Raw genomic sequence first — 71,160 nt, 5'->3', positions numbered from 1 at the left:
TTGTGTTGGGAAACACTTGTTTGATTATAGAACCTAGTTACATTCGTTGTTTAGGCTGAAGAGTTCCAGCTGATGGCGCTTATTTTCTTGCTCTGGCCTCTGCTTCTTTCTTCTCTGATTATCGTTGGGGATGAGCTTGCGCATCGCCATGGAGAAGCTAAGGTGCTCGTGTTTGATCTTGTGCTGATTGCGAAGGCTCTAGCTCAATTTGAGCATTCATTAGAGGTGCTAGTTTTCGACCTTGATGCTTCTCTGGAGGCCACGGTTCAATTTGAGCAAGGAACGGAGGCCATTGAGCTCATGCTTGGACTATGTCTTCGATTGTGTTTGGATAATAGTTTCTTGGCCTTCGGCTATGCTAGAGCAGCTACGCTTCCGTCGAACATGGTTGTCGCCTCACCCTACCAGTCAGTGTCTTTAGTTGCAGGGGGATATTACGAGTCTTCATGCGATACCCTTCCGCAACCTATGATACTAACTGGTTCCTGGCGATCTGTGGCTATATAGGATCCACTGGAGGCTGTACACCACCCTGTGGCAGATGCATACAACCTCTTCATGACCTTCATCGGATGGCTCGAGCTGTTGTGCTTACGAGTCTTCGCACGATATCTTGTAGCACTGATTTTTTTAAGGAAACTCCTGCCTCCATGGCTCTCTTGCTTTGCTCTATAGTGTGGCAGGTTTTTTGTGCCTTGATCTCCCCCTTGAGCTCTCCTAGGCTAGCAGTGTAGTGATGCATTGACTATGACTGGCGCGGGGGGCTCCCCGTTTTATAGTCCTAAACCTACAGATTTCATAAATTATGGTTGTTGGTCATGGTTTAATGTTTGGATATGCTTTAATTTCATATTGAATTTCATAGATTTGCTTGTACTTGTCGTATCTTGCTCTTTTGATTCTATTGTACCTTAGTCCTTGCTTTTTGACTGCTACCTGATGCCTGATAAGGATAGGCCTTTGCCAAGTCTTTATCGGGTTTGTGGCCTTTTTGCTAGTTTTGAATAATTCCTTGATGCCTGATAGTGGATAGGGCTTTGTCAAGGTTGCAAGCTAGCTTAGTTGCGGAGGTCGTTCCATGCTTTGTAGCCTTCGGCTATAGGCAATGGAAGGTCCACTTTTGTCGTGATTTGGTTTGTCTAATGTTGTGGCTCCGTTGCTAGCCACTTTTGACCTTCACTTTTCATATTTTTCTAGGGGAATTCCTCTTTATATTCTAGAGGGTTTTTACATGGGTCCTGCCTCGTTAAAAACCTCACCAACATTAGGAGTCCCCTTGTTGATGGTAGTTAAAATCCATCACAAAACATCAATATAACATGAATAAATGCATAAAAATGATCACCAACATAGGTTTACGGTTTAAACTGTCAAATTCCATAAGTTTTGGTGAAGTGTGTTTTCAGCAGGGGTTATCCAGAAAATCATCAAGGTGGACCCAAACATCAGAATTAATCACGCTTATCTGTGACGAAACCTACACCAGAAGACTCTAAAAGACACCAGAGGACACCACACCGTGCTAGAGGGCAGGTGACTGCCAGGCCCCACCTGTAGGATGGCCAGCCCTCTAGGCCCACCAATCAGCCTCCCCTTCGAATGAGGTTCTCCACCGCCTTAAAGATTGCATCTACGCCATTCTTTTAAGTCGGTTTGATCTGAGGGTTCAGGATTGATGCTCCTCCCTATATATATTAGCCCCTACCACACCCCCATCATCATCAGACATTCAATCAAGAGATCAAATCATGATCATCCTCAGAGCTCCACAATATTTTAGGGCAAAGCTAGCTAGGTTAGATCTAGAGACAAGCAAGCCATCTGCTTGGATTCTTGATCTTGTCAAGAGCGTGGCTTGGTATAGCCCTTGTACCCTCTCTTGTATCTTTCATATTTCATATGTTTGCTACAATTAATATGACATTGTTTTTAATATTATTCATGTTCCTAGTTATCATGTTCATCGTCTACATTGATATATATTATTCATGTTCCTAGTTATCATGTTCATCGTCTACATTGATATATATGCTTAGTATAGCTAGATTATCTTTATGTTTAAGCATAAGTTCATATAGCGCTCGCTCTAAAGTACACGGGGTGAGTGGTTGACATTGTGTAAGCGTGGTGCTTATACATTGTTTACCTGCGGATACACCCTATATTCTGGGCCATGTGGTAGATCGCAAGTGTAACACTCTCGTTGAGTCCTTTGTAGTCCACTCCCCAAATATAGGACAAGTAGGATCTAGTTGTGAAGAAAGATATGTTCTAATCTTGATCTTCCTTAGTAATATCACTTATGTGTAGATATAAAGTTGATCTTAGCCATGATTATTAAGTGTAATTGCACTAATCAATGTATGATTTGACTTGTAATTAAGAATGACTTAGGAATTATCTTTTTATTGTATCTACTTAGTCATGCTAATGCCATAGAAAGGAGTACTCTAAGTGTTCAACTATTAATTATTAATTATCAATTATCATATCTTTATCATATCTCTTGATTAACCCCTGTTGTGAGGAGAAGATTGGTCGTGGTTTACTTCTCCATCATAAGTATAAGTTATCAATATATTTTATTATGCCCGTCCTTCCCTATGGTAAAAATGTAAATAATGATACCTGAAATACTCCTGGGTGAAATGCTACATTTGTATATTATCTGTGCGCTTGCAGATCCCTTTCATTTATATATTTATTCTCCCCAAGTCACAAGTAAATACCAACAAGATTTCTGGCATCATTGCTAGGTATGACAACTTAGTAAAAGTGCTATTAAAAATATCAACAACCCCTTTTGTGAGGAAAGGAGTATAGACCCTTTTGCATTGAATGTAAAATAAGAAGGGAAAATATGAAAAGAGAGCTGAGGTGGCCTTCGCTTATACTTTCGTGGCGGCCATCCTTTTACAATTATATGTAGAACCTACGTAAGTTATCGATGTTCTAGGTGTGGGTAGTTGTTCTACCTTCGCCATCTGTCAGGTAGAATGAGTCTGGTCTTCTGACGGCCTTCATCGTGTATGGACCTTCCCATTTTGGTTGGAGCTTTCCTATGTTGTTTGCGTTTGGCTTCCTTCTTAGGACTAGGTCTCCGTCTTGTATTTGCTTTCTGACCACATGAGTATCTCTCCACTTCTTGGTTTGCTCTTGGTATTTGGTGATGTTTTCCACTGCTTCCATTCTTGTGCCTTCGATTGTTTCCTTAGAATATTCTTCGTCTGCTATCAAAGCATGCTTTATCGCTAGGAGGCTCTGATGTTTGACTTCCTCAAGTAGCCTTGCTTCCTCTCCGTATAAGAGCTTGAACGGTGTAAAGCCCATTGCCTTGGACACTATGGTGTTGAGAGACCGCACCACCTTCGGTAATTCTTCTACCCATTTGCCATTGCAGAGGTTGAACAAGGTCTTTGAGATCGCTAAGAATATTACTCTGTTAACTCTTTGTACTACTCTATTTGATTCTAGATGATAAACTGATGCAAAGGCTATTGTTGTGCCTATGCTCTTGCAGAACTCTTGAACTTTTGTCTGAGTCGAACTGCTTCCCGTTGTCAACTATCAGGGTTCTTAGTACTCCGAATCTGCAGATTATGTTCTGCCAGATTCTGAAGTGATCATTGCTAGTGGCTTTGCTTCTATCCATATTGTGAAATACTCAATTGCTACCACTACAAACTTGTCCTCCCTTGCAAAGGTGGCAGTGGCCCAACAAGGTCCATGCCCCATCTTTGTAATGGCCAAGATGGTGGGATGAGCTGCACTGCAGCCGAAGGTTTTGACTGGTGCGGGGAGGTGCTTTGGCACGCTTCACATGTCTTGACAATTTCTTCTGCGTCTTTGATGTGTGTGGGCCAATAGAATCCCTACCTGATGGCCTTCGCAGATAATGCTCTTGGACCTATGTGGGAGTCGCATGTCCCTAAATGGATCTATTGGAGGAGCTCTTTGCCTTTGCCTTGAGCTATGCACTTGAGTAGTGGTTGGACTATACCTTTCTTATACAGGATCCTATCTACTAGCATATAGCTTCTTGCTCTGGCTGCCATTCTCGCTATGCTTGCTTCATCTTTTGAGTGTTCCACATTGTTTAAGTGGTCCATGATCAATTGTCTCTAGTCTTCAAACTCGGCGACTAGAACTGTTTTGAATGCCTTTGTAGTTACTTGCGTCATTGGTGCTTGCAATACTTGGTAGAATGTTCCTTCTGGTATGGACATATTGTTTACTGCTGCCTTTGTCAGTTCATCCGCCTCTGAATTTTTTGCTCTTGGTATATACTTCAGGGTGAATCCCTGAAACCTTCTCTCCAGTGCCCTTAGTATCACCAAGTATTTGACCAGCTCTATCTCCCGTGCCATGTATTCTTTTTTGACTTGTCCAGCCACAACCTGAGAGTCTGTTTTTGCTAATACTATTTTTTCTCTGAGTGCCTTTGCCTTGTTGAGTCCCAGTATAAGGCCTTCGTATTCTGCTATGTTATTTGTTGCTTTGAGTTCTAGTCTGGCTGCATACTTTGTCCGGAGGCCTGATGGTGTTATCAGGATGGTAGAGGCTCCTGCTCCTAGATGTCCCTAGGCTCCGTCCATATAGAGTGTCTAGATCTAAGCTTGGGGTTGTAAGCTTTGTTGCACCGAAGGTGTCCAATCTACCATGAAATCTGCTAATGCTTGTGATTTTATCACTGTTCTTGACACATAGTTGAGATCAAACTAGGATAATTCTATTGCCCATTTTTCTATTCTTCCGGAGGCCTCTTTATTGTTGAATATGTCTCCGAGTGACTGTGATGAAGGCACTGTGATCTTGTGCGCTTGAAAGTAATGTTTCAACTTTCTAGATGAGCTAAGAATGGTGTATGCTATTTTTTTATCTCTGTATAGTTTAGCTTTGCTGCTGATAATGCTTCTGAGATGCAATAGATAGGTTGCTAAATGACCTTTGATTCTTCTTCTTTTTCTTGGACGAGTACTCCACTGACTATGTGGTCGGAGGCTGCAACATATAGCAGTAGTGGTGCCTCCGGATCTGGCACTATGACCAAGAGTTTGCTGCCCATGTAGCTTTTGAGTTGCTGGAAAGCCTTTGACTACTCTGGCCCTCATTCCACCTTGTCTCCGCCTCTTAGAGCTTTGAAGAACAGGAGACTGTGCTCTGCTGACTTTGAGATAAAGCTATTTAGCACTGCTATTCTTCCTATCAGCTTCTGGACTTCCTTTTTGGTTTATGGTTCTACCATTGAGATTATGGCCTTCACCTTTTCTGGGTTTGCTCTTTTGCCTTCAGGTCCTATAATATACTCAAGCATCTTGCCCTGGCTTACGCCGAAGACACACTTTTCTGGATTTAGCTTGAGCCTTGCTACCGTGAGATTGGCAAAGATCTCTTTGAGATCTACAATGTGATCCTCTTCATTCTTGGTCATCACCATAATGTCATCGACATAGAATATAATGTTTTTCTGCAGTTGTGGACCAAGAACTGCCTTGGTCATTCTGGCGAAGGTTGATCCTACATTTTTAGCCCTTCTGGTATTCTGACATAACAATATGTTCCAAAGGGAGTAGTGAAACTTGTTTTGTCCTCGTCTTCCTTGTTGAGCCATATCTGGTGATATCCTAAAAAATAGTCTATGAGTGAAAACTATTTGTAGCCCATTGTCTTGTCGACGGAGGTATCTATCTTTAGTAGTGGAAATGGGTCTTTCTTGCAAGCCTTGTTTAGATCTGTGAAATCTATGCACATCCTCATTTTGCACATTTTTATTTGATACTAGGACTATATTGGCCAGCCACTCAGAATACTTGACTTCTCTAATGACTTTTGCATCTAGTAGCTTTTGCAACTTGGCCTTCGCCGCTAGAATTATGTCTTCTGACATTTGCCTTTATCTCTGCTTTCTTGGTTTGATTTTGGGGTTGTTGTCAAGCAAGTGTTGTATGATGTCTCTATTGATTCCTTTTAGGTCGGAGGCTGACCAGGCGAAGACGTCTTTGTTCTTGGTCAAAGTTTCTATGAGCTCTGCTTCTTCTTCCTTGGAGAGATTACCTCCGATGGTAACCTTCCTATCTAGATTGCATCTTCCAGCGGTACTGACTTTGTTTCTTTCTAATCTTTGAGATCTATTTTGCCCTTTGGCATATCCGGAGGCTCTGAGATGTTGGTCTTGGCTGAGTCAATAGAGTTGATATTGCGCCATGACTTATAGATAGCTCTTTCTATGTTTCTTGCTTTCTTCTGATTGTCGTGAATCATGATGAATCCATGCAGGGCTAGCATTTTCATACATAGATAACCCATGTGGCTGGCTGCATTGAACTTGTTTGCAAAGCCTCTACCGAAGATGACATTGTATGGGTAGTAGAGATCGACTACGTTGAAGGTGACATACTCCGTTCTTGTGTTTTGTTGAACTCCGAAGGATACTGGTAGTGAATTTTTTCCTAGGGCATCAACACTTTTTCCTCCAAACCCGATCAGAGGGGAGTCTAAAGGCTGCAACTGGCTTCTGCTCAACTTCATTTGATCGAAGGCATTGACAAAGATGATGTCTGCGGAGCTGCCTGAGTCTATCAGAACTCTATTGATTTTCCAGCCTACTATGTTGGCCTTGATCACCATGGCATCGGCATGGGGGTAACTCTCTAGATTAAGGTCTTGTTCTAAAATTGTGATTGGTGTCTTCGACCAATCTATGTAGCGTACTGGTCCTTGTACTGCTATATTGTTGACTAGCCTAAAATGGTCTTTTTCTGCTTCTTTGCCTGGAACTCCATCAAAGAGCCTCCGGCTATTGGCAATATTATGCCGATGGTGGGCAACGGTGTATGTGGGTTGAGCTAGTTTCTTGGGTTGGGTTCATTTTTGGGAATAGTCAATTGTGGTGGGGGTGGAGGCGGAGGTAATGCCTCAAGTTGTCTATTGTGTACTTGAGGTGGCTGGTTTGTCTCAATGAATGTTATGTGCGGACGCCTTGGGTTTATATAGGTGAGGTTGGGTTCTGCACGCTGGTTACTAGCTTGCCTTTGCTGCTAGGTGGTTGGTCGCCATGCAGGTAAGAAGTTTGGATAGTAGGCGGCTGCTAGAGTGGAAGGGTGAATTTGAGTGGAATTTAGGTTTGGGTACATTGGGCAGTATTGTTGCTGAGGGGGTGTGGTGAAGGTGTGGTTTACCTCTCTTGTGAGTTGTTGTGGCGGCGGCTATGGATTTCCTCTGTTCTTTATCCTCTCTTGGGTTTCCTTGGCATCTGGGCAGTCCCTGGTGATGTGCCCCTTGTTTTCTCCATGAAAGAAACAGTACTGCCATTGTTGCCTTTGGTTTTGGTTCTTGTTCCAATTCTCCCCTTGGTCGTATCCCTTGCCTTCATACTACTTCTGAGGCGTGTTGTTTAGACCTGCCTTCGATGCCTGCTACCCTTGCTGGTTGCTACCTTGTTGTTCTATATTGAACACCTATTGATTTGGCCCTTACTGCTGCTGAGCATTCCTGCTGTTTCATTAGTATTGTTTGTTCTGGTTTGTTGCAAAGGGTGGGCTACAAAGGGTCCTATTTGAAGACCCTTAATTGCTGCTTCAATGGCCACATCTTCTGGTTTGCCACATCTTTGGAAATAATCCTTTAGTGCTTCTCCTTGATTTTGTCTGTGTCGCGTGTGGGACAGACCACGACAGCTACAGGATCCTTTTAAAGGTCAAAGTGACACGGAACACCCCATGTGGCAAACCAACACACATATAACATCCAACATCATGCCTAAACACAAGGGTGTCAAGCTTACACAAAATTACATACTTCACCTAGCATATATAACCATTATTATATTATCCCTCCTAGGTTCAGCTCTTCAATGACTCGCTCGGATTCTTATCGAAGTTACACGGTAGTTCATCTTGGACTCACCCAATCCAAGGTCTACTTATGCAGTGGTGAACAGAGCGCTACCGCACACCCATTGGGCCACAACACCAGTAAAACAACTTAACGGCAACACCGTGAGTACATTGCATACTCGCAGGACTTAATTCCAACGTATAGTATTTGGTGGATGCATAGGGTGATTATCGAGCATTTGTATAAGTGCGGAAAGCGATGATATTCATTAAGAGTATGACATGCTATGCTCAACATTAGAAGTAAAGGTATTTATCATCGTTAACCAAAGGGCTCATAATCCATCATTCATACTATCATGGGTGTAGAAAGAAAGAACAACCAAATAGATCCATCCCAAAGGACTCTAGGCTTTTAGGACTCTACAGAGGTGTACAACTATACCCACATGGAAGAATGGGACTAACCACCATACCCTATGCATGAGGTAAGGGTTGCCTCACGTCTCCTAACCTTTCCCTAATCCGGCCCGAGTGTCACATGAAAGGTTCGATTGGGTTCCCGGTCAATGTCCCGGACATTCCCGACCAACGCCACCCACCTTGCCAGTTTCACGGATAAATAGGTCGCAATTAGTTACTTAGCTTGTCGACCCCATCCGTGACATGTGGTCTATACGGGTGGTTACTTAGACTTATGTATCCCAATACACGGTCCTTACTGCTCCATGAGCTACGTTGTTTGAGATCACACACTCACGACGACCTGCCCCTCGCATGAGCAAGATATTCCAAGTTATCATCAAGATTATCATATTAGGAACATTAGTCCTTAGCTAGATTAGTTAGGTAAGTCAAGTTGTACCCTCATTGGTTTTAGTAGTTAATTATCCAGGTGTATGAGTTCCCTTCTCTCATGCTTGACTTCTACCATTGCCCAAGCAACTAAGAAATAAGCATTAAGCATTCCCATTCCTATTGTTTAGGTGAGAGGCTTCTACAGATTATTAAGCTACTCTAGGTGTAGTGTAGAGGTGATCATTATCCAAGACTATATGTAATGCATAACTCATAATGCGACTTGATAAGTATCCAAAGTAGGGTTCATAATAGTGGGGTGCCTGCTTGGGTTTTGCCGCTCGAACGAAGTTGAAGTTGTAGACGACAACTCTCACACGTTCCTCGCGCTACTCGGCTCCTGAAAGAGAACAAGGATCGAGACTGAGGACAACCGAGGAAGACTTAGGAACATAGCTCGACCTAGAGCTTGGGATAGAGGCTTCTTCCTATGGCTCTACTATTGCCCTTGTGGAAGCTATGCTTAACTTAGTGCTGGTGACTCCTTGGGTAAGATGGCTGAATAGTCCCACACTCTTTGTATGTTGTCAGACACTCTGTCCTAGATGACGAACACTTCACTGTGCTAGGTGCTGAGATGGGTTGTCTCTAGGTTGGTTCTGCTCAGGCTATCGGATACTCTGTGGGAAACACAGATACTCTGGTAGGTTTTGGGTTCTCTCGGGTTGCCGGGTCACTGTTCTCTATAATTCACTGGACGCTCCGTCATGAGTGATAGACGCTCCGGTGCTGGCTTGGTGCTCTCGGCTTCCCTAGTTGTGCACCTCTATAATTTGGCGGACACTCCGCGTATGGGTGGCGGACACTTCGCTATGCCATTTAGAAAGGAATTCAGGCTATTGGTGTCTAGTCTTGGGATTGGCGGATACTCCATCCTAGTGACGGACGTTCCATCAGTCAGGCGATAGAACCTATGCTCTTGGGTGATCTTGGGATTCAAGCCTAGATATGCTCAGCTGTGATCTATGCATGTGCGAGATATCTCTAGGATAGTTTGGGTGGTTCACTTGGCTCAAGATAGCTAAGGTTAGAGCTTGTTTTGCTAAGTGTGGCTAGGGATTTAGGATCAAACTTAGAGATACAAGAACTCGAGGATGAACCATGAGATTGGGATAAAACCTTGGCTCTGAGATCTGAGAGCTTCCATAGCAGGGTTGAAGATCCAAGCTTCCTTCACTCATACCTTCTTCATCCAAACTTGGCTTGTCTCCATATGGACTTCCTCTTGCAATATACCAAAAGGGATGGATCAAAGGACTATCCATGAGGTTGTTGGATGAATGAGCTAGGTAAGAACTTCTTGAACTTACTGACATACGATGGGATACTACCAGCATGAGATCTCCAATCTTGCACACAAATCCATGGATTAGATCATTGGGTGAAGAATCTAAGAAATGAAGATGGTTCTTCTCGAGCTCACCATGAAGGGTTTGAGGGGTGGACGGCGTCCATGGGCTGCTACTGATGCTTCCCTCCTTCCTCTCCTTCGTCTATATCAATCCTTTCTCCAATCTCTCCCCTTTCTAACTTTTAGGGTTCTTGCTTGTTCTTGAGTGAATTAGTGATAGAGATTGTGAGTGTTGCAAATGGGAGGATGAGTGAGAGAGGGAGGCTTCAGCTAATAGATATCCATTCCATTTCATGCTGACATGTGGGTCCCACACACTCAAGTGGCAAACAACTCATTTCCCATTTCCTGATGCTACTCTGTGCTCTATCGCATGGTCCGGTAGACTGGCGGACTGTCCGGTAGTCTCTATCTTGCTGAATTGACTAAGTCATTGAGTGGTTTGGTTATGGGTGTCCAATGCTTTGCTCTTAGGTAATTCTTGGGGGTTGAATTTCTATTGATGATATCAATAGAATGAACTCTTAACTTGTTGGGTCCTTTCTCTCCATTGCTCCGGATGTAAGCCTAACCATGATTATCCAGGCTCGCACTGGGTGCTTCCACGTCTTGTCTGGCATAACTCATTAAAAAGGCTTTGGTTGATTCATTAGATGACTTTCCTAGATAACCAGATATGACTGTCTAGGGTGTAATGAATTCAGGTTGTTATAGTCTGCATTGGAACAGATCCATTGAAGTCAAAGATTCACTAGTGATCCCTTTGAAATTTGCTATGATTTTACCATGGAGGTCTTCCCATGAATACACTGAACTTGGCCTCAACATGGAATACCATGCCAATGCTTCACCTTCAGCTGCAATAACAAAGGACTCAGCCAGTACAACGTCATTCCCACTGGTGGAGGTTACAGCTGTCTCAAAACTCATGATGAACTGGCATGGGTCTGATCTCCCGTTGAATTTGGGTAAGGTGATGGGTTTGTAAGAGGAGGGCCAGGGTGAGTTTTGGATTCCTTCGGACAATGGTGATTTGGAGTCTATTGTTATGTGGACTGGTGGTAAGGTGTAAGGTGTGTCAAAGTTTAGCTGAGTGGTTATGCCTGGCGAAGGGTTGGGTTGGCTTTGATTTGCTAAGTAGGGTTGGTTGGATGTATTAGAAAGGGGTTGGCTGGGTTGCATTCTCTGTATCTCCACCTGCAAGATGGCCAACTGTTGCTTGATCTCCTCTGTCTGTTGTGATGCCTGAACTGCTCTCTGGCTTGCGGCAAAAGTTGCTGCCAACCTATCTCTTTCTTGATGCGTACTCTGCAACTGGGCTTGCAGCTGTTGTAGTACTTGCTCTAGGGTACGGTCTGGGGCCAGCTATCCTTCGACCGCCAGGGGCTGATCTCCGGAGCAGGCTCTTCTACAATTTGGTCTTCTATGGCGCTAGCATAGGTGCTATGGGCATTACGTCTAGGTCTTCCCCTTACTGCGGGCTCCGCGGGGTGCCCTGGCGGAGGCCGCTCTTTTTCTTGCCATTGTGGGTTTTGCTTGGCAACACGCGGTGGGCGTCAATGTTGGAAAACTAGGTTTCCGACATTAGTGACACGGTAGAGTCTTTGCCTAGGCGGAGGCCCTAGGCAAAGGTAAGGGGAAAGGTAAGTGGGCCCAAACTCAATTAGGGTTTCATAAATGTATTCACCAACACCTTTTACACAGGGTTCTGCTTCCCCTTTTTATCGGGCATCGCTTACTGCCATTTTCATTTACATTTCTACCCCGTGATGGTTACATTTACATTTCTACCCCATGACGGTTACAGTACATTCTAGGAATATTCCTGCGTAGGTACAAGCTGCCGAGGGCAATCCGGGTGTTCTCTGTTTCCACCGCCTTAGCTTCCTAGGCCTCAGCTGCAGGCCCGCTGGAGGCCCATCTTTGGCACATGCCCAAGGCATCGTGAGAACTCCGCTGTCAAGGGTGGAGGTCCCTTTGGACTCCCAAGACCTCCGCTCGGGGAAGCCTCCGCCTTCGCCTTGTCGCTCGGTCCATCACGGCCTTCGCCCCTATCTGGTGGCCTCCATTCCGCGCCCTACCATGAACTATTCCCTAGGGTCATCGCTGTCGTCACTGGGGCCTCCACTTGGCCGCTAATCCCGGGCGAAGGCTCCTCATGGGATTCCTGCACATCGCCACATACACGACTTATCCATGTTAGTCAGCCGAGGTTAAAGCGGGGTGTAACCCTATCCATGTTACAACAGTCGTGCCAACATGCATGAGCAATAAAATACATATGTTATGTTTCATCGTATAAAAGATATTTTCTTAAGAACTCATATACTAATCATACAAACAAATTATTTAAAACCATATTAGTAACCATAACATATAATTTATATAGATTTCTACTTTAGATATATTGATGTATTTTAGCTAAAATGTTTGACATGCCTATATTGATAGTATAACCATAATTGCAAATATAATTTATTGATAGGGAAATTCAATCATCTTGAGAAGTGTGGAAGCCCATTGGTGGCTACATTTTTCTGGCCCTTTAAGAATATTTTAGAGTAAAAAGTCAATCATTATAAGGTAAGTATTAAAATTCTCTTGATGTTAGCACGCTACCCCTATTCGAGATCTCACATCAAGCTCTATGACTTACCTTAAGTGATACGGTGCATGTTTCGAATAATGGCTTTTGCTATTATAGCACTTGAGAACGTACTCTATGACCTAAAATCCTTATTCTAAAAAGTGCAAAAAGGAGAGTTAATGAAAAATACAATAAGAACATGAGTTTCAACTTAACCTATGGAGAAAAAAAATCTATAGCACTCGATAAGAATAAAATTTTAAAAAATCTAAATCTAAATTCATGACTTCATAAGATACATGATGCAATATAAGAGCCACCATGATTAATAGTAAGGTTTTAAAGTATTTGCGTATTGAAAATATATACAGAGGTGCCATGGAAAGAAAAAAATGAATATGAATAAATAAAATAGAGAGTAGTTCCTTGAAAAAATAGTAATTAATAAGTTTATGATGACTAGATATAGCTACAAAGTATCTATTATGTCTATCCTATTAGAAAATAAACAAAGAGAAAACATACGATTTACTATATGTAGTTATTTATTAGTCAAATATACTTTCTCCATTCCAAACTATAAAATGTTTTGATTTTTCTAAATACATAGCTTATGCTATACACTTGGATGTACTATCTAGATACTCCCTCCATGTTACTAAAAGAAATCATTTTGGACAAGGTTTGAGTCCAACATTGGGAATATAAATCATTAATAACTTTTAAGCTGTTGAGTTTGGAAATGTGAAAATCATATGAATAGATTTGTCTTAAAAATATTTTCATAAAAATATACATATATCACTTTTCAATAAATATTTTGATAAAAATAAGAAGTCAATGTTATGCTTTGGAGACCGTATCGCTGTCCAAAACGACTTCCTTTAGAAACCTGGAGGGAGTACATAGTAAAAACAATATATATAGAAAAGTCAAAATCTCTTATAATTTAGAAGGGATTATTAAATGGTATATAATACTCATATCTCCTAAAATTCTAGCCCGTGCGAGAGCACGGGTTGATGGGCTAGTGAATAATAATATTGATTCAGACCGTAAAGAAATTACTAGCAAAGTCATTAATGAATCACTATAAGTTTATAAAATATGAAAAAATGAATGATATTACTAGGGAATCAGCAATTAAAGATTTCACAATATATAGTTTATGTTTATTTGAAATAACATGTTTCCCATAAATCTCTAGTTCAAGTGTTACATTGGCAATCACGTCACTTAGGTCCTGCTTGGATCTTATGATATAAAGTTTAGCCACTAAGCTTTTGACCACGGTAACTTTTGAGGCTTCAAACAAATGGTCTAAAGTGTGGCCCTAACCTCATAAAAAATACATTTGTTCATTAGGCAACACAAGTGAGCTAAAGTGATCTACAGCTTAACAACTTTAACAAACTAAACTTTAGACCATAGGATCCTAACAGGACCCTTAGAGCATCTCTAACAGTGTCTAAAAAATACTCCCAAAAATAGGTTTTCCAACCTTCGTAAAATATATTGGGAGATGTTAAAAAGCAAAAACTCCAACAGTTTCAAAAATCTCGCACCTAAAAGATAAAAGGTAATTTTATATCAGGAATCATAAACTATTTCTAAATCACACAAACCACCTTTATACTTTATTTCTCTCTTCTATATTTACATCAGAAACCCTATCATATTTTTTTCTTCCCCACGTCCTTCCACCTCCAGATTGGTGCGATGATACGCGCACGTAACTTTACACGTAACTTTAATTCAGACCATCCCGTTATGGTCGAAAAGATGAGGGCAATTGGTGACAATGAGGAATAGCTTGGAAACAATTACGTACATATTTTCAAGATGAGATATGGCTATATGCATTGGTCAATATAGAGACAGGGCTTTCCCCTTTTCGAAAAAAAAATCAAAGATGAGCAGCTATCTCCAAGTGCCACTACTCCTAGTTCTAATAGCAAGAACTTTAATTGCACTGTACAGGTTCGTTAAAAAATGAACAAGTGTTGTATGCATAGTATATATACTGACAGAATATTATCAAGGAAACCAAATGGGAGTGGAAAATCAATTATTCTTCTAGAGAAATCGCCCTATTTAGTAAGTTATTAAACACACTGTGAACCGTCGTTGCACAACTCGCTGGCCACTACACTCAAGACGGTCAATACTCCTCCGTGGAATCAAATAGATGGAATCAGAGAAGTGAAAATATAGCACATGCCATAGTTCTATGTTCGAGCATTAACATAGACCAGACATCTGTATAAATGTGAATCCATGAATTCATTGGTTGTCCTTGTCGGCATGAAGATTAGTTATGGATTACTTGATTGACCCATTACACATATGGAATCCTCGTTGTTTCCTTCGCTAGCAACAGCTTCTTCTTCATAGTCGATATCCATGATTGATATTGAAAATCCTCGCCCAATCGCAATCCTGCCAGACAAAGATACTCTACAAGTTTGGCATCATTGGAAATGAGAATATAGTAATAATGCTTAAAGAGTGCAACATGGAGATACAGAAAATGGAGCTGGCGGTCCAGAACAAATCATAGGCGTGTTTCAACAAAGGGTTTGATTATTCATAACTAGCCTAAATTCTCGTATACTGCAAATGGCTCCTCACCGATAGTACGGGACATGCAGCAAAGCCATTAATGATCTTAGGCAGTCAAAAGATGAAATAAAAAGAACACAGACAAGTACCTTCTTGAACCCATCAAACATGCGAGAGCGCGAACATACTCACCACTGCTGAAGTCAACAGTTGTCTTGAGCCTGCGCAATATTTAGTAATCACTTGCAAATTTCCCAAAAGTAGAGTTAAATATTTATATGTAAACAAGGCACCAAGGTTTATACTAGTTCCATAGTACAACAATGAATGACAACATTAATTAGTTGTCGTCCATACGCAATGACATGGGCGGGGTTCAAGTTTGAAAAAAGATATTCTAAAGTAGTCACACTCCTGGTGATTACCTGAAATCGATGGAGCTCCACACATGAATGGTGCCATGTTTTGAACATGTAACTAGATATGGACGACCAGGAATGGAAATGACATGACAAACTGGAGACATAAAACCTTCCAGAGTATGAATGCACGCCTTTTTCTGCAAGTCCCATATCTGATTTTACAGAAACAGACCATATAGAACTTTAGCATTAGTGTTTGTGTTATATGTGTGTGTACACGTACTTTATTAACTAGTGTGGTGTTCAACCGCAATAACACATATACATATACCTTGGCAGTACAATCATCAGAGCCGGTGATCAAATACTGCCGATCAGCACGCGTGAAATAGGCAAGGCAGTTCACAGTCTCGAAATGCCCAGACAAATGATAGTTAGGCTCGGAGGAATCAAGGCTCCAAACCTGAACATCAAGCATAGGATCACGTAAGGAACCCGGCTCTACTATCTCATTAACAGACAGATTCGCAAAGCTGTTGGGGTCCTCTGGGTTAAATGCTTGACACTTGCTCTTGGGAGGTTCATCTGGGTCAAATGATTTGCACTTGCTCTTGGACCCAAATGTTTGTGTGCATTCCCATCCCTTGTCACCGTCCCAAAGTTCCATTACCGACTTTGACGATGACAACACATATGGCTTGATTGGATTAATGGCTATTGAGTATTGTATAGGTTTCGAATCAAGATCTCCGAAACTCACGATCTTCTTTATTTGTGTTACACAGACACAGTGGTACAAATGGATTAAACCATCGCGTGTCTGAGCCACAATCCAATGTTTTCTTGCATCAAATTTCACGCTCATAACTGCAGTGAGGGACTTGGTCAGTTCAATGGTTAGCTTGGCAGTGTACTCACGAGGAATTAAAGCTTAGTCACGAGAGGAGTCAGAAAGAATTAATGCCTGTTTCTTCTGATATTTTAAAGAATGTTTGCACCAGTTCCTGCGTGTAAGAAAGATTATTATTTTTTAGTTCAACATATACGCAAACCAAATGGGCGACATTTTCACTTGACATACAGAACTGCGGAGCTTAGTTCTGATATCCCTTTGTGTTTATTAGTAGTATATGGTCAAAAAAAAGCAACGAGAAAATAAAGGATATGACTACAGTGTTTCCATTAGCAACAAATATATAATTGGTCTTTCGTTGAACAAATGGTGGCAGTAGATAAACTTAATATATAAGTTCAAATATACAAGCTACGACTATGGTACGTACCAGGAGTATGTGTACATGCTACAAAATCTTAAAATCTACTTCCTCTGTACCAAATTATAAGATGTTTTAGTCTACTAAAACAGTGTGCTAGAGCGACTTATAATTTGGTATAGAGGGAGGACATACGAAGAGAAATCATTGACTTGCCTGTGTGTCACAATTCCACATGCAAGCGTCTCCATTGAGATGTCCTGTTATAATCCTGTACGTGACAATTATTAGTTATTAGGAAGAGTTATAACTGCGGTGAGAACTGTTAGACTAGCCACAATGGGAGTATCATAAGCAGTATCATGCTTGCCATGTTGGCAAAAATCTGATGTGGCGGCACAACGATTAATAAGGAGAGAGATGAGAGTGGTATCATAATATGATACCGTATCATATCACGTAAAACTAGAAAATTTAATGGCAAATACATCATGTACACAAATTTGCATTGAGATTCTAGAAAATATTAAATATGATGAAACTATTATACCACCTGATGATACTATGCATTATAGGGGTGGTATCATAAACTAGTATCATATGCATGATACTAGTGTATGATACTTCCCATTGTGATGGCAAGTTAATGTCGTCCAACAGACTAATTAACGGTAATTAAAACGATATATCTCGAAGAGAACAAAAAAGTAAAACTCTAATGCTCATATCATGATATACACACCAGGGCTCAGTTGGATGTGCATCCAGACAATGCAGCCTGCCATCACGATTCATCCAGGATGTGATCTGATCCAGATAAAAATAAAGGTTTGGTCGATACTAGAAAAATAGCTGAAGTTCGAAAATCATGAGAAAAAAATAATCCATACGTACGTACCGTCATTGCTGGTGCGATTACCGGCTACGTACATCATATTTAGTACCACCAGCAGACCCAGAGCAAATTAATGTACATATGCATGAAAGGACACGATCAGTGTACAACATACATATTTACGGGCGATGCCGGCAGCATTTAATATATATACTCCAGAAAGGTCAACTCTTCTTAGTGATTTGTCTGACTCAAACTCTAACCTTTAAAACCGTCGTCCAAGTAAAACATGAACTTTCGATAATCATATATGGCATGTATAACATTTTAGAAAATCGAGTACTTAGTTTAGACTTCATAATCTAGGGTTCACGTCGGACCAACTCACCTCAAACACAGTTGGAGTATAGACAAATTTCAGTGGCACCTCATGCACCGCGTGTCCCAGCTCTTTGGCTTGGTCGAAGAACTCATGGCACTCGGTAGGTCTTGCGAGTAGCACCATGTTTTTATCCCCTAATATGCTGCTCTGCACGACAATATCCATTTCTGTATCTATTTCGTTGTCCTGATCCGTTATCACAATCAAACGGCAAGTGGATCTGCGATGCACAGTGCCATACAGTGGCAGGTAATCCCACGAGTCGGAATGTTGGTCATCTACTACTTTTGCAACTCTGAATACCACATGCTCATCTGTCTTGTTTGTTAGGTGCAGTGAGCGTACGTTGTGCGGTTTACGGTGGAAGAGGAGCTCAAGCGGGTGAACGTCAAGTAGCTCAATGGAGCCTACCATTACCTGCTAAATAGGTAAAGCATTTGATTGATGCAGAACAGGTGATTACTTATCCACACTAAGAAAATAAGTTGCGGCTACAAATACGATCAAGTCAAAAGGGGAAATATAGCATGCAAACATAGTATTTCCCTAACAATCTCCACCCACTTAATCTAAACTTGAAGTAAATCGGGATCCTTCCCAATCTTCTTCTACTCCCTCTGGCCAGAATTATTTGTCATGGTTTTAGTTCAATATTCGGGCCGGAGGGAGTAACTGAATTTTTCCATGCATGGTTATAAAATATCTAAAACATCATATAATAATTCGGGCCAGAATTATTATGTGATGTTTTAGATATTTTAATACGGACCATATATGGACCGAAATATGTGAGCCTAAACGCGTCTAGATGCATACATTTTTAAAAAAAAACCTAAAACATAGAGTACTATTTTATACTACTGCATTGGATAGATAACCAAGAGAAAATTAATACATGGGGATGTTACTAGTTTTATTTAAGCAACATATAGACGGTCAAATAATTAAGCTCCGATGTTCTGAATTTTTTTCCTGTAAGGACAGGTTCTTGTAATACTTTAGTGCACCGTATACTTTCAAACATTTATAAGTTCATTCAATGAGCCCTCACCTTAGAAGTTATCTCTCCTGTTAACAGTGCCTCGGTATATTCCGTTGGTTCCTCCTGATAGTTCTTATTCTCAACATCCAAAATTGCTACCGCCTCTTTTTTCTCAATCACAACCCTAAGGGATAAAAACAATAAACTTCATAAGTTTAGCATGGCATGGAAAGTGTGGGGGTATGACCCCCGGTATCCACAAGACAAGACATGGGCCGCACCATCAGAGGTGGCCTAGCCCACAAGATTAAGGCGTGCACGGCGCTGCTCGGCGTGCACCGCAAGCTATTGTATAGTACCAAATAGGATACTTTTCTGGTAACCATACCCTTCCAGAGTATATAAGGAGAGGCAGGGGTCCCCTAGTGGACAGATCGATACATACATCTCAATACAATACACCAAAGTCACAGGACGTATGGTATTACGTCGATCAGACAGTCCGAACCTGTCTAAATCGCTGTCTCTACGCCTTGTGTCACCATCCGGTTCCTAATTACGCGCACCTCCACCGATCGATCTATCTTCGTAGGATACCCCTCGAAGGACTGCCGATGTCAACAGTTGGCACGCCAGGTAGGGGCTGTGCATGCTGATCCATGGCGACCCAGGTGGGATCTCAAGACTTACGTCCTGGCGAGATAAACTTTCATCTTGCCTGCGACGTCTACATGGAGATTTGCTACCGAACTCAAGTCGTCGTGCGAAGACCAACAGCCCAGATCGAAAACTCACCGCCCGCCGAATGCTCGCCGTCAACGCCGGCCAGACAACGCCATACACCGTCTACCAGACATTCTGTCTAAAGCTAAGTCACGCTTTAATATTCTTCTAAATATTCTCCAATCTTCGTATATCGCCATAATGTTTCTCCGAGCTGTTTTCTCCATGTTTGCTCTCTAAACGATTTTCTGAACCCCCGAACAGTCATGTTGACGCTCGGATGTCCCAGAGACGGCCCTGTCTCTGGCTCCTCCCTACACGTGCACGAGCGTCTACCCTCTGCGTTATGGGTGATCGGCAGCGGCTCCTTAGCGACGCTTTGTTCTTCCTACACGCACACGGGCTCCGCGCTCCACGTTATGGTCAACGGGCTAGCTAGGGCTGAAGACTCAGTTACACACTAACTGGTCGGGCGGTTTATATTAAATATAAATACATCTTCACGCCAACTGATCATCGAGCTACATACGCTATTTCATCTCCATTGCTGATTTTTCTCCGAAGTTCACTACCGAACTCAAGTCGTCGTGCGAAGACCAACAGCCCAGATCGAAAACTCACTGCCCGTCGAATGCTCGCCGTCAACGCCGACCAGACAACGCCATACACCGTCGACCAGACATTCTGTCTAAAGCTAAGTCACGCTTTAATATTCTTCTAAATATTCTCCAATCTCCGTATATCGCCATAATGTTTCTCCGAGCTGTTTTCTCCATGTTTGCTCTCTAAACGATTTTCTGAACCCCCGAACAGTCATGTTGACGCTCGGATGTCCCAGAGACGGCCCTGTCTCTGGCTCCTCTCTACACGTGCACGAGCGTCTACCCTCTGCGTTATGGGTGATCGGCAGTGGCTCCTTAGCGACGCTTTGTTCTTCCTACACGCACACGGGCTCCGCGCTCCGCGTTATGGTCAACGGGCTAGCTAGGGCTGAAGACTCAGTTACACACTAACTGGTCGGGCAGTTTATATTAAATATAAATACATCTTCACGCCAACTGATCGTCGAGCTACATACGCTATTTCATCTCCATTGCTGATTTTTCTCCGAAGTTCATATATTTTTACATCATGTACTACCCGTTCTACATATTTGTATTGCATGATCATCGTCCAGGTGATCGGACCACCTGGTGCTCGGACTTCTCCACCGATCAACTGGTCGGACCGCTAGGTTCATCGACTTCGTTGCCGACCAGTTGATCGGACTGTTCGTCGGTCGCTTCTACTTAATGCTCACTTCGCCGCCAACTAGTCGACTGGACTGTTCGTCGCTTGTGCTCCGACATCGCCAGCTACGCCGGGGACTCCTCGGCGCTTGGATTCTTCGTGCTCGAAGACGAAGTGGGCACACTTCACCTTACGGACATCGCCAGCGACGCCGGGGACACTTTGGTACTCGGACATCGCCAGTGACGCTGGGGACTCCTCGCTCCTCAGTGCTCGGACATCGCCAGCGACGCCGGGGACTCCTCGCTCTTCAGTGCTCGGACATCCCCAGCGACACCGGAGACTCCTCGCTCTTCGGTGCTCGGACATCGCCAGCGACGCCAGGGACTCCTCGCTCTTCGGTGCTCGGACATCGCCAGCGACGTCGGGGACACCTCGATGCTCAGACATCGCCAACGACACCGGAGACTCCTCACTCTTCGGTGCTCGGATATCGCCAGCGACGCCGAGGACTCCTCGCTCTTCGGTGCTTGGACATCGCCAGCTACGCCGGGGACTCATCGGTGCTCGGACATCGCCAGCTACGTCAGGGACTCCTTGGTGCTCGAACATCGCCCTTGGTGGTCAGATCTTGCTACATCTCATCGATATGCTATCAAGCTGCTCCATGCTGTTCGGATCAGGGTGCTGATCTTGGACAGCACGTCTGAGGTCTTGATACGTGCATGTCGGATGACGTCGGCAAAGCTTTCAAACTTCTTTTTCTTTGACCCTGCTACAAGATTCATTCTTCATCTTTCAGTAGGCTCGGGGACTACGTGGGCACACTTTACCTTGCGGTGAATGTACGCTTTTCTCACTTCGGGGCTACGCCCGGGGACTGGCTGCCTGCTCGGCTGGTCTTCTACTTTCTGACCCTGGCACCACGTGACTACGTCACCTACTGTCAGGCTCGGGGACTAGCTGTGGGAGTATGGCCACCGGTATCCACAAGACAAGACATGGGCCGCACCATCAGAGGTGGCCCAGCCCACAAGATCAAGGCGTGCACCGCAAGCTATTGTGTAGTACCAAATAGGATACTTTCCTTGTAACCCTACCCCTCCAGGGTATATAAGGAGAGACAGGGGTCCCCTAGTGGACAGATCGATACATACATCTCAATACAATACACCAAAGACACAGGACGTAAGGTATTACGTCGATCAGATGGCCTGAACCTATCTAAATCGCTGTCTCTACACCCTGTGTCACCATCCGGTTCCTGATTATGCGCACCTCCACCGATCAATCTACCTTCGTGGGATACCCCTCGGAGGACTGCCGACGATATTCTGTCGACAGAAAGTTAGTTGATAATGATTGTTCATTGATCGGAGGCCACAACAGACGAGGGCTCCGGTCAGTTGATACATCCAAAACATATCTATGCATTTTAAAGTTTATTTTATCAATTCCTTCAATATTTTCCCTTATTAATATTTACTTTAATATTTTTACATGATTATTGGGATTTTCTAATAAATCCCATTTATTTTTTATATGATTCTAGAAAGCTGAAAAACACTTTTGTGTACTTTTTAACTTTCAGGAACCTTCTAGACACGAAACTTTTCGAGGAATATATCTCGCGAAAGTTATTATCTGAAACGAAGAGGACTAGAACCGGAAGCACCTAAGAGTCCGCACAATGGGACCAGGGGGGTCCGCGACGCGGGCACGAGTTGCCCCCCTAACTAGTGCCGAGAGGGGCCCATGTCCCCTCGAGCGTTCATTTGCGCCGCCCGTCGCCCGAGGACTCTGTATTGACTAAAAATTCCTATATATACGACCCCTTCCGCATTATTCTCGCGACGAGAGTTGCGATATACAAGAAAAAAACACGAAACAGAGAAGAAACAATCCGTCGTTGGAGGAAGACTGGAGGCGGAAACGCGGGAGGAATTGCCTCCGGTCGCATCTCCATCACCTGCATCAACTCCTCTGCTATCTCCATGAAAAATAGGGAGTACTCTCCTGCAGGAAATTTGCCCTAGATTCAACTATATGGTGATGATATTTCACTATGTATTCATGAGATATTTATGTTGTCATTGAATACCATCACTCATATGTTTCATCAAATACGTGACTTCATTGTGAGACTATATATTGTATAATGATTGTTCTAATGGTCCCTAGTCGAGAAAGTTATGGGGACACATAGCCTTAGACTAGTATATGATTCGATTGATGACTATGTTTCACAAGTAACCGGCATGTGATTCTGACTCCATAGTATGGACTCGGGAATGAAGATTATCAAGACGGACAGACCATGCAACGAGATGTTTGTCTTGGTTAGTCTTAATAATCACAACAATGTATATGCCATGTCCTATACCTGAGGTCTTCGCATGTTCCGAGCTGTGAATAGACTTATTTATGGTCTATCAAATGCTACCCCGCGGCAGGTAAGTTACAAAGGTATGTCAAATTAGTCGGGAAGCAAGCTGTGAGGCGTGATCAACCTAGATTTGATTTTCCCCTCAGCCTTAGATATTCTGTGGGCCCTCACGAGTGATCAATGTCCAAAAGCGTGGCCATGTGAAATTGTATCACTGGATCGAGAAGAGAGGTTGAGCTATCAACAAGGGTGACAAGCACTCACCTTGAGATTGAGTATATCGTAAGGCAAAAGGAATACAGCATATAACATATTGCCAAGGTTTCCCAAATTGACTTTTACGGCACTGAGTGTTGTCATGTTTTGTTAGGGGCCTCTACCAACTATTGATTGAAGAGAGTTGATGAGGAAATCACATGCCTGGATACAACCACATTAGCAACTTTTGATTCACAGGTGAAATAATCTTTTACCATGATTGTATTTGATACATTTGATGAATTGATGCTGCACCATGATGTGTGTTCATTGTCATTTTCAGAAATACATACATGGATCAAAAAGAGTGTTAAAAACACATGGAAGGCATAGAGGACCAAAGAAGTTGATTGGGGCCAAGTACCAGGACACCACGTCACTTTTGGCACAAGGAAAGAAAGAGATCAAATCCAACACGTTTTGGGGCTAGATTCGGACTGCAACACTACACCAACTTGCGACGGCCGCCACGACCTCATCCGGACTCCGTTTTGGGCATTCAAGTACTGCATGGAATCCTTATGAAGTCTATTTTCATATGGATTCGGACTCATGTCTATACCTTGCCTGAGGCGTCCACAATGATCAAATTACTACCGAGAGGTTTTTCTGTCAAAGGTGTTGCGTCACCTTATTTTGTCCCGATGGGTCTTCTATCAAGTCGGGTCCAATAAGGACGTGTCTTAGGGTTGGATCACGACACCAGGACCCCCTGGTCGTCCTCCTAGGTATTAATAAGGATTAGAGCCGCCACAAACAGATTGGGTTTTGTTTTGTTGAAAGTTTAGCCATTGCTACTTCCTTGTAGACGCGTGTGTTGACTAGACCATCCGTTCTACTTGATTTAGAACCCCAACTTTGTGAGTTCAGATTGGTTTTCATCTCTATATTTGCAATTGAGTTGCTTGTTCTACTTGTTCCTCGATTGCTTGCAGGAATTACCCTAGTGGTTTGGTTGATCGTGCTCCACAAGATCGTGACGGCCATTGAAGGTGGTGTATCGGTTGCTAAGATGCAACATCCTTGGATGGCTGTAGTCGGGCCGTGAACGTCATCTCCATCCCCAAATCGAGTTATCCACCTTCTCTTATCGAAAGATCGGGATTCGTCCTAGCGGGTTCTTACCAAGAGTAGTGTACCCAGGAAGTTAAGCGGTGTACTAGAGGGTTGCACACTTAAGGAGAACAAAATTCACTCGTATAGGATGCGAGTCAATGTGGGCATCTCTGGTTGGACCCCGGTGGTATTTGGAAGAGAGTCTTATTCGGATACGATCCAAATAGAACCTGGTTTAGAGTCCGACCGGGACACAGGTGTAGTGTGCCCAAGAAGACATCTATATAAGGTGGATACGACATGACTGAAAGGTTACAGCTTATTCTAAGGTTTTAGAAACCCAGCCACCACCATCTCCCAAAGTCGTGTGATCGGATCTAGCAATCGGCTGCTCAGCGTTCCGCCCGGAACATGTGGATGTGGTAGGCGTTGCACCTCCTCAATAGCTTTCTATGGGTATATCATTTGTATTATTCTGATAAGCGGTTGAAAATTCACATGCAAAATACAGTCCGCTGTTTGTGATCAAAGGCGGAATTTAGTGTTTTCAAAATTATTTTCAGACCACGAATAATTTGCAAAAACTTTATACAGAAAAAAGTTGCGTAAATCTAGTGTCTTTCCAACGGTAATACTGTTTACCTCATTCCGACAAACGGTTAAGGAATAGCGGTCAAAACACATCTCTGTTGTTTTATAACAGATTTCAGTGTTTGTAAAATTAATTCTTTTATGCCTTGTATGATGGGATAAGTCTATGTGTTGGCTGGTCTTTGTGGGGCTGCAATATATGGTCCTTGTGGCTGCATGGTGGTCTTGCTGTCCATCAAGGACAGCATCCTTGACTGGCTAGGGCAGCATCTTAGCATCTAGGACAACATCTATTTTAGGACAGCATATTAACATCTAGCATCTTGGCATATGCCTGGTTAGCAGCAGCCTATAAATATGTATCCCCAACCCCTCAGGTTGGCATAACATTTGTGTGAGAAATAAATAAGAAAATTGCCCCAACTCGATGAAAGTAAGAATTCTGCTACTACCGAGAGTAAGAATTCAACAACTAACAGGTGGTATCAGAGCCGTACTATCTTGTAGCCTGAGCATCTCCTGCTCATCTCCCTTCCCAGCCTCGCAACAGCCCCAGCTGGGAGCAGCAGCAGCTCCGACCGCTCCTGCTCACTCCTCTCCCTCTGCGCAGCTCGTCTGAAACAGCCCTCTCCCCACGCAGCAGCTCCCCGGTAGCACGTCATGTCCGCAGGACAGTCTCAACGCTAGGTCGCCTCGAGCACGCGGCGTCGGCAGGAGGCCGAACTTGCCGCGGCAGAGGAACGCGAGCGAGCGGCGACAGAGACCGCTGCAGCGGCGGCAAGGGTGTCGAAGCTGGCGGCGGCGGAGCTAGAAGCAGCCAGAGCGGAGACGGAAGCGGCAGCGGCGGCGGATGCAGCGCGTGTGGCGGCAGCGGCGGCGGATGCAGCGCGTGCGGCGGCAGCAGAGGTCGAGGTTCTGCGCGGCAGCATCAGCAGCTCCATTTCTGCTGACGACAGCGCCGACGCGGACCTCGAGCTGCTGAGGAGGGAGGCAGCGCGAGCGTGGGCGGCGCAGTGGGCAGCCGCGCACGCCCACGAGCGCGGCGGCAGCCCAGACAGGCGCGGACGCGCCGGCGGCGCTTCTGGAGGAGGCGCGCATGGCGGTGGCGCTCCTAGAGGAGGCGCGCACGGCAACGGTGGCGGACGGGTCGATGGAAAACGCGGGCTTCATAGACAGCATGGCTCTCTCTGCCCAGATCAGTACCGTGGTTACCACGGGCTCCAGGCTGTTGTCAGGGACGTCGGCCCTGGCGGTGGGTGGCCTACCCTCACTAAGACCAACTACGTCGGGTGGGCTGCGGTGATGAGGGTAAAGCTCCAGGTGCGGCACATGTGGGAGGCAGTCCGGTACGGCGACGTCGACTACGACCAGGATCGACAGGCGCTGGATGCCCTCATCGCTGCTGTCCCGTCCGAGATGCAGTTCTCGCTTACCAACAAGCGAACTGCCAAGGAGGCTTAGGACACCATTGCTGTGGCACGCATCGGCAGCGACCGCGCCCGCAAGTCCACACTGCAGGCACTTCGCAAGGAGTGGGAGAACCAGACCTTCAAGCCAGGTGAGGATGTTGATGACTTTGCTCTCCGTCTCAACACTCTGTTGCAGAAGATGGTGTAGTTCGGTGATGACACCTACGGCGAGGAGAGAGCTGTCGAAAAGTTCTTCCACTGTGTCCACGAGAAGTACAAGCAGATGGCTCGCTCGATCGAGTCTCTGCTAGATCTCTCCACGATGTCGATCGAGGAGGCAATAGGTCGCCTCAAGGTCGTCGACAGCGATGAGCCACAGTCTCTCTTGGGGCCCATCACCACTGGCGGGAAGCTCCTTCTCACTCGGGAGCAGTGGGTTGCCTACCAAGGTAACCAAAAGAAGGGGGAGCCTTCTTCCGCGATAGGCGGCCACAAGCGTGGCAAGCCGCGCAGAGACGCCCAGGCCGGGGCACGAGGAAGTGCCGAGGGTGATGCCCGCGGAGGCGCCCAGGGCGGCGCCGTCGGCAAGCACAAGCTGGCACGAGACGACACATGCCGCAACTACGGCCAGCTTGCCCAGTGGGCCAAGGACTATCGACAGCCATGACGCGGCCAGACCCATGTCGCACAGGCGGAGGAGGAGCCGGCTCTATTCATGGCACATGCAAGCATCGAGCTACCTCCAGCGGCACCGGCCGCAGCGGCTCTCCTCCACCTTGACGAGCCAAAAGCACACACCCTCCTCGACGACGGCTCCGGCAATGACAAGACTAACGGGTGGTGCCTCAACACCGGCGCCACCCATCACATGACCGGTCGACGGGAGTTCTTCACTGAGCTTGACTTCAGTGTCCGAGGCTTCGTCAAGTTTGGGGATGCCTCCGACGTGGAGACCAAGGGCGTCGATTCCATCACCTTCACCGCTGTGTCTGGTGAGCACAAGCTGCTCACCAGAGTCTACTACATCCCCGCGTTGAGGAACTCTATCATCAGCTTGGGACAGCTGGATGAGAACGGTTCGCGCGTGGTGGTTGAGGATTGAGTCATGAGGATTTGGGATCGCCGTCGTCGCCTTCTTGCCAAGGTAACCAGAAGCGCAAATCGACTCTATGTCCTTAATGTGCAGGTGGCACAACCCCTCTGTCTCGCTGCTCGTCGGGATGATGAGGCGTGGCAGTGGCACGAGCGTTTCGGGCACCTTCACTTCGAGGCCCTGAAGCGGCTCAGTGCCACGGAGATGGTGCAAGACCTGCCGTGCCTCGACCATGTGGAGCAACTCTGCGACGTCTGCGTGTTGACGAAGCAGAGGCGACTCCCCTTTCCCCAGCGGGCGAGCTTTTGAGACAAGGAGAGGCTCGAGCTTGTGCACGGGGACTTGTGTGGCCCGGTGACACCGGCCACACCGGGAGGACGACGCTACTTCCTGCTGCTCATCGACGACCGCTCCCGCTACATGTGGGTGATGGTCCTCGGCAGCAAGGGAGAGGTTGCAGATGCCATCAGGCGCGCGCAAGCTGCTGCGGAGGCGGAGTGCGGCCGCAAGCTGCGCATGCTACGCACCGACAACGGCGGCGAATTCACGTCGGCTGAATTCACGTCATACTGCACTGATAAGGGCATTCAGCGCCGCTACTCCGTGCCGTACAGCTCGCAGCAGAACGGTGTCGTTGAGCGGCACAACCCAATGGTTGTGGGGATGGCTTGGGCCCTTCTCAAGAAGAGGGGGATGCCGGCTATCTTCTTGGGAGATGCGGTGGTGTCGACCATCTACATCCTCAACCGCTCGCCTACCAAGGCGCTCGACGGTAGGACGCCGTATGAGGCTTGGCATGGGCGCAAGCCGGCGGTCTCCCACTTGCGGGTCTTTGGCTGCCTCGTGTTCGTCAAGGAGCTTGGCCACATCAGCAAGCTCGACGACAGGAGCACTCCAGGAGTGTTCGTCGGCTATGCGGAGGGCTCGAAGGCCTACCGCATCCTCGACCCAAAGACACAGCGTGTGCGCACGGCGCACGACGTTGTGTTCAACAAAGGGCGAGGATGGGCGTGGGACAAGGCGGTGGACGATGGCTCGGCTCCGACGTACGACGACTTCACTGTCGAGTACGTTCACTTCGAGGGAGCTGGGGGAGTAGGCAGCTCTTCTTCGACGAGCGCGTCTACCCCAGTCCCCGAGCCTCCACCGACCCCGGCGCCTGCTACTTCGATAGCACCACGCTCTCCAGCCAGGACCTCGGTTGCAATGAGTTCTTTGCCGGCTGTGGTGCAGCCAGCACCGCCACGCACTCCAGCACCGATAGGCACCTCTCCGGGCACGTCTACTCCAACACCAGCTCGTGTCGAGCACAGCCTGGTTGAGCTCGCTACTCCGCTCTCTCACGACGAGGAGTGCATCGACGAGTACCACTACGGCGAGACGTTGCGGTACCGTATGATGGAGAACCTTCTCAACGACCAGCCGGTGCTAGGACTGGTGCCTCATGACCTGGAGGCGCAGTTGCACCTTGCGTGTGATGACAGCGAGCCTCGGTCATTTGCTGAGGCCGAGAGACACGCGGCATGGCACGCTACGATGCAGTTGGAGATGGATGCGATTGAGAAGAACCGCACCTGGGAGCTTGCTGAACTTCCTCGGGGCCACAGCGCAATCACCCTTAAGTGGGTGTACAAGCTGAAGAGGGATGAAGCCAGCGCCATCGTCAAGCACAAGGCTCGCTTGGTGGCACGAGGTATCGTGCAGCAGGAGGGGGTCGACTTCGACGATGCCTTTGCTCCCGTGGCACGGATGGAGTCTGTGTGACTCCTCCTTGCGCTAGCTGCCCAGAAGGGCTGGCGTGTTCATCACATAGACGTCAAGTCAGCGTTCCTTAACGGTAACTTGAAGGAGGAGGTCTACGTGCACCAGCCGCCAGGATTTGCGATCCTCGGCAAGGAGGGCAAGGTGCTCCGCCTACGCAAGGCCCTCTATGGGTTGCGGCAGGCACCGAGGGTGTGGAATGCCAAGTTGGATTCCACGCTAAAGGGGATGGGCTTCGGGCAAAGCCCGCACGAGGCGACCATCTCCCGACGGGGCAGTGGAGGAAATGCTCTGCTGGTGGGTGTCTACGTCGACGACTTGGTGATCACCGGCACCAAGGATGCGGAGATGGCGGCATTCAAGGAAGAGATGAAGGCCACCTTCCAGATGAGTGACCTGGGGCCTCTCTACTTCTACCTGGAAATCGAGGTGCACCAGGATGACTCCGGGATCACGCTTCGACAGACCGCCTACGCCAAGCGCGTCATTGAGCTAGCTGGGCTCACCGACTGCAACCCAGCTCTCACTCGGATGGAGGAGAGGTTGAAGCTGAGCCGCGACAGCACGACGGAGCAGGTGGACGCTACGCAGTACCTGCGTCTTGTGGGGAGCCTTCGCTACCTCACCCACACACAGCCGGACTTGGCATTCTCCATCGACTACGTTAGTCGGTTCATGCAGCGACCGACGATGGAGCACCAGCAGGCTGTGAAGAGGATTATCCGCTACGTTGCGGAGACTCTCGACCACGGCCTCTACTACCCTAGGTGCCCTAGGGCGGCACACTTCGTCGGGTAGAGCGATAGCGACCACACCGGTGACATCGACACCAGCAAGAGCACGAGCGGGATCCTCTTCCTCCTCGGCAAGTGCCTCGTTAGCTGGCAGTCGGTCAAGCAGCAGGTGGTGGCCCTGTCCAGCTGCGAGGCCGAGTACATAGCGGCCTCCACCGCTTCGACTCAGGCGCTCTGGCTCGCTCGACTGCTTGGTGATCTCCTTGGCAGAGACACTAGAGCGGTGGAGCTCAGGATGGACAGCAAGTCCGCTCTGGCCCTGGCAAAGAACCCTATTTTCCATGAACGGAGTAAACACATCCGGGTGAGGTAACACTTCATCCGAGGCTGTTTGGAGGAAGGAAGCATCAAGGCAAGTTACATCAACACCAAGGACCAGCTTGTGGACCTGCTTACCAAGCCTCTTGGGAGGATCAAGTTCCTTGAGCTCTGCTCCAGGACCGGGATGGTTCAACTTTCCCACAAGACGACGCACAAGACTTAGGGGGAGAATGATGGGATAAGTCTATGTGTTGGCTGGTCTTTGTGGGGCTGCAGCATATGGTCCTTGTGGCTACATGGTGGTCTTGCTGCCCATTAAGGACAGCATCCTTGACTAACTAGGACAACATCTTAGCATCTAGGACGACATCTGTTTTAGGACAACATATTAGCATCTAGCATCTTAGCATATGCTTGGCTGGCTAGTAGCCTATAAATATGTATCCCAACCCCTCAGGTTGGCATGGCATTTGTGTGAGAAACAAACCAGAAAATTGCCCCAACTCCTAGTGTCATCCTCTTTCGATGAGAGTAAGAATTCTGCTACTACCAAAAGCAAGAATTCAACGACTAACATTGTATTCTCTGAAATGGATGGATATAGTCCATATATTTGAACAAATTTAAGTACGCAGGGAAGCAAACCCTCTCCAAAGTGTGCAGGATAGAAAAACATGAAAATATGATTACCTTTCCATCGAACATGCGAGACCATGGAGAGCTCCACCGTATCGAACGTCAACGATTCTTTGAAGTCTTGGGGAGCGCGAGCATATCCTGTGGGAATAAAAATATCATATGTTAGTGGAGATCCACATGGGTATATGCATATACTAGTACACCAGCAAGAGTAGTGGGCGTACTTATGACTCGTGTTTACATTCAACTGATTACCTGGAGTTAGGGGTGCTCCACAAATAAATCAAGCCATCATTTGATCCAGTCATGAGAATTTGAAGGTTTGGCTGATATACGACAACAGAAATGACCGGAGACCCCAAAGATTCAAGGGTATATACACATATCTTCCTCTCCATGTCCCATATCTGATTGGACAAAAACAAAGTAAATCAAGATGAGCAGTGCTACTGGATTTGTCTAAAAATACACGTACGACATGAATATATATATTTTCGATGAGAACGACAACGGACCTTGGCAGTCTTATCATCAGAGCCAGTAACTAAATACTCCTGATCACCGGCTGTGAAGAAATGTAGGCAGTTCACCTCGCCCGAATGCCCAGACAACATCGTGTAGTCATTTTTGGGAGAATCAAGCCTCCGAATCTGTACCAAGCATAGACATATAGGAGATCAAAATCAAAGGTCCGCAACACTTGCCCTGACCATGCAAATTTATTTCGGTGTAGAGGGAGAAATAAGCCGAGACCTCCACTTTGTTCACATCTGAAGCAATAGCAATGGTGTCCATTCGGTTAAATGCGACTGGATATGGGCCGCGCATAGATCCCAGCACTCTAAATATTTGTATGCACTCCCAGCACTTGTCCCCGTCCCAGAGTTTAATTTCTATACCAGACACTGTCAGCAAATACGGCTTGGTTGGATGAACGGCCAGTGACAAGAAACCCTTCCTATTCATCCTCCGCGAGTACGCATCTACATATCCGGCACTCATACTCGTGATCTTCCGTATTTTTGGTTCATAGTTGTAGACATGGATGACACCTATTTCTGTCATAGCCACAAAGCATTGCTTTCGTGCAATAAATTTAACGCATATAACATCTGCATGTAATCAATTCATTATATTGGCATGCCACATTGCATGGTGGAAGAATTAACAGAAAAGCTAGGAATCATACCTTCATACATGGAGAGTCTAAGCGAATCCACTTTTCTCTGCCGTATAAACAAATCATTTTGTTAGTCAATGCAGACCAAAGAATGCACGCATAGAAAGCTACTATTGCTGGTTCAACTATTAGATGTCGAGATCCGAATTCCGATCGAGAAGGATCTCTTATATTTCAGAAGGAAAAAACTGGTTCCTCTGTACAACTAAATATCATTATCTTGCCCTGAATAGAGCTGAGTTACTTTAGTCTATACAAATACTCCCTCCGTTTCTAAATATAAGATGTTTTGGTAGCTCAAAATAAACTAACAAAACTTTCTATAGTTAGAAACAGAGGTAGTACTTATATCTTGTCCTATTTCCAGTCGTGATAAAATTTCCTTTATACCATTGTCAATACATATTAGTTCCCTCTATGGCACGTTGTATCTCACAGCAAACACTGCTTTTTGGGCAGCAAAAGATAGTCACTTGCCTGTGTCTGGTAGTTCCAAATTCCAACATGTCCTTGTGATCCTCCTGTTATTATCCTGAAACGGAAAAAAAATAAGTTGAGAAATTAACATAATATGTTCATTCTTACGCAAATTATACCTCCATCATATTCTCACTCGCATAAAAATAATAAAAAAGTTATTTAGAATTATTATATTTATTAATGTAATGAATGGCATTATAGCCATTCTCTCTATTTTTTTTCCACTTCATCCGCTGCGCAAGCTCGTGAGTCCCTCGCTATGTTACACGCCGTCCACCGTGTCACCGGGCTCCACTTCGACTTCGTCCTTCGGAGACCACACTGTCCCTCGCTGTCGTGCTGGAGGGCCGTCTCCTCTGGTCATCCACATGCCCCTCCAGCGCGAGTTGCCCAGCGAATCGCTTCCCAAAACGCCGCCCACCCCATGCAATGTTCGTAGGCGGACGAGGGTTAGTTCCGGAGGCAACTGCTCTCCCGCTACTCCGTGCGCGCAGAGATACGAGACAGGGAAACCCAAAGGGTAGCTGAGATGTGGTCTCTCGAAAGCGAAGCGACTTACCGCCGAAGCGGCTGCGAATACCAGGCCACTGGTCTGCCGCGACCCCCGTCAGCTCAAAGTACGCCGCCGCAAATTGCCAGCTGTGACGCATGCCGTCTACGTACTCCGTCTCCTCGTCGATTGATTTTTGGAGGAAGCTATAGCCTAGCACGCAAGGCACATGCCCGTAGCTAGCATTCTCGTCGAGACACGCACAACGCCGGCCATCGTTTTACAACAGTTAAATACGGATCTATCCCTCTGGCGCACGAAATACTTGTCGCAGATTTGTGCAAAATATAGGCTAAAATATGTATTCGGGACTACTTGTCGCAGATTTAGGCAAAATATAGGCTAAAATATGTATTTAGGACTACTTGTCGCAGATTTAGGCAAAATATAGGTTAAAATATGTATTTAGGACTGGAGGAAGTACCATTTAATATTAAATAAATAAAAGGAAATAATAATATAGGTACTAGTCCAACCTTTTTATGTACGGCTCCCTAAAGAATATTCATTCAAAAACAAATAAATCGAGTAAAAATAAGTCATCTAAATTTTATAATTGTTTTATAAAGAATTCGCTCACCATTGCTTTGCATGGTTTATGTCCCAGGAATGCATGTCGTAACATTTGTGTCCAAGACTCTGGTGGTACCATTTACCAATATCTAAAATCTGATTAAATAAGGCCACAGTTAACATTTGGTAACCATCTCAAACGAAATTACTATTTTTACTGCACAATATACGGGTACAAATAAATTGCAAGGGAAAATAAAAATACATACCTTTATTTTGGGCGACATTGGCTGCTAAATAATGACCATGCATGTAATTGCCATCCGGAACAGCCACCATACACCAAAACAAACATATAAATTAAAGGAAAAACGGGGAAAAGGAATATAAAGGGGGAGGCTAATGGATAATAGGACTCATATGTCATTTGTTTATCTTTGTTCTAAAGAACATTCCACCTTAATTTTAGTGAGACCCACAATCTTCATATTGATACTTAAATAGTAATAGTCTTTGAAGGTCACGATCAATTATATTTCCTTGAAAACTTAAAAGTACAAAATCCACCTTGGATAACGATAATTCCTTTCTGAACTCAGACATTAGAAACAAACATTTTGTTGTTTTGAAGGGCCTAATCCACTAATCCGCATAATTTGTTCCCTATTTCAAAAAGCTGTAACTCTAACCTTCGACGGCATTATCTCTTGTCGGGTAGTATGAACACCTATCAATTTCACCTCCTGCACTTCATTTCCCATCTCTTTGACATCCTCAAAAAATGTGTCGCTTTGGAATTTGTCGATGTGTTCGTCTCCCAGTATTGTGATCTTGAGGATCATACAGATGTTTCTCCTTTCTAGCTCATTTCTCTCTTCCGTTGTCAGAACGAGAGTGTAAGTGGACCTGGGTGGCACAAGGCCACACAGTGGCAATCTTACAAAGCACGGCCCAGACTTATTGCTCCTGTCCATAAGCCTAAATGCCACTTGTTGATTCGTATTGTTTGTTAAGTGCAGTGAGCACGGAATCACCTTGTTGGATTCGAACGGGAAGTAGAGCACGGGCGGGTGAACGTCAAGCAACTTGCTTTGTCCACCTGCAGCTGGGATTACATGCACATTTTCCATTTCGGCCAGCCTATCCATGATATCCTTCATGCTATCTGGTCTGTTCGCTGGGTCAGAGTCAATGCACTGTATCGCAATCTCAGTGCATACTTTTATTTGTTCCCACTCTGAGTTTCGTTGAGATATGTCCAACCTATTATTCCAACTTTCAAGTACCTAGGAAGTTCCGATCACAAATTATGATATCGATCAGTAACATCTCCATCATTATATAGAAAATTAAAATATAAACCCGGAACTCGATGGTTACATGCCAATCACACCAATCCAAACAACTACTCCCTCATTAGAATGTGCACTCATTGCTTCTAGTCAGATGATCTAACTGATCTAGCGTAAATTGCACTACTTCCGCAAATAACAGTATATTTATATTTACATGTAGGACCTGTAGTTTTGTAGTAGTGCTATATATGTGTACGCCTTTGGATACCATGTTCATATTGTTTCTTGTGAACAAGCAAACTAGCGACCAAGAAAAACATTATGACAACATCTATAGCCAATTTATGTTTTGCACGACTTGATGTGCTCCCAAAGATGATAGCATTATGCGAACAAAAGGAGAACGACATTAATGTAGTTCCTGGTATCTAGAAGTACAATAAAAGAGATAACAGCGCTATTTCTAACCCAAGACTTGCCCTTAGCTTGGAAATTAAGCCAGACGTTCAAAACCTTGTTCTTACCTCTTGAACAGCATGATACCCCTTCTTTCCCGTTATTATCTCTATGATCAAAACGCCAAGACTGTACAAGTCAAACTTCTTGGTGATTCGCTTGCTGTTGAATTCGGGTGCCATATATCCACTGCATGAAAATATATATGGCCCGATCAGGTCATACACACGAGAAGTTCACTACAAATTAAAGCTGACAAAAAGTATATATTAAAGTTTCAGTAGGTAGCTTACCACGTGCCAGCCACTTTTGTAGCAGTGACATAGGCTTTGTCTTCTCTAAAGCACCTTGAAAGACCAAAGTCAGTAATTTTCGGAACCTCGTTCTCACCCAGTAGTATGTTTTCTGGTTTAAGATCCAAGTGCACTATACTTTTCTGGTGAAGGTAAGATAATCCTTCACATATTCCTTTTATAATCCTGTACCGGTTTCTCCATGGAAGTCCCATGGATGGATCTACAAATAGAATGCAAGAAGAGGCGTTTAGTATTTAAGATACTTAGTGTCCTTGAATTTTTGAAGACATGCTGACAGTATACAACAAATAGATAACTGAGCCTTGTTATTCTAATTTGTCGACTTTGAAATAGTTATCACAAGTTGTCATGTGGGGCCGCACATACGCCAGGAATAGAAGGGCCCGAGATGCGCGGCGTGCAGCAGCATGCCAGGGCGACGCGGGCGCCGCGGTCACCGCGGCAGGCACCAGCGCAGGGCTGGGTTTAGAAAGTGGCTAGATTAAAGGAGAGTCAATCAAGGGGCCTCTGATTTAGGAGTGATTTGTTAGAGTTTGTTGAGCCGATGGCCTATAGGAGTCCTTGTAATCCATCATTTGGGATTAGGCAAGAACAATTATCTCTCCTTCTCCGTCTCTCAACAAAACGGGCGCTGAGGAGTAAAACCTCGCCCCAACAGTGATTGCGGCTATGAACTACGTAGCCGGGGTGAGCCTACCCTATCCCTTGACGCCCTTGACAACTTGGTATCATGTTCTAGGCGATCCAGTTCAACCCGTGACCCTTCGCCAACCCCAGCCGCCGCACCACCCTCAGCCGCCGCGCTGTCACCCTTGCCTCGCGTAGATGCCATGGGCGACAACACCGTCAACAACGCCGCCAACGCTACCTTGCAGGCGACCTTGGACTCCCTGGTCGCGTCCATCAGGACCCTCCAGTCGTCCGTGGAGGCCAACGCCCAGGCCATCCAGCACCTGGACGCCGCGCGCCTGCCGCCGGGCGGATCGTCAACCTCCGCACACTCCGGGTCGGAGGAGCACCACCAAGATCGGCTGTCGCGTTTCCAAAAGCTCGACTTCCCGCGCTACGATGGCAAGTCGGATCCCCTAATCTTTATCAATCGTTGTGAATCTTATTTTCATCAACAGCGAATCATGGAGGAGGAGAAAGTCTAGATGGCGTCGTACAACCTCGAGGACGGCGCCCAGCTGTGGTACTACCAAGTCCAGTGGGACGAGGGTACTCCTTCCTGGTGCCATTTCAAGGAGCTCCTCCACCTATGCTTTGGGCCTCCCCTCCGATCCAACCCCCTCAGCGAGTTGGCGGCTTGCCACCGAACCGGTACCGTGGAGGAGTACCAGGACTGGTTCCAGGCCCTGCTACCTCGCGCGGGCCGCCTGGACGAGGCACAACGCGTCTAGCTGTTCACCACTGGCCTCCTTCCACTGCTCAGCCATGATGTGGAGATCCACAATCCCTAGTCGCTGGTGGCGGCCATGAGCCTCGCTCGCAAGATCGACTTGCGGAACAGCTACGTCGCACCCGCGGCACGTGTTCCCCCACGCGATTAGCCGCTCCTACCGGCGCCCGCACCGCGACTCGCCCTGCCGGCGCCCCCGGGGGACAAGGCGGACAAGGCCGCGCCGGCCACGATCACCGTGGAGGGCCGGCTGGTTGGTCGGTTGACTCAGGCGGAACAGGAGGAGCGTCGTTGCCTCGGTCTCTGCTACAACTGCGATGAAAAGTTCGGTCGCGGGCACAATCGGGTCTGCAAGCGGCTGTTCCTCCTAGACAGCGTCATCAAGGACAACACCGACGACGGGGCCGCTGTTGATGAGGAGGCCGCCGGGCGAAGACCCCGCACTTCTCCCTCAACGCGATCGCTGGGGTGTCCTTCAGCGACACCATGCAGATCTAGGTGGCCATGGGCGCCGCCGTCTTCACCGCTCTCCTCGACTCGGGATCCACGCACAACTTCATCGTCGAGGACGCGGCCCTCCGTACTGGGCTGCCTCTACAGCGTCGCCCACGCCTCACGGCGACAGTTGCGAATGGCGAGCGCGTCTCCTACCCTGGCATCATTCGGCAGGCACCGCTCACCATCGACAACGACACGTTCCGCGTTGATCTCTTTGTGATGCCACTCGCTGGGTACAACCTGGTCCTCGGCACGCAGTGGCTGGCGACCTTGGGGCCGGTGCTCTGGGACTTCAGCACGCGGAAGATGTCCCTCCAGCATCAGGGGCGCGTCGTGTGCTGGACGGGCGTGGCGACGACCAGCGTGCCCGACATCCGCACCACGATAGCCGGCGAGTCCCTCATGGACGAACTGCTGGCATCCTTCGGGGACGTCTTCATTGAGCCCTAGGGGCTTCCGCCTCCGTGCGCCCGTGACCACAGCATCGTCCTCAAGCCGGGCGCGCAGCCGGTGGCGGTCCGGCTGTACCGGTACCCTGCGTCCCACAAGGACAAGTTGGAGTGGCAATGCGCCACCATGTTGGAGCAGGGCATCATCCGCAGCAGCGCGTTGGCATTTTCTTCGCCGTTCCTCCTCGTCAGGAAGGCGGAGGGATCCTGGCGCTTTTGTGTTGACTACCGCGCCCTGAACGCCCTCACCGTCAAGGACGTGTTCCCCATTCCCGTAGTGGACAAACTGCTCAACGAACTCCACGGCGCCCGATTCTTCTCCAAGATGGACCTTCGCTCCGGGTACCACCAAGTTCGCATGCGGCCGGGTGATGTCCATAAGATGGCGTTCCACACACACGAGGGCCTCTACGAGTTCTTGGTGATGTCGTTCGGGCTGTGCAACGCCCCAGCGACATTCCAGGCGCTCATGAACGACGTCTTGCGACCCTTCCTCCGGCGGTTTGTCCTTGTCTTCTTTGACGACATTTTGATATACAGCAAGACATGGGCCAACCACCTTCGCTACCCTCCGTGCCGTCCTCTCCATGCTGCGCCAGCACCATCTCTTCGTCAAGCGAGCGAGGTGCGCCTTCGGCGTCACCTCCGTTTCGTACCTCGGCCACGTCATCTTTGAGGCGGGCGTCGCCATGGATCCAGCCAAGGTGTAGGCCATCCATGACTGGCCGGTGCCACATTTGGCGTGGGCGGTGCGCGGTTTCCTCGACTTGGCCGGGTACTACCGCAAATTCGTCCACAACTTCGGCTCCGTCGCCGCACCGCTGACCGCCCTCCTCAAGAAGGAAGGGTTCTCCTGGACTGACGCAACAGCCGCGGCCTTCGACGTGCTCAAGGTGGCAGTCACCTTGGCCCCGATCCTGGCGATGTCGGACTTCGCCAAGGACTTCGTCGTGGAGTGTGACGCTTCTTCGCACGGGTTCGGCGCAGTGCTCATCCAGGACGCGCACCCGATTGCGTTCTTCAGCTGCCCCGTCGCGCCACGCCATCGCTTCCTCGCCACCTATGAGCGGGAGCTCATCGGCCTCATCCACGCCATATGGAACTGGAGACCGTACCTCTGGGGACACCGATTCCTCATCAAGACGGATCATTACAGCCTCAAGTACCTATTGGATCACCGTCTCGCCATGATTCCCTAGCACCACTGGGTGGGGAAACTGTTGGGCTTTGACTTCTCCGTCGAGTACAAGCCGGGCGCGGCGAACGTGGTGGCGGACACCTTGTCTCGCCGCGACATGGACGAGGGGGTCATTTTCGCCATCTCCGCCCTGCGTTTCGACTTCATCACGCGCCTCCATCAAGCGCAGGACATCAACCCTACCCTCGTCGCCATATGGGACGAGCTCCGTGCAGGCTCCCGTGGCACACCATGGACGCTCGTCGACGGCATGGTCCAGTTCGGCGGCCGCCTCTACATCCCCCCGGCGTCCCTGCTCGTCCAGGAGATCATGGTGGCCGTGCACGAGGACGGTCATGAAGGGGTCCAGCGCACACTACATCGCCTCCGACGCGACTTTCATTTTCCTAACATGCGACAGCTGATGCAGGACCTCGTGCGTGACATGTCAGAGGTACAAATCGGAGCACCTCCACCCGGTAGGACTTCTACTTCCCCTGCCCATACTCCAGGGTGTCTGGACGGACATCGCGCTCGACTTCGTGGAGGCATTGCCACGTGTCTGTGGCAAGTCCGTCATCTTGACGGTGGTGGATAGGTTCAGCAAGTACTGCTACTTCATTCCCCTGGCGCACCCGTACTCGGCCAAGTCCGTCGCTCAAGCCTTCTTCACCGACATAGTGCGGCTTCACGGCATTCCCCAGTCCATGGTGTCCGACCGCGATCCAGTCTTCACCTCGACGTTCTGGCGACAGCTCATGCACCTGATGGGCGCCAAGCTCCACATGACCTTGGTGTTCCACCCTCAGTCCGACGGCCAGTCAGAAGCTGCCAACCGCGTCATCGTCATGTACCTGTGCTGCCTCACCGACGATCGACCTCGACAGTGGCTGCGCTGGTTGCCATGGGCGGAGTACGTCTACAACACAGCCTACCAGTCCTCGCTGCGGGACACGCTGTTCCGCGTCGTCTACGGGCACGGTCCTCCGACCATCCGATCTTATGAGACGGGGGACACACGGGTGGCCGCTGTTGCCAGGAACATGGAGGAGCGTGACGAGTTCCTAGCGGACATCCGCTATCGCCTAGAGCAGGAGCAGGCAGTCCAGAAGAAGCACTACGACAAGCTCCACCGTCATGTCGCGTATCAGGTGGGCGATTGGGCCCTCCTTCGTCTTCGTCAGCGGGCAGCTTCGTCCATTCGCCAGGCCGTCACCGGCAAGCTCAAGCCACGCTACTTCGGCCCCTACCGCGTCGTCGAACTCATCAACGACGTCGCTGTCCGCCTGGCCCTTCCGCCTCGTGCTCGGCTGCACGATGTGTTCCACATCGGTCTCCTCAAGAAGTTCCGTGGGCCGCCACCGGATGCTCCACCACCACTGCCCCCCATCCACCATGGTGCATCGGTTCCAGAGCCAGAGCGGGCCGTGCGGGCACGATTGGCGTGCGGTGTGCGCCAGGTCCTTGTCCAGTGGAAGGGCGAGTCGGCTGCATCGGCTACATGGGAAGACGTCGAGGCCTTCACCGCCAAGTACCCGGCCTTCTAGCTCGAGGACGAGCTGCTCCTCGACGAGGGGAGAGATGTCATGTGGGGCCGCACATACGCCAGGAATAGAAGGGCCCGAGATGCGCGGCGTGCAGCAGCGCGCCAGGGCGACGCGAGCGCCGCGGTCACCGCGGCAGGCACCAGCGCAGGGCTCGGTTTACAAAGTGGCTAGATTAAAGGAGAGCCAATCAAGGGGCCTCTGATTTAGGAGTGATTTGTTAGAGTCTGTTGAGGTAGTGGCCTATAGGAGTCCTTGTAATCCATCATTTGGGATTAGGCAAGAACAATTATCTCTCCTTCTCTCTCTCTCAACAAAACTGGCGCTGAGGGGTAAAACCTCGCCCCAACACGGATCGCGGCTACGAACTACGTAGCCGGGGTGCGCCTACCCTATCCCTCAACGCCCTTGACACAAGTCAAGCTAGTCCCACACAGTTTCTAAGATGTACCACTAGAATATTTTCACTGGATAAAATAATCAACCTCTAGGACCGTTGTCTAGATAGAAGAACCTTTCATTGACTTACAACTCGAGAATAACTAAATGTTTATTGAGATTAATCTGTCACTTGAACAAAGTAACAAAAAAGTAAATATCGAAAGAAGTTAATGTTAGGCTGGACATGATCGATGTACCTTTGATACAACCATCAAGAGCTCCGTTAGGAACATACTCAAAGCAGAGTAATCTTTTTTCTTTGTTCGACTTGACAAATTTTCCCTTGTTCCTTCTCATATCCCATTGTGTGTCACCACAATATCCAAGGAATCGTACTATGTTTTTATGCTTCACGCTCAGGAGACATTCAAGCTCTCTTTTATATTCTTTCTCGTCCATAGACTCTTCAGTTATCTTCTTAACAGCAACGAAATCATTTTCAACCATTCCCTGCACCCACAAGACGTATTTATTTTCAGCATGCGTGCACTCTGTTTCAGATAAAATTTGATCAGTTTTAACTGTACGTACCTTATAAACCTCGGCGAAGCCTCCGCTGCCAATTATCAGCTCCTGGGAGAAATTATTCGTGATTTTTGACAAAACTGACAATGGCAGGGCCCCGGGTTTCATGTCTTCATCATATAGCATGCGGTGCAGGTCACTTACTGTAGTAATTCTAGCTCGTGGATTCATTGGACACCCCACTTTTTATACTAGCGTACAGTTACCTAGCTTGAAACAAGAGAACGCGCGTTACTTGTGAGGCCAATTGCTAGACAACATTAACTTCCCAATTACTGAAGTAATTATTCTCATGACATGGACCATAAATTTACAGAAACGAAATCAACTTCTGTTCTACAAAAGTACAAATAGAAAACTTGACTCTAATGTAGGCTAGCTCCGTTTGTATTCGATGCATGGGCAGATATCTCTAATTTGAACAGAGAGAAAACATATATATCACAATAAGATGTCCGGAAACAGAGCAAGCATATCTCATCCAGAAACCAAACCCTGCCGCTTTTTTTCTCTACCTGTTAAGATCTACTGCTAGAAATGCATGGTAAGTAACTACATATGTTAAACCAGAAGCAGGGAGCTGCGATGATGCTGAACACGGTTAAGCAGAGGTGCTGAAAGAGAGGACGGATGGAAATTACCTGGCTGGAGAAGCCCTTGCCGCCGCCTAGTAAATTAGCAGTTTTCAGATCTATGTTGCCTAGTCTGCTGAAGTAGAGGTGCTGAAAGGGAGTGGAAGGGAGGGGAGTTTAGTAATGGGGAGGAGAGGGGATGTGATATACTATCATATCAGAGAGCCGACGTGCGACCTAGATCTGCATTCAGATATGGTTAACTTACATAAGAGCAAAAGGACACGTGTAAAAGTAAGACGGACTACTCTCCAAATCATACGAGCAAAAGGACACGCGTAAAATAAATGATTGATAGACTCCGGAGAATCACAGAAAACGCATTTCTTACAGCCATTCCATTTACGCCATGCCAGGTTATCCTTTGTCAAAATAACTTTCTAATGAAGGAACCACATAAAGACCTTCATCTTTAACGGAACCTTTAGTTTCCAAATATATTTGCGTAGGAAAAACGTGTGACCATTTATCAGATCCGCGTAGAAAGATTTTACAGTAAAAGATCCCGACGGAGTAAGTGACCAAGCAAACTTATCTGGTTCGTTTGTCAATATGACCGACATTAGTCTCTGAACTAAATGAAGCCATGTGTCCCAATTGTTTGTAGACATAACCCTTCTAAACCCAACATTTAAAAGATTCAATGATAGCACCTCGTGGACCAAGACATTTCTTCGTCGCACGATATTATAAAGGGACGGATACTGTTGAGCCAAAGGCGTATCTCCTTGCCATATGTCTTCCCAGAAATGCGTGTTTTGACCATTACCTATTGTAAAGGAACCTCGATCGAAGAAGTCACTTTTGACTCTCATTAGGCCCATCCAGAACAGAGAATCAGTGGGCTTTGTTGTCACTTGTGACAAAGTCTTGTTTTTGAGATACTTGTTATGAAGTTCCTGCCAAACTCCCACCTCATTCAAAAGTTTAAACAACCATTTGCTTAGTAGACATTTATTTTTTATGTCTAGTACCTCAACACCTAGCCCACCTTGATCTTTAGGTCTACAAATTATATTCCTAGAAAAAGCGTGACCTATACAAATCTAATCTTTTCCGTGCCCCATTAGGTATTTCTAGAAAAGACAATATAAACATGGGAAGACTCGTAACAACGGAGTATTTGAGGATAAGCCTATCCCCATATAAGAGAAGCTTTCCTTGCCAGCATCCCAATTTCTTCTCCAACCGGTTCTCCACTGGATTCCATTCTTTGTTAAGCAATGTTCTATAGTGAATTGGTATACCAAGATACCGGAAAGGAAGAGAACCAGCAGTGCAAAGAATGAGTGCAAAGTCATGTATGCAGATTCAGTCGATGAGTGCATTAACTTGGTTCCAAGGGAGCAAATCAAGCTAAGGATGAAACTATAAGAACATAAGAAAAATAATGCATCATATGACCACTCCTGTTAGCTCAACTGGTTGGGCGGAGTAGATGTACAAAAGCGGCATGGGCAGATATCTCTAATTTGAACAGAGAGAAAGCATATATATCACAATAAGATGTCCGGAAACAGAGCAAGCATATCTCATCCAGAAACCAAACCCTGCCGCTTTTTTTCTCTACCTGTTAAGATCTACTGCTAGAAAAGCATGGTAAGTAACTACATATGTTAAACTAGAAGCAGGGAGCTGCAATGATGCTGAACACGGTTACGCAGAGGTGCTGAAAGAGAGGACGGATGGAAATTACCTGGCTGGTGAAGCCCTTGCCGCCGCCTAGTAAATTAGCAGTTTTCAGATCTATGTTGCCTAGTCTGCTGAAGTAGAGGTGCTGAAAGGGACTGGAAGGGAGGGGAGTTTAGTAACGGGGAGGAGAGGGGATGTGATATACTATCGTATCAGAGAGCTGACGTGGGGATTTTTAACTTTTTTTTTTTTTTTTTTGCCATCCTTACCGATGGCACTCCTCATTTTTGTCATCTTTACACGCGCATCTACACAGTTGTCATCGCAAACAGTAACCCTCCTATATTTTTACCATTTTTTTCTGAGGTGGCACGCCAGATGAGCACGCCAGCATGACAGAGAGCCAGAAAAGACCTACAAAGTATGTGAAATGACCTATGTACCCCTGCGGCTTCTCTCCCTCCTATCGCTGACGCATGGCCCCACATGTCAGCTTCGTCTTCGACCCCCGCAATCACCCGCTCAGCATCGGCGGCGGCACATACAGCGATCCCGTCCTCGACATGTGGGTGATGGCGCCGCTCAGACCTAATAAAATAGATAAAGCAGCATGATAGACACACGCCTATATATACTGAAAAGATTATAAGAGCAGCACAATGTATTCAGGCATGCTCTTTTTTTTTGCCAGAACAGCGACCCTATGTATAATCAAAATAAATGTGTACACAAAGAAAATGAATTCAAGGGATCAGAGGCAAAATCAAAATGAATACCGTACAAAGACCAAGCAAGCTCAGGGAGGAAGAAATGGAGCAAAGCATGTATTTACAGAAGCGCTATCCATTCGTAGATGTACGGATACGCTAAACTAATATGAAGATGGGGATAGGGATTAATGGGGAGAATCACGTGTACCATCATAAACAAGAAGCATATTCGGGGGAAAGAACATCTTTTGTAAATCCAAGGCACAGAGGTGTTTCCATTGCAAGAAAACGAATGGATCTATATTCATCTGTGCATCAGTACGTAATAAATGGAGAGATGGGGATGGAGGGAAGCACCTGAATCCCTCAACCCGCAATACAAATGAGAGGAGGGAAACAGAGGAGACTGCAATGGGACCAACATAGAGGAGAGGAATGATCTTGCTTCACCTGGGAGAGGCCACGAATGGAGCAGGGAGGCGCCACTGTGCACAGACAGGGGGACTGCAAGGGATGGCCGGTGACAGAGAGGCGGAACCTGAGGTCGACGTCGCTGCCGCGCTAGGGGCCCACTGTCGCCCCGCCTATGCGGCACGAGGGGGCGTGGACGAGGAGAAGGGTGGCCGCCGCCGCGCGGAGGCCGGCCACCGCGGAGGCCGGCCCGCGCCGCCGCCCTGCCCGTGTCGGGGGAGATGGGAGAGAGGGAGGGGAAGAGAAGAGACTGCCTGGACTCACCCGTGCGGGGGACGGAATGGTGATGTACGTGCCGCCGCCGATGCTGAGTGGGTGATGGCGGGGGGTTGAAGACGAAGCTGACATGTGGAGCCCACGCGTCAGCGATGGGAGGGAGAGAAGCAGCAGGGATACATAGGTCATTTCACATGCTTTGTAGCCCTTCACAGGCTCCTGCCACGCTGCCACCTCAGTAAAAATGGCAAAAACGTACCAGGATTACTATTTGTAATAGCAAATGTGTAGTGCCGCGTATAAAGATGATAAACAGAGGAGTGACATCGGTAAGGATGACAAAAAAAAAAAAAATTAAAAATCCCACTGACGTGAGATCTTAACTTACATACGAGCAAAAGGACACGCGTAAAAGTAAGACAGCCTACTCTCCAAATCATACGAGCAAAAGGACACGAGTAAAATAAATGATTGATAGACTCCGGAGAATCACACAAAACGCATTTCTTACAACCATTCCATTTACGCCGTGCCAGGTTATCCTTGTCAAAATAACTTTCTTATGAAGGAACCACGTAAAGATCTTCATCTTTAACGGAACCTTTAGTTTCCAAATATATTTGCGTAGGAAAAACGTGTGACCATTTATCAGATCCGCGTAGAAAGATTTTACAGTAAAAGATCCCGACGGAGTAAGTGACCAAGCAAACTTATCTGGTTCGTTTGTCAATATGACCGACATTAGTCTCTGAACTAAATGAAGCCATGTGTCCCAATTGTTTGTAGACATAACCCTTCTAAACCTAACATTTAAAAGATTCAATGATAGCACCTCGTGGACCAAGGCATTTCTTCGTCGCACGATATAAGGCTAATAATACAGCCGGTTTGATGGCTGTAAGGTTTCTTGCAGTCTTCTCTTAGCCTACTCATATAGTAGTTAGCTCTTTACAGTTAATACATGGCCCACTTGTCTCTCTCACAGACTTTCTTGGTTCTTGTGCTCAAGCCGGCTGTAAGCTTACAGCCCGCTTCTCCTCTCTCTCCTCCCCTCTCTCCTCCACCTCAGTATTTAGTCGGCTTACAGCCTGCTATTATACTTGCTCTAAAGGGACGGATAGTGTTGAGCCAGAGGCGTATCCTCCTTGCCATATGTCTTCCCAGAAATGCGTGTTTTGACCATTACCTATTGTAAAGGAACCTCGATCGAAGAAGTCACTTTTGACTCTCATTAGGCCCATCCAGAACAGAGAATCAGTGGGCTTTGTTGTCACTTGTGACAAAGTCTTGTTTTTGAGATACTTGTTATCAAGAAGTTCCCGCCAAACTCCCACCTCGTTCAAAAGTTTAAACAACCATTTGCTTAGTAGACATTTATTTTTTATGTCTAGTACCTCAACACCTAGCCCACCTTGATCTTTAGGTCTACAAATTATATTCCATTTGGTTAAGCGATACTTAGGGTCCGTTTGGTTGGGCTTTTGGCTTTGGCTTTTGGTCCCAAAAGCCAAAAGCCCAACCAAAGGGGCTGCTTTTCCAGACGGTTTTTTCAGAAGCAGCTGCTTTTTCGTAGTATAATTTTAAAAGCTGGTTTGACCCTGCTTTTGGTTTTTGGCTTTCTGCTTTTCGAAATTGGTGGAATAAAAAGCTCTTCCATAGTTGTTTCAAGAGAGATAAAGATAGAAGGTATATTTTATACTTGTTTAACCAAACAACTTTTAGCTTCTCTATAGCTCACAGCCCACAGCAGTTTTCTCACAGCTCACAGCCCACAGCAGCTTTTTCCCACAGCCACAGCTCAACCAAACACACCCTTAAGCTTCAACGGGTCACTTTGCCAGAAAAAGCGTGACCTATATAAATCTAATCTTTTCCGTGCCACTTTAGGTATTTCTAGAAAAGACAATATAAACATGGGAAGACTCGTAACAACGGAGTATTTGAGGATAAGCCTATCCCCATATAAGAGAAGCTTTCCTTGCCAGCATCCCAATTTCTTCTTGAACCGGTTCTCCACTGGATTCCATTCTTTGTTAAGCAATGTTCGATAGTGAATTGGTATACCAAGATACCGGAAAGGAAAAGAACCAGCAGTGCAAAGAATGAGTGCAAAGTCATGCATGCAGATTGAGTCGATGAGTGTATAAACTTGGCTCCAAGGGAGCAAATCAAGCTAAGGATCAAACTATAAGAACATAAGAAAAATAATGCATCATATGACCACTCCTGTTAGCTCAACTGGTTGGGGGGAGTAGATGTATAAACCCAACACCTGAGTTCAAATCCTCATGGATGCGAGTAGAGGTTGGAGAAGTGAAATTCTCCACCAATTTTAGCCCTGGTGAAATTGTGATGATCTCAAACATGAAGGACAACATACATATGAGAGAGAGTGGCGATGCCATGGGCGACACAAAGGGTGACTACTCAGGCGATGTTAGAGGCATTGCCGACAGAAGCTTCCATGGCAGCAAGTTTTGGGCAATCTCCTCGTCGGAGGGGGATGACTTATTGACGCCGCCTAGCTCCCCATGCTCGGTGGTATGCACGCCCCGATGGAGATCTTCTTCGCATGGAGGAATGCTCGTGGCAGACATCTTCTAGGGGGATCAAGAGGCTGGAGAAGAGAAGAAACTAGAGGATGGTCGCCTTGGATTTGATGGCATCGATCACCGACAGATCATTTCTTGAAGGTCCTAGTCATGGCTCCTTCTGTGTTTGTTTTAGAGAGCTTCAATGCTAAAGAATGGATTAGGGTTCAGAGGAGAAGAAATAGAGTAGCTCTTCGTCGAGCTCAGGCTCTAGTGAGATTCATGGCGTGCCATAGTGGTCGCCGACGATCACCTCCGCATATTTTGGATAAGACATGCATAGGCGATGTCAGATCATGTTTCAAAAAATTCAAAAGCTTGGGTGCAATAGGCATAAGGCCCATAAAGCCATTGTTAATAGAACGGCTCAAACACACGGTCACAAGGACCTAAGACTGAGCCCAGTTCTTAATCGTTCAGCGAGCCCAAGACTTATGCAGCTTAACCTAGGTCCGCCATCTGTTCTTCCTCGCAAGGATCAAGTTTCGTCAACGCCGTCTCCTCATGTCGTTCGAGTTAGGGCTATGAGCATGGCGGGGCGCGAGGATCACTACCCTCTGGAGCCACTGTAGAGAGCTATTGCGAACGTCAACAACCCGCGTAGATGCGGGGTGCCATCGACGTCAACAATCAGCCACCGTCATAGAGGTACCAGCCTCCTCCACAAGGTGGTTATGGTGGGGGTGCTATGGAAGAATCTGCGAGATGGGGGAGGAGGGTATGCTGGTTGGGGAGCACAAGGCTTCCAACAACAACAATACAGTATCTCTAGTTTTGAGTTTGGCTCAGGTTGGAATCGAGGTTATAACAATTCATGGGCATATGACCAGCAAGGGTACGATGATCAGGTTTTTGGAGGTGATTTTGGCTCTTTTGATGAGGGCTACTTCGAGGATGGCAACGATTTCAATCATGGGTCAGGAACCGTGGTGATTTTAGATATCATCACACGTTCCGACAACAGTTCTATGGTAACCATAACAAAGGAGGCTCTAGGGGAGGTTATCATGGTAGAGGCCGCGTAAACCGTTGTCGGGGACCGAATACTAGGGTACCCAAAGAGGAGGAGCTAATAATCATCAAATGTTGATGGTTCTGAACAGACAAGAACGTGACTACACCTCTTGCCCAACGACCGAGGGTTAACTCTGCCTCATCTGACCCCTGAGGGCTAGCTCCGCCACGTCCGACCCCTGAGGGCAGGCTCCGCCATGTCCGACTCCTGAGGGCTGGCTCTGCCTCGCCTGACATCCGAGGGCAGGCTCCGCCTTGCTCGACGTCTGGGGGCAGGCTCCGCCTCGCCCGACCTTCGAGGGTAGGCTCCGCCTCGCCCGACGTCCGAGGGCAGGCTCCACCTCGCCCGACGTCTGTGCGCTGCTCCTTCATAACTACGCGCGCAGATAAGGCGGGGCACTCAAGTCAACCGCAATACCAAGGACCATACCCTGCACACCTGTAGGAAAGTACCATCAGGATATGACTAGACGGGCGCTTTAAGCCCTTCCAGGCATGTCAGATCCCAAACAGAGTTGTGGGCGCCGATATTTATCCTACAGTGTTATGGGCGCTAGCATTTGCCCTCGGACATGAACCCTGATGGAAACATACGACAACCACTACGGTCTAGGAGGAAACTCATGTCATCTAAAGTAACGAACGTGGGGCCTCTACACCATCTGCTCCCCGTAGGGTCGTGGCTCGGCACCCTGGTGCGTCGCGCCGCCCGCCGGAGTGGCATGGGATGTGGCCACTTGCTGAACGAAGCCAGAGCACGGCCCTATCAGGATCAGCGAACGTGCTATCCCTAGCACCGTCTGCAATGTCAGCAGGGCAGGCTCAAAGGAAAAGGAAGACCCGGCACCTTCGAAGGACCGTCTCTGCCTCTTGTTTTTCTTCTTTCTCGCATCTATAATCCCTGCTCCCCCTTGATCTATAAAAGGGAGGGCAGGGCACCACACTAAAGGGAGAGATCGATTCCACACACCACGCACCACATAACACACAGCTAATCAACAACCAAGCTCTTAGTGTCCTTTCAACCTTTTCATCAGAGACTTGGGACCTGTCCCTCTCTCACCCGTTTGTAACCCCTACTATGAACCTTTCAGTGCTAATAACACGAGCAGCAGCCGCAAACTGGATGTTGGGACATTCTGCCCGAACCAGTATAAACGTTGTGTCTTTTAGCACACCATCCGGGCCGAACGCACAATAATATAAATTTACTCATTGGTGTTTACTCGAAACACCGACAGTTGGCACGCTAGGTAGGGGACGTTTGCGCGTTCTGATGTTAACATCAGGCCACGGATGGTTACCCATGGTATTAGCTAGGTCCCAGGCGCACATGTGCGCTTTGGGGACCTAGACTTCATCATCACGGTGGGAGGAGAGTTGGCATTGGCTCACGTCGCCATCCAACCTTTCCCCTCCATCGGCCTCAACTACGAGAGGCTTGAGCGCGAGCTCGATGTTTCCCTAGGACCCCAGCCGTCCAGGGAGGACCAGCGTCGTCTCACCTTTTCCAACGCCAACAACATGGCGTGGCCCGCCGGAGGAGAACCTCTATCTCCGGAACACCCCACACGGAGCGCCTCGATAGTGCTTCCGTTCGGTCTCCACAACGCCGCGGCGACCGTTAGCTACCTTGTGGCACAGCACATGATCCCATTCCCCACGAAGAACAAGTTCGTGGGGGTGATTGAACATGCCACGAAGTCTCTCCATGACCTCCTCTCAGAGGATCCTGAGACACCCTCTGGCTCTGACTCTAGCAAGGGGAGCCACCATCCCTCCTAGGAATGCTTCATGACGGGTACCCCCGAGGGACACGTCGAAAGCATCTCCTAGGAGGAGGCTACCCCGGCGAACAACCTCAGCGACGAGGCCGAGGGGGAGACAGCGGCCCCACCTTGCATGGGGGTGGAGCAGCTAAAAGCCCAGCACCGGGAGATCGAGGAAGCGCGATTCTAGCTTGAGCAGGAATGCGTAGAGCTCGATCGGGAGATCGAGCGCCACAAAGACGGTGGGCGTGCCCGCGCCATGGCCCACGACGTGAACCGAAGGATCATCACCGACGATGAAGCCCTCCCTCGCTTCACCTAGGTGAGCCAGAACATCACCGCCGTGGTGGCCTTGCTCCATGGTCTTCTAGAGGCCACAACGCCCGAGGATCGTCGGGCCCACCATGAGATTTGCACGCTGCTCGAGCATGCGGCAGCGCAGCAGGCAGAGAGCTTGTTGTCTCAACGACGCGAGCTCAACGCTAGCCAACGCACGCCCTCCAGGCATCCCGCTAGGGATGCATCGGTCCACCAGGCACCACAGGGCAGTAGGCAGCGCGCCGTGGTCCCAGTGCATCAGCATCACGGCCGTAACCGCGATGCACGTAGCACTCTCGATGCTCGTAGGCGTACCCATGACGATCCAAGAGAGGGGGGCAGCCGTGGCTATCATCCTTGTCGCGGTGGACGCTACGACAGCGGCGAGGACCAGAGCCCAAGCCCCGGCCTACCGGGCCCTCAACACTGCCTTCCCGCCAAGGTACCGACCACCAACCAACATCCCGAAGTACTCTGGGTAAATAAACCTCGGACTATGGCTCGAAGACTATCGACTTGCCTGCCAAGCCGGTGGTGCGGATAATGACGACTTCATTATCTGTAACCTTCCACTGTTCCTGGCCGATTTGACGTGAGCGTGGTTGGAACACCTATCGTCCAACAGAATCTAGAGTTGGGCGAACTTGAAGGAGATCTTTGTGGGGAACTTCTAGGGCACATACAAGCGCCCTGGGAACCCATGGGACCTCAAAAACTGTCATTAGAAGGCTGGTGAAACCCTCTGCGGGTACATCCGGTGCTTCTCCTAGCAGTGCAATGAGCTACCTAACGTCACCGACACCGACATTATAGGAGCTTTCCTGTCCGGGACTACCTGCAAGTCTCTGGTCCATAAGCTTGGACGCAAGGGCCCACGAACCACCAAGGAACTCCTGGACATCGCCACCAGCCACACCTCTAGAGAAGAAGTGGTCGGAGCGATCTTTGATCGTCTCGATGGCAAGGCAAGGTGAGACGAGGGCGCCAGTGAAGGCGTCTCCAATTGTTCTGCCAAAAGGAAGAACAAGAAGCAACTGCGCGAGGACTCGCTCGTAACCGCTGCTGACCGTAAGGGTGGTTGGAGGCCCGCGGAGGGCACTCCAAACCATTTCAAAAAATTTCTCAAGGGGCCATGCCCAAACCATGCCTTCCCAGTTAAGCATCTATACAAGGACTGTAGCCTAATGAGGCGGTTCTTGTCCGGAGGCTCCAACAAAGGGGAGCAGAGTAAGGACCCTAACCCCACCATGGACGACATCGAGGGGAAGGATAGCGACTTTCTGACACCGGATGGTTGCCTCATGATCTTCGGAGGATCAGCGGCTATGACTCCAAACGCCATCAGAAGGTTGCGCGCCGTGAGGTCAATACCACCGAGCCGGCCACACTTGCCTTCCTCCGTTGGTCCGAGTCCGCCATAACCTTCGATCGGACCGACCACCTAGAGAGCATCTCACATCCGGGGAGATATCCGCTCATGGTCGACCTGTTCATCGGCACGAAGCGGCTCACCAAAATACTGATGGATGGAGGCAGCGGCCTCAACATCATGTATGCCAAGATGCTCGACGAAATGGGCATTGACCGGACACGTGTCCACCCAACCTAAGCACCTTTCCATGGCATCGTGCCTGGAAAGCAGGCCATGCCACTTGGGCAGATCAATCTGCCCATTACCTTTGGGGATCCGTCCAATTATAGGACAGAAACCCTCACCTTCGAGGTGGTCGGGTTTCCCAGAATCTTCCACACCATCCTGGGACGTCCGTGCTACGCGAAGTTCATGGCCGTCTCCAACTATACATACCTCAAGCTAAAAATACCAGGCCCCGGCAGGGTCCTCACCATCAGCACCACCTTCCAGTGCGCCTCTGAGTGCGAGGTCGAGTGCTGTGGTCACGCCACAGCAATCGTCGCCTTCGGAGAGCTCGCCACGATCAAGAAGGAGGTCACCGAAGAAGCGCCCGACACCAAGAATTCGACTGGATCTTTCGAGCCTATGGAGGGCTCTAAAGAAGTCCTTATAGACCCTAGGAGCGCCAAGGGAAAAAACCCGGCGTGTTGGTACAATGCTTTCCTCCGAATAGGAAGGCGCGCTCGCCGGCTTCCTCCACGCCAACAGTGACATCTTTGCATGGAAACCCTCAGACATGCCAGGCATCCTGAGGGAAGTCGCTGAGCACACCTTGAAGATCCGCCTAGGCTCCAAACCGGTGAAACAACGACTATGTTGCTTCGACGAGGGGAAACGTAGGACCACCGGATTCATCAAGGAAGTATACCACCCAGAGTGGTTAGCCAATCCCATTCTTGTACGAAAGAAGAGTGGGAAATGGAGGATGTGTGTTGACTATATGGGTCTCAACAAGGCGTGCCCAAAGGATCCGTTTCCTTTGCCGCGCATAGACCAAATAGTTGACTCTACCTCGGGGTGCGAAACCCTCTGCTTCCTTGATGCATACTCTGGGTACCATCAGATCACGATAAAAGAGTCCAACTAGCTCGCGACATCTTTCATCACCCCCTTTGGATCATTCGGCTATATCTCAATGTCATTTGGTCTGAAGAACGCTAGGGCTATGTACCAACGTTGTATGCTCAAATGTTTTGGGGACCTCATCGGGCGGACCATTGAGGCCTATGTTGATGACATCGTGGTCAAGTCCAAATGGGCTGACCATCTCGTTGCCGATCTTGAGCAGACATTTGCAAAACTCCGAGCAAACAGCATCAAACTCAATCCTGAGAAGTGCGTTTTTGGGATCTCGAGGGGCATGCTGCTTAGTTTCATCGTCTTCGAGTGTAGCATCAAAGCCAACCTAGAAAAAATCTTGGCCATCACAAGGATGGGCCTGATCCAGAACATAAAGGGGGTGCAGAGGGTTACGGGGTGCCTCGCCGTGCTCAGCCGCTTCATCTGACGCCTCGGCGAACGAGGTCTCCCCCTTTATCGACTTCTGAAGAAAGCCGATCACTTCGAATGGACATCCGAGGCCCAAGAAGCACTTGACATGGTTAAGCAGCTCCTGACAATGGCCCTGATCCTGGTTCCTCCCACCAAGGAAGAATCCATTCTGCTCTACATAGCGGCCACCACGCAAGTGGTCAGCGCCGCCCTGGTAGTGGAGCGGGAAGAAGAGGGGCATGCCTTCAAAGTACACCACCCTGTGTACTTCATTAGCGAGGTACTATCCGACTCAAAGACCCGCTACCCTCAAATCTACAAGCTCCTGTATACCGTCCTCATCACAAAGAGGAAGCTATGCCACTACTTCGAATCACACCTGGTAATGGTTGTGACATCCTTCCCCTCAGTGAGGTCATCCAAAGCCAGGATGCCACGGGGAGAACCACAAAATGGGCACTCGATCTAATGGATCAAGGCATTACGTATGCCCCTCGGACGGCCATCAAGTCCCAGGTGTTAGCTGATTTCATCACGAAATGGACCGAGGTCCAAATGCCACCGACGGTCGTCGATCAAGAGTACTAGACGATGTACTTCGATGGATCACTGATGAAAAAGGGCACCGGTACAGGGCTAGTCCTTATGTCGCCCCTTAGGGTACGAATGAGGTACATGGTTCGTTTCCATTTCCCCTCCTCAAACAATGTGGCCGAATATGAGGCGCTCGTCAACGGCCTACGCATTGCTATCGAGTTGGGCGTCTGACTTCTCAACGTTCGGGGAGACTCCTAGCTAGTTGTTGATCAAGTCATGAAGGAGTCAAGCTGCCACGACACCAAGATAGCTGCATACTGCCAAGAAGTCCGATCACTAGAAGACAAGTTCGATGGCCTCGAGCTCAATCACATCCCAAGGCACCTCAACGAGGCGGCTAATGCATTTGCGAAGGCGGCATCCAGTCGAGAGCCGGTGCCAATGGGTGTCTTCGCCAATGACCAACACAAACCCTCGGTCTGCTATGAGGGGTTAGAACAGGCCGATGATAGTCCCCCCGTTTAGCCTCGGGGCTGACCAAACGTCGGCTCCTTCTGGTCTCGAAGTCATGGAGCTCAAAGAAGACCCCGCGATAGAGCTCAAACCTCTAGTCAACTAGAGGGTACCCTACCTCGACTACCTCCTCCATGACACGCTGTCGATGGACAAGACGGAAGCTCGATGGCTCGCACATCGCGCCAAGTCCATTGTTCTTGTGGAGGGCAAACTCTACAAGCGAAGCCACATTGGGATCCTGCAGCGCTGCGTCCCCATCGAATAGGGGAAGCGTTTGCTGAGCGACATCCATGGTGTGATCTGCGGTCACCATGCTGCGCCTAGAACCCTAGTCGAAAACGCGTTCCGACAGGGCTTCTATTGGCCCACTACAGTTGCCGACGCCGAGCAGATCGTGCGCACCTACAAAGGGTGCTAGTACTACGCTCGGCAGACTCACCTCCCAGCCCAAGCACTCCAGATGATCCCCATCACGTGGCCGTTCATGGTCTAGGGGCTCTATTTGGTTGGACCTCTAAAGAAGGCGTCTAGGGGCTACACCCACTTGCTTGTCACCATAGACAAGTTTACAAAATGGATAGAAGCTCGACCGATCTTCGCGATCAAATCCGAGAAAGCCATGCTATTCTTCCTCGACATCATCCATCGCTTTGGAGTTCCGAACTCCATCATCATGGACAACGGTACACAATTCACCAGAAAAAAGTTCCTTCGATTCTACGATGAAAACCACATCCGGGTCGATTGGGCCGCCGTCGTGCACGCCTGAACAAACGGGCAGGTCGAGCACGCAAACGGCATGATCCTACAGGGCCTCAAGCCCAGGATATCGGTTGAACAAGTTCAGTGCGTGGTGGGTCGCCGAGCTCCCCATGGTACTCTAGAGCCTAAGGACAACCCCCAGTCGAGCCACCGGCTACATGCCTTTCTTCATGGTCTACGGCTCCGAGGCCGTCCTCCCAACCGACCTCGACTATGGAGCACGAAGGATTGGGGCATACGACAACAGGGAGCCAAGGCATCCCATGAGGATGCCATGGACCAGCTGGATGAAGCACGTGACGTCGCCCTCCTCCACTCGGCCAAGTACCAACAGGCGTTGCAACGATACCACAACCGATGAGTGTGGGGCTGAGCCTTCAACGTCGGGGACCTAGTCCTCCGTCTCATGCAGAGCAACAAGGACCACCACAAGCTCTCCCCACCTTGGGAGGGGCCATATGTCATCGTAGAAGTACTCCGGCTAGGCGCCTACAAGCTAAAAAACCATCGACGGCGAGGTCTTCACCAATGCCTAGAACATCGAGCAGCTACATCGCTTTTACCCCTAAATAAACGCATACTTTCTCTTATCAGTTTTGTCATTAAAATCCCTAATCTTTTGTGACATCCGACCCTTGCAAGTGCGAGGGGTCGGGTCTCACTCGGGGGCTAATATGAGTATATTTACCTTGCAAACATTCTCTGTGTCTGCCCTCTTTTCTCACGGTAAATCCTAGGAGCTAGGATTTCGGAACAAGCTCTGAGTAAAACTGGGTGGACTACGAGGCACCTACGCCCCAGCGGCTATGGCGCCTTTGCACGCCAGCGTGATCAGAGCTAGCTCACCCGCACTCCAAGCTTTTATGAACTTAACTATGGGAAGGGTCAAAATGCACTAAACCTCTTTTTTTGAATGCAAGAAGAGGGAGAAGAGCTGAAAAGCTGTTTGCGGTAACGAAATTGGAGAACTGGTCCATTTTTTGCACAAATTCATCGCTTGGCTTATCTGCCCAACTAAATTCTTGTGCGAGATACTCTCATCCTCTACTCTCGCAGAAAAATCTTGTCTCAACAGGAAACACAAGTCGACCGGACAGCTTGGCCACTGCCGAGAAATGGGTTGATCGAATGGCTCAAAACCGCCACCGAGAGATAAGCACCCTTACTTGCTTACATTACGTATTAACTTCGTCAACAAGCCTCCAACCCCAGCAACGGCAGGGGATCAGACATCGCTCGGGGCTGGCAAGAGAGTCTGCTCGCTAGACATTTCTCTTTGCCCGACCCCTCCTTACGTTTAAAATTTGGAGGCGCGGTGTGCGGGCATAAACTTTGAGTAAAGCTGGGCGAACCGCTAGAGCCCAATGCCCCGACGGCTATGGCATTTTTGTTCATGAGCGTAATCGAAGTCTTTGTCCCCACACCCCAAGCTTTAGCATCCACCTTCTCAAGAAAGGTTCGGAGGGGCCTACTTGTAGAATTTCCATCAAGAAGAAGCTGTCAGGTCACCCACGCAGATCAAACGGCTCGGATCACTGCTGCGAGACAAAAATGGAAAACTAGGATGCTTGTGCAGGTTACACCGGCCCCATCATGAACGTTGGGCCCGAAGCCCGCACGGACATATCCGGTAAGAGCTCCCAAAACCCGTCACTCGTGCCATCAAGGTAACGTTACCGACCCCCGCTATTTCTTTATACTCATTCATTCAATCATCATGTACATCCAAACATTGCGCGCGCGAAGTGGTACTTGCCTCATTCGATATAAATGGCGACAGACCGAGGTTCGAAGGCTGGCCCACGAAGGGCTTGATGCCACCTCGCGTAAAACGGAGCCAGGGGAGAAAAACCGAAATGAGCCCCAGCGGCCTTGCTCGACCCCACTTAGAAGCGGACAGGGACATCTTGACCTTTCTCGTTCGATTATAACCTCGAGCCAAACCCATAGAATCTCCATCGAGGAGAGGCCAACGGGACACCCGAGCCTATCGAACGGCTCGGGCATCTACCGGGGGGCGGGTTAAGAAATAGTGGAATGCCACATGAGGGCTCTACCGACCTCATCAGCGGATGATGGACCCGGATTCCACCCAAACAAGCCCGTTAGCGAGCTCATCGAGCGCGACACTCGAGCCGTTGAGGCAAGTGTTGTTAGCTCATCCCCTCTGATAGTGGAAACCGAGGATGGGGTGACGCATGAAACAAAGCCGACCCCTATCTGACCCCAAGGGGCTTGGGGCTCAAGCCACCCGATCCTAGATCGATAGACCGAGGTTCGAAGGCTGCTCGCGAAGGGCCCGAGGCCACCTCACATCAAACAGAGCCAGGGGAAAAAGCAGATGAGCCTTAGTGGCTTGTGCCCATCCCGCTTAGAAGCGGACAAGGCCATCTCAACCTTCTCATTCGATCCTAGCCTCTAGCCGAGCCCATAGAATCCCCATTGAGGGGGAATCTGTTGGATGGTGGGTTAAGGAGCAACGAAATGCCCCCCGAGGGCTTTACTAATCCTGTCACAGGTGATGGAATCGGATTCCATCCGAACGGCACCGTTAGCGAGCTCACCGAGCGCATCACTCAAACCATCAAGGCAAGTGACACTAACTCATCGTCTCCAAGTCGATACTCTCGGCGTAGTGGGAGCGGGCGACGTCAAAGGCTTGGGTAATCCTAGACCGAAAAGCTTCCCTCTCAAGCTGGCGCACCCACGCCGTGATATCTAGGGCAGCAAAGGCCGCAAGTAAGCTGGTTCCCTCTGGCCGTGCCACCTCTAGGTCATCGAAGATCACCCCGACGGCAGCGCGCAGGAGATCATGCTCATCGCTCTCCGCCTGAAGGATCCCCCATGTCTCAGCAAGCTCTATGACTAGCCCGGTGAGATGCTCTCGGCCTCCAGCCTTCGGGCTACCATGGTTCCAAGGTCGGCCTAGTGGGAGCTGACCCCCTGATAGGCCTCGTCGCACTCTCGAATGGCCTGGTCGTGCTCCTCGAGCGAAGCCTCTCCACAGTCTGGCGTAGCTTGTCTCGCTCCTTGCACAGTTGGGCTATCGCCTCGGTGTCTAGGCTCGCCCTCTGCTACAGGGCCACAGACCTTTCCTTGGCTCCCAGCTTGAGCTCCTGCTCCTTCTCCACCTCGGCCAGGAGGTCGAGGACCCACTGGCGAGCCTCGGCATCCCTCTGGAGTAGCTTGCCCCGCTCCTTCCAGACTCTAGCGGTCTCCTCCTCGTCCCACCGCGCCCTTTCCAACAGTTCATCAAAATACTTCTCGGCATCCTCCGCGTCCCAACGGGCCTCAGCATCTCGCTGCCGGAGCCCGGCCGCCTCCTTAGCTAGGGGAGTCAGCTCGGCCACCTGTTGTTGGGCGATAGCAAGCTGGGCGCTCACATCCCCGCGCAGCCGGGCCTCTTTCCTTGACTTCTCCACCTCGGCCAGGAGGTCAAGGACCCACTGGCGAGCCTCGGCATCCCTCTGGAGAAAGCAAGAAGGGAGGTTAAGTAGATACCCGGATAGTAGGAACGATGACGTCGCATAGGACGCCCCTGGCTTGGTTCAGGACTTCCATCAAGGCTTAGATCCCTTTGTTGAGAATCTCCCGCTCTATGCTCTCGGTAGCATCGTCGAGCAAGAAGAGAATCGACGATGGGCCTTGTGGATCCATCCACTGGAGCAGCGACTCACCCCGCACAGGCCAGCGGCCACCTCCTGACGTCAGGCCAAGGGCGACCCCCCATAGGTCCTCTCCACCACCGCCACGACGCCTAAAGACCTTTTGGCCGTGTCCCCCTCCGTTCGGCCAATGTCGGGCGCCATCACCTGGGCCGCCGATGGCACGGATCGTGCCGCAACCTCGGGCACCGCCACGGCTATGTCCGGCTGCGCCTGGCTAGTCATGGTCACAGCCACCTCCGCTTGCGCCGGCGGGGCCTCGACCGATGGCGCCGCACCCACCACAGACGACGCCACAAGCGCGAGCGGTAGCTCTGCCCGCTCTGACGTCAGCAGAGGAATTGCCTCCATTGCCAGTTGCTTGGCGACCTCCGAGGGTGCTCCCTCAGCCCCAGCGGTCGCTTGACCCACCGAGGGCATAGGCGCCACCATGGGCAGCGCTGGACCGGCCGACGAGGTTGTAACCAACGGCCCCGCCTCGCCTGGAGGGCGACACTCTTCTTGGGCGCCAGTGCCAAAGAGTGGCCCCATCTCAGGATGCTGTAAGAAATATAAGGCGTGAGTCACGCTGAAAATAGAGAAAAAACAGAGAAAAATAGAGAAAACAGAGGAGTCAAATGACTTACATCGGCGTTGTCGGGTGGAGGATTCGTTTGGGGGACGAACCCCTAGGTCCTTGCTCCGCCTCCTTGGGACGGGACTGTTTGGTGCCCGCCCCCTACTCCTAGGCCGAGGGACTCACCTCCCTTGCACTCGGGAGTGCGGCGGCAGAGCCATCCCCCTCCCTCGCTAGCACCTCAGGTGCGGCGGCAGATCCGCCCGCCCCTACTTGCTCTGAGGACGGGCCGATGGTTCAGCCCGCCTCCACCATCCTCATGGACTCACTCCCTCCTGCATGAAACGAGAAGGGTCCCTGCATGGACGAGGGGATACCTGTTAGTGTATCCTCACTCTCTAGGTCATCCCACTCGGTGTCGATAACTACCTCTTCTTCTCCTTCTTCCTCATCGTCGTCTTCATCACTCTCGGTTTCCTCCCCGCGCTCCCATGCGCGCAGCTTCTGCTGCTTCTTCCTCCTCTCATCCTCCTTCACCTTCCGCTGCTGCTCGTCCACGGCGCGGTTGCCCACCGTCATGGCCGGATTCTTCGACAGCAGAGCTGGGTGGTCTTGGAGAACGAGTCTCTTCGGCTGGTCCCCCTATTTCAAGATCAGCATCAGGGGGTCAGGAGTTTGATTTAAAAGGAGTCACGAGGAAAGAAAACTTACGAAGGTGATGTACCCCGGTTTCGGACTCATTGGGGGTGCCCCGGTACCGGATACACAAACTCAAGGATAGCACCGGTGTCGTCCCATGAAGGCTCCATCGCCTCCTTGATGTGTTGCGCCACTTCGGAGGGGGAGAGCGCTCCCTCGGCGAGCGCCATCCCATCAAGTGCCACCCTGGGTGCCATCATGTGCAGGGGAAGCGCGCGCCTCATCAGCGGTGCCACTCTCCGCATGTGGTAGACGCTGATGATCCCCGACCCCTTCATACCCCTCTCCTTCAGGATACGGATGGTGGTGAGATGGTCCTGGATTCTCTTCTTGTCCTTCTCCGGGACTCCCCACTTCCTCCTAGATTTTGGGACCTCCTCGATAAGGCACCCGGTGAACTTCGGCAAGGGAGCGGTTGCGTTGTTCCTAACGTAGAACCAATGCGAATGCCACCCCTTGTTGGAGGTCGACAGACACATCGGCGGGTATTCGTTTACTTGGTTGTTGAGGAGCTAGATGTCGGCGCATCGCATCGGCATGTTCAGGTCTTGTCTCTTCTCCCGCTTCTTCAGGAGGGTGACGGCGAAGAAATACCGCCACAGGTCGAAGTGGGGACTAATCCCTAGGAACCCCTCACACAGGGCGATGAACGCCACAATGTGTTGGATCCTATTGGGATTAAGGTGTTGTAGCTCCACCTTGTAGTAATGCAGCAACCCCCGAAGGAACTTGTGAGCAGGGGCGGCGAATCCCTGCTCGTGGAAGTGAGCGAAGGACACAACATAGCCATCGGGCGGCGATGGTGTGTCCTCCTCGCCGGGCAACCGCCACTCCTCGGCTGCGGTCCGCACGTAGAGAAGGCCCACGGCGAACGAGGCCCTCCAGGCACTGAAGGGTGATATCGGATCTGCACCACGGCTCCATTAAACGATTGGGGTGGATGGATGCGAACTTGACGGCGGCTGAGATGCGGATGCGGGAGGCTTAGGTGATTGGCAGCAGAGGTTGTAGATGCAAAGGCAAGGAGACAATGTACAAAACCCTGGGGGCGAACTCTTTGGTTTTATAGGGGCGACGGATGCGAGGAAGGCAACCGTCTGCCTAGATCACCGCGCCTGCCATGATTCGCCACCACGTCACCACGCGGGATATGCGCCCCCAATCCCTATCCTTTCCCTCCAAAGTCATGTCGGGCGTTTTGCCTTCCCGGGCAGACCAGGACACTTTACCAGCAAAAAGATACGAGTCCAAAAAACGTTCCTCCAGCACGGCTGGGCCTAAGAATTTTAGGACTGGCCCATCAACAGTTTCGACGGCCATCCCAAGGTACTCTTACGACAAAAGAATGGGCCCACGATTGGCCAAAACTCAGGCGCACTAGCGTCATGAGAGTCTCGGTCCGCGATCGAGTCTCAGCTGGGCTGACTTTGACCGGATCCCCGCGAACGGGATGTCAGGATCCCAATTGAGATATCCAGCTAAACAAACCACCAAATCTCACAGCCATACCCGCGAAGGGTCCGAATCACTCCCCAGGCGATTCTATCCGAATCGCCCGGGGGCTACACCCGACGAGTGCGCTCGCGCGCACCCTCTAGCAAGTCGAATCACCCCCCTGGAGATTCTATCTGAATCGTCCGGGGGCTCGGGAGTTACACCTGACAGGTGCGCTCGCGCACACCCTCTGGCAAGTCGAATCACCCCCCGGGCGATTCTATCCAAATCACCCAGGGGCTCGGGGGCTACTGTCGGGGACCGAATACTGGGGTACCCAAAGAGGAGGAGCTAATAATCATCAAACGTTGATGGTTCTGAACAGACAATAACGCGACTACACCTCTTGCCCAACGACTGAGGGTTAACTCCGCCTCGTTCGACCCCTGAGGACTAGCTCCGCCACGTCCGACTCCTGAGGGATGGCTCCGCCTCGCCCGACGTCCGGTGGTAGGCTCCGCCTCGCCCGACGTCCGTTGGCATGCTCCGCCTCGCCCGACGTCTGGGGGCTGTCTCCGCCTTGCTCGACGTCCGGGGGCATGCTCCGCCACGCCCGACGTCCGGGGGCAGGCTCCGCCTTGCCTGATGTCCGTGCGCTGCTCCTTCATAATTACGCGCGCAGATAAGGCGGGGCACTCAAGTCAACCGCAATACCGAGGAGCATACCCTGCACACACGCAGGAAAGTATCATCAGGATATGACCAGACGGGCGCTTTAAGCCCTTCCAGGCATGTCAGAGCCCAAACAGTGTTGTGGGCGCCGACATTTGTCCTATAGTGTTATGGGCGCCGGCATTTGCCCTCGGACACGAACCCTGACGGAAACATACGACAACCACTACGGTACAGGAGGAAACTCATGTCATCTAAAGTAACGAACGTGGGGCCTCTACGCCATCTGCTCCTCATAGGGTCACGGCTCGGCACCCTGGTGCGTCGTGCCGTCCGCCAGAGTGGGATGGGACGTGACCACTTGCTGAATGAAGCCAGAGCACGGCCCTATCAGGATCAGCGAACGTGCTATACCTGGCACCGTCTGCCTTGTCAGCAGGGCAGGCTCAAAGGAAAAGGAAGACCCGGCACCTTCGAAGGACCCTCTCTGTCTCAGATTTTTCTTCTTTCTCCCATCTGTAATCCCTGCTCCCCCTTGATCTATAAAAGGGAGGGCATGGCACCACACTAAAGGGAGGGATCGATTCCATACACCACGCACCATATAACACACAGCTAAGCAGCAACCAAGCTCTTAGTGTCCTTTCAACCTTTTCATCAGAGACTTGGGACATGTCCCTCTCTCGCCCGTTTGTACCCCTACTACGAACCTTTTAGTGCTAATAACACGAGCAGCATCCGTAAACTGGACGTAGGGACATTATGCCCGAACCAGTATAAACCTTGTGTCTTTTAGCACACCATCCAGACCGAACGCGCAATAATATAAATTTACTTGTTGATGTTTACTCGAAACACCGACAACCGTCTTATGGAAGACACCATCCGAGACCGCCTGCCGTGGTTGATGCTGATCAGATTGGGACGTGGGTCCACTTTCCTTTCCCACTCTTATTGGGGATTTGAAATGGGAGACCTTACAGCTCCTCCGGGACCTGGAGTTTTTTGTTGAAGGTTGGGAGGTGAGCCAACGGTGCGACACCAGCCTTCTTTGGCGCACTATCCTGGTCGGAGGTGGCTCAGCTTTGGCTTGCCCTCGATTCAGACAAGGCTCGGAATGTGTCGTTAGTGCGGAATATGCCCTCCATCAGGTGGAGATCCTCTCACGTCTCTAGGCGGCGAAGCAGCAACAGAAAGGTAAAGAGCTCTTAGTGGCTAAGGTGAGCGAGCTGGAGGCTGCCAAGGCGGAGCACGAGAAGCTGCTAGACCAGGCCCACCGGTAGAACGATGTTGTTGCGGCCAGGCATGCCGTGCTGGTTGCCCATCCGAAGGACGAGATGGCGTTGCTTTAGTCATTGCAGGAAGGCATCGCGACGATGACTGGTAAGCCCGTCGTCTCCTCTTTGTATGATTCTTCTTTTGGCGCAAAGCAAAACCACCTGATGGGGCTATTTTAACCACTTGCCCAGAGGTCGAGGAGGAGGCAAGGAGGGTGGCTTTGCGAGTCCAAAACTGGTGGAGGCAGCCAGTATGGTAGTGGAGGCGAGTGGGGAAGCCGAGACAACAGCGCGGTGCCACGTTCCCCTGGAGGATCAGCTGGCACGGGCGGGCTTGCCCATGCGGAATCTTTAGGCGGCACCACAGGTGGCATGCCAAGTTTTGTGGCTAGACCAGCTAGTGCCGCCTAACACTTCTCTTTTGGCCGCCAGGCTATTTTCTGGGGTCTATGGAGCGGTGGAAAGGAAAGGTGGCGCTGGAATGGTGCACGAGCGTGAGCAGTTAGTCGATGGCACTCAGGAAGCTTTGGTACAGGGACTTCTACATGCGGATCATTTCTTCCAGAGTTCCCCCAGGGAGCTACCTGGAGGAGAGCCTTCCATGCGTTGCTAAAGCTACTAGCATTGTGGCTGACCGCAGACCCTACATAAATTCCTTGGCGAATGTGACAGTTTTCTTTGTAGGCACAAGCAGTTTGGTCAGCCTCCCAGTATGCCGTGTGACAAATGTAAAAAAAAGTGGGTGTGCTTCTATTTGTAGGAAGAACATTTTGAAAATGCTGCCCTCCCTGAACCAATACCTTTGCCTTAACCATTTTTCGCGTGTAAGTTGAATCAGAGCTTAGCTCTTGCCAACTTGAGTTGGACGCGAAGAGTGGGCGTTGAGTGACTTACACGCTACTTGGGCGTTTAACGTGAGGATTAGTTAAGGACTTGCTAATTTTTGAACACGCTTCATGTTTTGCTCCTCCCATTCGCATGCAGAGAGTTCATGGCTTGGAGCCCTCTGCCAACCCGCACAACCTTTGAGGCGCGAATAGGTAGCCGAAGTTAGAAAAGCATGGGCCCGAACCAAACATGCTCCTAGGTTGGATTTTCCAGCGGGGATGTGAGATGTGTTAAAAAATAGGAGCTTGTTGCACACCGAGATTTGTGGTACCTTTGCCTTATGATGCGTAGGGGTTCCCTGAGTCCACCGGGTTCCCACATATGTCGCAGTGGTGGTGGCGGCTCCGAAGCACCGTCTTGCTTTGTCTCGAGTCAGGGTGACCTGCCTCATGAACCTAGCAACTTTGATTAGCCCTCCCGTAATGCCAGGTAAGAAGGTTAAAAGGATTTTAAGCCGGTAGTAAAGAAAACAAGGTTTTCTGAAAGGCTGGCTTCCGCTTCGGGCGTGTCCCCTTCCTTAGCCATTTTTCGCACGTAAGCCAAATCGGAGCTTAGCTCCTGCCAACTTGAGTTGGATTCGGAGTTGGGCGTTGAGTGACTTACACGTTACTTGGGCGTTTGGTACGGGGAGGCTGCGTGAGACCTGCTTTGACCTTTCCGTTTGCATGCAGCAGGTTTCTAGCTTGGAGCCTTCTGCCGACCCATCAGAACCTCGCAGCGTGTCCTGACAGCTGGGCCTCGTTTAGATTGTAAAAAAAAATGAACCCGATGAATAGTACCACTTTTGTCTTATTTGGTAAATATTGTCCAATCGTGGACCAACTAGGCTCAAAAGATTCATCTCGTGATTTCCAACTAAACTGTGTAATTAGTTATTTTTTTACCTACATTTAATACTCCATACAAGCGGCTAAAAATTGATGTGATGGAGAGAGAGTGAAAAAACTTGGAATTTGGATGGCATCTAAACAAGGCCCTGGTTAGAAAAGCGTGGGCTAGAACCAGACATGCTACTAGGGCAGGCGACTGGCACGGATAGTAAGATAGGGAGACAACGAACGCTACGGGAAACACGTGATTTGTCGAGTGCAAAAATCTTTGCCGAGTACTAAATTTCGGGCACTCGATAAAGAACTGCTTTGCCGAGCGTCGTACTCGGCAAAATATGGCACTCGGCAAAGATCTGCACTCGGCAAAAGCAGATTGGTAGGGGCTAACGGCATCCAGCGGCGTCCTCTTTGCCGAGTGCCCCCCGTTTGGCACTCGGCAAAAAAAATAGTTTTTTGCCACCAATTTTTTTTGAAGCTTTAGTACACTACCACAAACAACATGTTTAAATTTGGGACATTTTCATTGCCTTTTGGCATATTTCTATAGTTTATTTTGTTTTATTGAATTTTTCTAGAAAATATAAGTTTGAACTGCAGGTGCATCAAATAATGGATTACATTCGTTCAAAAAATGTTATCCTTGTTTCTTAGTGTAAATTTAGGCTAAATCCAGGAACTGTCTTGAAATTTCGATCAACGTGCTCACGGGGCAACGCCGCCAACTTGCGTGGGAGTGGTTTTTTAATTGTATAAAATGCGAACGAATTCCAAAAATCATGAAACTTGTCGAGTTGTCGCCATATCGTATGCGTATGCCGTGGAAAAAAATTGAAAAAGTTTCGACCATGTTGTCACGTACAATGCTCACAAACCAGGACATCATCACATGTGGAGATATCCTGGTTTGTGAGCATCGTACGTGACAACGTGCTCGAAACTTTTTCAAAAATTTTCCACGGCATACACATACGATATGGCGACAACTCGACAAGTTTCATGATTTTTGGAATTTGTTCGCATTTTATACAATTAAAAAACCACTCCCACGCAAGTTGGCGGCGTTGCCCTGTGAGCACGTTGATCGAAATTTTGAGACAGTTCCTGGATTGAACCTAAATTTGCACTAAGAAATAAGAATAACATTTTTTGAACGAATGTAATCCATTATTCGATGCACCTGCAGTTCAAACTTATATTTTCCAGAAAAATTCAACAAAACAAAATAAACTATAGAAATATGCCAAAAGGCAATGAAAATGTCCCAAATTTAAACATGTTGTTTGTGGTAATGTACTAAAGCTTCAAAAAAAATTGGTGGCAAAAAACCAAAAAAAAATTATTTTGCCGAGTGCCTAGGGTTGGCACTCGGCAAAGTAATAACTTTGCCGAGTGCCGCCCAGCTGGCACTCGGCAAAGAGCTACTGATTTTTTTTAAAACTTCGCCGAGTGCCAGATCCCGACCCTTGGCGAAGAAAATTGACTTTGCCGAGTGCCGCCGATCTGGCACTCGGCAAAGCCGCCCTTATCCCTTCACTCGCGCCCGGCCGGCGCGCTCTCTCTCTCTTTCTCTCATTTCTCTCTCCCTCTCACCTCTCTCTCTCTCAGCCGCCGCCGCCGCACATCGCCGGCCCGTGCCTCCACCCCGGCCACCGCGCCTCCCCACGTGGGCCCCCGCGGCGCCCGTCCCCGTCCGCCTCCCCGCGCCGGCGCCTCGCGCGGCGGCCCGCACGGCCCGTCCCCGTCTGCCTCCCCGTGTCGGGTCCTCGCGTGGCCGCCGCCCCCGCTCGGCCTCCACCGCCCGCGCCGGCCCCCTGTAGAAGAGAGGAGGAGGAGGAAGGGGAGAAGAGAGGAGGAGGGGAGAAGAGAGGAGGAGAAGGAGAAGGAGCGAAGAAGGAAGGTGCCAGCTTAGGCCCGTCGACCCTCACGTCGCTGTGGTCGTCCCCGCCATCGTCGCCGACCCTCGTTGTTGCCATTCTCGTCGCGAAGGTATGCCCTACACCTGTAGTAGTTAGTAGTAGTACTTAGTAGTGTTAATAGTAGTTAGTAAGTAGTAGTAGTTAGTAGTGTTAGTAGTATTGTTAGTAGTAAGTAGTGATAGTAGTAGTGTTAGTAGTAGTAGTGTTAGTGTTAGTAGTAGTTGTAGTGGTAGTAGTACTTGTTGTTGTACTACTTTGATACTTTCATCTGCATGGAAAGAGAACTAAAGTACATGGCTCGTCTTGGTATATATATGTTTGTTGGCCTTTGTGCCTATGTTTGGTATATATGTGGTTGTTGGCCATCGCGCCTACGTTTCTTGCAGGTTTTGGAAACCTCCCCGTGCAGGGGAGGTGCTGCCGAAATTTTCAATGGATTCTAACCTATTGCCTTTTTATGCAGCAGATGGCGGAACTCCAGGTTAGTACTGTTTTATTCGTCGTTCATTGCTTTTACACATCTACCTTGCCTTTGCATTGTTTAAACATTGCGGGTGGAATGTTGCAGGCCGACTTGTGGAGGTTGGAGGCCCAGTAGGCGGCCCAGGCGGAGGCCCATCGGCTGGAGATGGAGGTTGTACAAGCCCAGAGGGCGGCCGAGGCGCAGAGGCTGCAGGACATGTTCAGCTTCATGGCGAGCCTTCAGGCTTTGCCAGGTGTGGTCGTGCCCCAGTTGCTGCTCGCTCCAGTTGTGGCTCCTCCTCCTCCTGTAGGGACTCCGGTGAGTATATATGGTTGTTTATTCCTTTAGCTTGTGCTACCCTCCTGTAGATACTCATGAATTCACTTCTCCTTTGTGCAGCCACAGTTGGCGGGTTCGAACCCGACTCCTCAAGGTGGCCCTTCTCCACAGGCCGGGTGGCCAACTGGCCCTCCTCAAGGTGGCAGTTCACACTCCGGGTGGGGAGGCTGGCAGTAGGTACCGTTTATTTGTTTCTTTTCATGTTGCATGGACTTGTGTTAGACTTAGCCTTATGTTGAACTACTACTAGAGACATATATATATTGTGATGGATATTGTCATGGATGATGCGAATGTATGTGATGGATTATGGACAATGGATGTATGTGATGTATTATGGATGGTGGATGTGTATGTGATGGGTTATGGATGTGCATGTGATGGAATATGGATGTGTATGTGATATATCCTGTGCTGTGTGTTGATATATATGTGATTTCTTTGTTTGTGCTGATGGAAAGCAAAAAACAAAAAAAAGCATGCCCCCCCTCTTTGCCGAGTGCCACACTCAGCAAAGAGGGCTTTGCCGAGTGCCGTGACCATGGCACTCGGCAAAGCTAGGAAGTAGAGACCCAATTTCCCAGCTTTATCGAGTGCCAGGGCCATGGCACTCGGCAAAGATTTTTTTAAAAAAGAAAAATTTCTTTGCCGAGTGCAAGAGTATGGCACTCGGCAAAGAATTTTCAAAAAAAAAGAAAAAATTCTTTGCCAAGTGCCGCTGAGGTGGCACTCGGCAAAGAGGCCGTCAGAGTTGACGTCGGATTTTTTTGCCGAGTGCTGACGTGACACTCGGCAAAGGCTTTACCGAGTGTCCGATATGTGGCATTCGACAAAGAAACCTTTGCCGACTGCTCTTTGCCGAGTGCGGCACTCGGCAAAAGCCTTTGCTGAGTGCAATATGGGCTTTGCCGAGTGCCCTAAGCACTCGGCAAAGTGCCCGTCTGCAGTAGTGGAAAAACGGTAGTTTGGTGGATGGGCAAACCCCTCCGATGTTACCTCCACCATAAGGCGTGATGAAGAGGATGTAGCCCTTTCGAACCGGCGCCACGGGTTGAGGATGACGAACCTTCTTTCGTACCCTAGTCTAGGTAGAGACCAGCTTTCCCTGCTTTGGACAAGGTTATTTCATCTCGCAACCATATAAGCATGCGTTTGGTTTTAGGACCATGCGGGTTGGGTCGGAGCCAACCCAGTTTTCTGGGTTGGAGTGAACCCAGTTCTTGTTTGGTTGTAGGGTTGGGTTGGACCTAGTTTCTTGTTTGATTGGAGGATAAAGTGGGTTGGAGTGGTTCCATCTCTTGTTTGGTTTGAGGATGCGGGTTGGACAGTAAATATGCTCACCTTCTTGGTGAGATTACCACACACACATTAGCTGCTAAAATTCAACACACACGTTCAACAATTCAACAATTCACCAATTCTTAACAGGAGTTGTCCGTTGAGCACACCATTTCACCAATTCAACAATTCACCAATTCTCATTTGCTCAAGGGACAAACAAACAAACAATTGACATGCTCATTTTCTTTCTGCTTATAAACACATGCAAAAAAGCCAAAAGCTTGTCCCTTGAGCACACCAATTCAACAATTCAACAGAGGCGGCAAGCAGGAACACCAAATCATATATCTTGAGCAACGTTAATCAAGTTCAAGCCTTACTTACATATACCAAGTTCGGAGAAGCTACGGTCAGGAGAGATGGGAGAGAAGTGCGGCGGGAGAGAGGCGGCGGATGGGGGCGGCGGCGGCGAGATCTACTCCGGAGAAGCTGCGGCCGGGAGAGATGGGAGAGAAGTGCGGCGGATGGGGGCGGCGGCGCTGCGCATGGCACATCGCGCCTGGCGTCAGGGTCGGGGGGGGGGTGAGAACAGGAGCAAGCGATGAGAGGATTGCGCGAGAGGAACTGGGTCGAAACAATCCCTCCGTTTTGGAGGATTCACCTGGACCCGAATCTAAGGAGAATATACCCATGTGGGTTCAACCCAACCCAGTTCTCTTTACAACCAAACGTGGGACGAAGGGGGTCTGACCCATTCCAACCCCCTCTGACCCAGTAACCAAATACATAGTAAATTAGTTAGTTCCCGGATGCCAAGTCGTAGATTTATAAGCAAGTCACGATAAAATGACATGCTAGGTATGAGCCCCCGAGAGGGCGGACTCATCTTTAAGCTTGTTTTGTTGCGTTAGTTGTCTTTTCATGTGTAAGTCGAATCGGAGCTTAGCTCTTGCCAACTTGAGTTGGACGCGAAGAGTGGGTATTGAGTGACATACACACTACATTTTGAGAGGTTGCGGGCATCGTTTAGTTTGTTTAATTTTAATGAAATTAAAAATCCTATCTTATTTGTGT

The 71,160-nt window shown here is 48.9% G+C and overlaps 3 protein-coding genes and 1 pseudogene across 3 annotated transcripts; 1 reads left to right on the top strand and 3 right to left on the bottom strand.

Annotated features, from left to right (window-relative positions):
* Window positions 1–14,231: 14,231 nt before the first annotated feature.
* LOC136483741 (uncharacterized) lies at window positions 14,232–35,827 on the bottom strand. The gene is made up of 20 exons (XM_066480898.1): window positions 35,712–35,827; window positions 34,582–35,178; window positions 34,162–34,185; window positions 33,960–34,048; window positions 32,827–32,881; window positions 32,359–32,395; window positions 31,923–32,281; window positions 31,685–31,819; window positions 31,425–31,576; window positions 31,221–31,307; window positions 19,038–19,152; window positions 17,993–18,403; window positions 17,668–17,691; window positions 17,512–17,576; window positions 16,986–17,040; window positions 16,520–16,559; window positions 15,887–16,422; window positions 15,619–15,767; window positions 15,343–15,414; window positions 14,232–15,070 (listed from the first exon to the last, which is right to left on the bottom strand). The coding sequence occupies exons 1-20, from the start codon at window positions 35,823–35,825 to the stop codon at window positions 14,947–14,949; spliced, it is 3,240 nt and encodes a 1,079-aa protein (XP_066336995.1). The 5' UTR covers window positions 35,826–35,827; the 3' UTR covers window positions 14,232–14,946.
* Window positions 25,508–27,486, bottom strand: LOC136483862 (uncharacterized; annotated as a pseudogene).
* Window positions 35,828–35,882: 55 nt separating the features above from the next.
* Window positions 35,883–44,411, bottom strand: LOC136479971 (putative cysteine-rich receptor-like protein kinase 31). The gene is made up of 6 exons (XM_066477663.1): window positions 44,322–44,411; window positions 42,635–42,715; window positions 42,000–42,203; window positions 41,666–41,918; window positions 35,991–36,159; window positions 35,883–35,895 (listed from the first exon to the last, which is right to left on the bottom strand). Exons 3-6 carry the CDS (start codon window positions 42,162–42,164, stop codon window positions 35,883–35,885), a joined length of 600 nt encoding a protein of 199 aa, XP_066333760.1. The 5' UTR covers window positions 42,165–42,203; window positions 42,635–42,715; window positions 44,322–44,411.
* An 8,412-nt stretch (window positions 44,412–52,823) lies between these two features.
* LOC136479970 (uncharacterized) lies at window positions 52,824–53,471 on the top strand. Its single transcript, XM_066477662.1, has 2 exons — window positions 52,824–52,897; window positions 53,048–53,471. The coding sequence occupies exons 1-2, from the start codon at window positions 52,824–52,826 to the stop codon at window positions 53,469–53,471; spliced, it is 498 nt and encodes a 165-aa protein (XP_066333759.1).
* The last annotated feature ends 17,689 nt before the right edge of the window (window positions 53,472–71,160 follow it).

Source organism: Miscanthus floridulus, chromosome 9 (genome assembly GCF_019320115.1).
Source record: "Miscanthus floridulus cultivar M001 chromosome 9, ASM1932011v1, whole genome shotgun sequence".
NCBI lineage: Eukaryota > Viridiplantae > Streptophyta > Magnoliopsida > Poales > Poaceae > Miscanthus > Miscanthus floridulus.
The sequence above is the reverse complement of the archived record's forward strand: the minus strand, read 5'-3'. Positions and strand labels throughout refer to the sequence as shown.

Excerpts from the sequence above, each read along its gene's own strand:
- LOC136483741 (XM_066480898.1), bottom strand. The coding sequence starts at position 35,825 with ATGGCACCCGAATTCAACAGCAAGCGAATCACCAAGAAGTTTGACTTG. Across the intron at positions 17,577-17,667 it reads TAATCGCACCAGCAATGACG|ATCACATCCTGGATGAATCG; the intron begins GTACGTACGTAT and ends TATCTGGATCAG. Across the intron at positions 16,423-16,519 it reads TAAAATATCAGAAGAAACAG|TTATGAGCGTGAAATTTGAT; the intron begins GCATTAATTCTT and ends CCCTCACTGCAG.
- LOC136479971 (XM_066477663.1), bottom strand. The coding sequence starts at position 42,164 with ATGAATCCACGAGCTAGAATTACTACAGTAAGTGACCTGCACCGCATG. Across the intron at positions 41,919-41,999 it reads GCTTCGCCGAGGTTTATAAG|GGAATGGTTGAAAATGATTT; the intron begins GTACGTACAGTT and ends TTGTGGGTGCAG. Across the intron at positions 36,160-41,665 it reads TCTTGATGGTTGTATCAAAG|ATCCATCCATGGGACTTCCA; the intron begins GTACATCGATCA and ends TTCTATTTGTAG.
- LOC136479970 (XM_066477662.1), top strand. The coding sequence starts at position 52,824 with ATGGTCGACCTGTTCATCGGCACGAAGCGGCTCACCAAAATACTGATG. Across the intron at positions 52,898-53,047 it reads GGCAGCGGCCTCAACATCAT|GACAGAAACCCTCACCTTCG; the intron begins GTATGCCAAGAT and ends GTCCAATTATAG.